The sequence below is a fragment of the Lepus europaeus genome, chromosome X (assembly GCF_033115175.1).
Source record: "Lepus europaeus isolate LE1 chromosome X, mLepTim1.pri, whole genome shotgun sequence".
NCBI classification, from domain to species: Eukaryota; Metazoa; Chordata; class Mammalia; order Lagomorpha; family Leporidae; genus Lepus; species Lepus europaeus.
In genome coordinates this window covers 65,145,099-65,217,187 of record NC_084850.1, presented here as the reverse complement: position 1 = coordinate 65,217,187, position 72,089 = coordinate 65,145,099, and the positions used below count along the sequence as shown (strand labels likewise).

Below are 72,089 nucleotides of genomic sequence, written 5' to 3'. Positions count from 1 at the left end.
AGAAGTTCTTCCTCAGCCGTGGCATTGCCTATGTATACAAAGGCTGTTGATTTTTGTGCATTGATTTTATATCCTGCTACTTTGCCAAACTCTTCGATGAGTTCCAGCAGTCTCTTAGTAGAGTTCTTTGGGTCCCCTAAATAAAGAATCATATCATCTGCAAAGAGGGATAGTTTGAGTTCGTCCTTCCCGATTTGTATCCCTTTAATTTCTTTTTCTTGCCTAATAGCTCTGGCCAAAACTTCCAGAACTATATTGAATAGCAGTGGTGAGAGAGGGCATCCCTGTCTGGTACCAGATTTCAGTGGAAATGCTTCCAACTTTTCCCCATTCAATAGGATGTTGGCCGTGGGTTTTTCATATATTGCTTTGATTGTATTGAGGAATGTTCCTTCCATACCCAGTTTGCTTAGAGTTTTCATCATGAAAGGGTGTTGTATTTTATCAAATGCTTTCTCTGCGTCTATTGAGAGAATCATATGGTTTTTCTTCTGCAGTCTGTTAATGTAGTGTATTACGCTGATTGTTTTGCGAATGTTGAACCATCCCTGCATACCGGGGATGAATCCCACTTGGTCTGGGTGGATGATCTTTCTGATGTGTTGTTGCATTCTATTGGCCAGAATTTTATTGAGTATTTTTGCATCTATGTTCATCAGGGATATTGGTCTGTAATTCTCTTTCAATGTTGCGTCTCTTTCTGGCTTAGGAATTAAGGTGATGGTGGCTTCATAGAAAGAATTTGGGAGGATTCCCTCTTTTTCGATTGCTCTGAATAGTTTGAGAAGAATTGGAGTTAGTTCTTCTCTAAATGCCTGGTAGAACTCAGCAGTGAATCCATCTGGCCCTGGGCTTTTCTTTGTTGGGAGGGCCTTTATTACTGTTTCAATTTCTGTGTCAGTTATTGGTCTGTTTAGGTTTTCTATGTCTTCCTGGCTCAATTTAGGGAGGTTGTATGTGTCCAAGAATCTGTCCATTTCTGATAGATTTCCCTGTTTGCTGGCATACAAGTCCTTGTAGTAATTTCTGATGATTCTTTTTATTTCTGTGGCGTCTGTTGTTACGTTTCCCATTTCATCTCTGATCCTATTGATTTGGGTCTTTTCTCTTCTTTTTTTAGTTAGTTGGGCCAATGGGGTGTCAATTTTGTTTATTTTTTCAAAAAACCAGCTCCTCGTTTGGCTGATTTTTTGTAATGTTTTTTTGGATTCAATCCTGTTGATTTCTTCTCTGATTTTAATTATTTCTCTTCTCCTACTGGGTTTGGGTTTGGCTTGCTGCAGATTTTCTAGATCCTTGAGATGACTTGAAAGCTCATCTATTTGGTGCCTTTCCAATTTCTTGATGTAGGCACCTATTGATATAAACTTTCCTCTTAACACTGCTTTTGTTGTATCCCATAGGTTTTGGTATGTTGTGCTGTTATCCTCATTTACTTCCAGAAAATTTTTGATTTCTCTTTTAATTTCTTCTATGACCCATAGTTCATTCAGGAGCATGTTGTTCAATCTCCATGTGTTTGCACGTGCTCTAGGGATTCCTGAGTTGCCAATTTCCAATTTCATTCCTTTGTGGTCTGAGAAGCTGCATGGTATGATTCTAATTCTTTTGAATTTGCTGAGACTTGCTTTATGGCCTAGTATGTGATCAATCCTAGAGAGGGTTCCATGTACTGCTGAGAAGAATGTAAAGTCCTTAGATGTAGGATGAAATGTTCTGTAGATATCTGTTAGATCCATTTGGGCTATAGTGTCATTTAAATCTACTGTCTCCTTGTTGATCTTCTGTCCTGTTGATCTGTCTATCTCTGAGAGTGGAGTATTGAAGTCCCCCAGTACTATTGTATTGGGGTCTAAGTCTCCCTTTAAGTCCCTTAACAAGTCTTTTAAATAAGCTGGTGCCCTATGATTAGGTGCATATATGTTGATAATCGTTATATCTTCCTGTTGAATGGATCCCTTAATCATTATATAGTGCCCCTCTTTGTCTCTCCTAACAGTTTTTGTGGTAAAGTTTATGTTGTCCGATATTAAGATGGCTACGCCCGCTCTCTTTTCATTTCTGTTGGCGTGGTATATCTTTTTCCAGCCTTTCACTCTCAGCTTGTATGGATCATTGTTGGATAGATGGGTTTCTTGTAAGCAGCAAAAGGATGGGTTTTGTTCCTTAACCCAGTCAGCCAATCGGTGTCTTTTAACTGGACAGTTCAAGCCATTAACATTCAATGTGACTATTGAGAAGGAGTAACTTTGCCCTGCCATTTGCCAAAGATATTTTCTAATATCTGGTTTGAGATTCCTGTGATCTTTTGCTGTGAGGTTTCCTTCCTTTAACTTCTTTCATATTGGTGACCGTGTTTCTGTGTTTCTGTATGTAACACATCTTTAAGCATCTTTTGCAGGGCTGGACGAGTGGCGACAAATTCTTTCAATTTCTGTTTGCTGTGAAAGGTCTTAATTTCACCTTCATTCACAAATGAGAGCTTTGCAGGATATGATATTCTGGGCTGGCAGTTTTTCTCTCTTAGTACCTGGGCTATATCTCGCCATTCTCTCCTGGCTTGTAGGGTTTCTGATGAGAAATCAGCTGTAAGTCTAATTGGAGATCCTCTGAGAGTAATCTGGCGTTTCTCTCTTGCACATTTTAGGATCTTTTCTTTGTGTTTCACTGTGGTGAGTTTGATTACGACGTGTCGTGGTGAGGATCTCTTTTGATCATGTTTATTAGGGGTTCTCTGAGCTTCCTGTACTAGGATGTCTCTGTCCTTCTCCAAACTTGGGAAATTTTCTGCTAGTATCTCACTAAAAAGGCCTTCTAATCCTTTCTCCCTTTCCATGCCTTCAGGAACTCCTAGAACCCGAATGTTAGGTTTTTTAATAGTATCCTGTAGGTTCCTGACAGTATTTTTTAGATTTCTGATTTCTTCTTCTTTTCTTTGATTTGACTGTTTCCTTTCCTGTTCTCTGTCTTCTAATTCCGATATTCTCTCTTCTGCTTCACCCATTCTGTTTTTAAGGCTCTCTAATGTGTTTGCCATTTGATCTATTGTGTTCTTCATTTCATTGTGGTTTTTTGTCAGTATCGCGAATTCCTGCTCCATTAGTTTTTTCATTTCATTTTGATTCCTCCTTAATATTTCATTTTCACGGGAGAGATTTTCTATCTTGTCCATTAAGGATTTCTGTAGTTCAAGAATTTGTTTTTGAGAATTTCTTAATGTTCTTATCATAAATTTTTTGAAATCTGTATCTTTCATTTCTTCTATCTCATAATCTTCATAATCTTGCATTGGCGTGTCTTGTTCACTTGGGGGCGTCATAGTGCCTTCCCTGTCCTTGGTGCCTCCGCTTCTATGTTTCTTGCTTGGCATGTTAGAGATAATTTGTGGTGTTTTTGTTTTTGTTTTTTTCTCTCGTTATACTATGCCTCTAAGTGAGCTGTCTGCTTTGTTGGAGCCTTAGGGGCTGTGATGGGTGTGGCCAGAGAGCTATGCTTGTTTCTTCAGGTTTAAGGCTGTGTAAAGAGCAACTCTCCCAGATTTCTCACTCACTTGCTCCTTGCTGGCTCGCTCTCTCTCTCTCTCTTTTTTTTTTTTTTTTTGACTCAGTTGGGAGTGGGGTTGAGTGTAGTTGAAATCTGGCCTTTGTGAGTATTCGTTTGATCTACCCCTGGGACCATCCACAGAGATTATGCAGCCCTCAATGTGTTCTCCAGTTTCGCTAAAGATACTGAGTTTGGCTGAGCTTTACATATGTAAATTCGCAGTGTTCTTTGTTTTGCTTGGTGAGTGAAGGGAGAGGCCTCTGTTCCCCCTCCCCCCAATGTCTCGGACTTCTCAGGTCTTTGTCTTACCCTCCTCCTCCGTTCCCGCGCTGGCGAGATTCTGAGGCTCTGGCTCCTCTCTCGCCGCTGCCACTCGGCTCCTCTCGGTTGGTTTTCCACGCGGTGGGTTCCCTGTAAGTCCTCTGTGTCTCATCCACGAGATCCGGAAGCGTTTCCTCTGCAGTTTTTTTCTTGAGTCTTTTCCTGAGGCTACAGTAATTCCACTTTTATGAAAGTTTATTTTCCCAAACTAAGGCACACGTCCTCACTATCCGCCATCTTTATTTCTTCATTTCTTTGTGAGGATTTGAATTACCATCTTATCTCATTTCATTTATGTCTGAAGGACATACTTTAGTATTTCTTGTTTGTAAGCCCTATAGCTTAAATTCTTCTATTCCTTGGTTATTAGTTAATGTTGTCATTTTTATTTCTAAAAATTTCATTTGTTTATTTTATTTATAAGGAAAGCACAGAGAGAAGCAGATAGAGGGATATAGATATAGGTGCTAGCTAGATATGCATATATAGACAGAGAAAGATGTCTCCTCAACTGGTTTACTTTTCAAATACTAGCAATAGGCTGTTTTTTTTCTTCTTCTTCTAAGACTCACTTTAAACATATTTTTTAAAGATTTATTTATTTGAAAGTTAGAGTCACACAGAGAGGAGAGGCAGAGAGGGAAAGAGAGAGAGAGAGAATCTTCCATCCGCTGGTTCACTCCCCAGTTGGCCGCAACAGCCAGAGCTGTACAGATCCAAAGCCAGGAACCAGGAACTTCTTCTGGGTCTCCCACGTGGGTGAGAGGGCTCCAAGGACTTGGGCCATCTTCTACTGCTTTCCCAGGCCATAGCAGAGAGCTGGATTGGAAGTGGAGCAGCTGGGTCTCAAACCAGTGCCCACATGGGATGCCAGCACTTCAGGCCAGGGTGCTAACCCGTTGTGCCACAGTGCCAGCCCCAATATTTGAACATTTAAAATACAGTTCCCTGGGCTGGCGCTGTGGCGTAGTGGGTAAAGCCACCGCCTGCAGTGCTGGAATCCCATATGGATTCCAGCTAAGAGTTTGTAAAGGCCCTTAGGAGCAACTCAGTCTTCATATTTCTCTTTTAAACCTTATGATCATCCTCTTTTTTTGCTTCAGGCAAATAAAATGTTAAACAATTGCAACTGAATATTATCTAGAAGTATTCTAGAGATGAGGCTATTTGCACTGAGTGTTCTCTGAGTCACATAAAATAAAAATAAACTTGGAGAATGGAGCTTTTTGAGGAGTTACCAAACAGATGAAATTTTGACAGTTCTCCTTGGATGTGTTTTCTTGAGAAGCGTCAAACTTAATGAGCGTTAAACTCCTCAAGTGGCTGCTAGACTTTTGGTTTTCTGACTACTCTGTTTGCAAAGCTGCATTTTTTTAAGGCTTGTATGAAGAAAGGAAGAGGGAGATAAGAATGAGAAATCTCAAAATGCCTCAAAGCTCCCCTAAATTCTTAGGTTCAGCTTTTTTTTTTTTAAAAAATTGCTCCTCAGATTTCTGTAAGCTTTTGATTAATTGTCAGAGTTCTGATAAACTGGATTTAGAGTATTTCTGCTAGCTTTCTCATTAAAGTTTTCAGTGGTATCGTTGATCTGGAGGAAAAGATTTTTTGTGGCCCTTATTCTACCACTATGGAAGTGCTTCTTTTAGATTGAACTTTTGAAGTTTAGACATTTCTTAAAAGAATCAGTAGAGAGTGACATCAGCAAGATGTTGCAATAAAAATTCCTAGGTCTTTTTTCTTTCTATTCATAAGACTAAATGTCTCTGTTAGGGGCTGGTGCTGTGGCACAGAGGTAAAGCCATCACCTGTGGTGCAGGAATCCCAGGTGGGCACCTATTGATGTCCTGGTTGCTCTCCTTCCAATGTGGCTTCCTCCTAATGGCTGGAGAAAAGCAGTGTAAGATGACCCAAGTGCTTGGGCCCCTGCTAGCCATATGAGAGTTCTGGAGAAAACTCCTGGCTCCTGGCTTTAGCCTGGCCCAACCCTGGCTGTTACAGGGAAGTGAACCAGTGAATAGAAGAGCTCTCTTTGTCTCTCCCTCTCTCCCTGTAACAATGACTTCGAAATAAATAAATAAATAAATAAATCTTTAAAAATGCCTCTCTGAGAAATCCATAAACAGTTAAAAGTTTCCTGGGCCCCTGGTGAATGTGAATCCAACTGCACTTAAGCCCAGTAAGAAAATCTGTATTCTCAGAGAGCAAAAAGTGCACCAGAGTCTGCAATATAAGAGATAGACGCTAGGTGGAGCGCCAGTACCTCAACTTACTACAGCATAGTAGAAGCTTCAGTACTACATACAGACACCAGGCGGAGCTCCTGAGTAGAAACAGCAAACATCTTCCGTTAAATTACACAGACTGGCTTGGAAGGATGCCATCCCCCAAGTGTTTAACAGTCTTCTGAATTTCTAATTGAGTTGAAGTTTGAAAATTTTCCCCACAAGAAACTAGATCAAAAAATTTGAAAGAGATAGTTTATTTTTTAAATTCTGAAATATCAACAAAAAAATTTAAAAACACACAAAACAGGGAAAACATGAGGGTATTTAATGGAACAAATTAAATCCCCAGAAACTTATTTAAAAAGAACAGAGCTTTATTTATTATGAAGAAATAATTCAAAATTAGCATGATAAGGATGGTCAGTGAGTGAGAACAGACCATATATAGACAACTAAATGAAATCAGGAAAATAATTCTTGAACAAAATGACCATATCAGTAATGGATGAGATAGAAGGTATGAAGAAACAAAACAGACTCTGTAACTGAAGAATATAGTAACTACGTTGAAAAATCCACTAGAGAAACCACAATAGTAGACTTGACTGGCAAGAAGAATCAGTGAACTTGAAAATGAGAATTTTAAAATAACTCAGAAGAGGAGCAAGAAGAAAAAGGAATGATGAAAATGAAGACAGCTTAAGGGACATATGGACACAATCAAGCAGAAAACCATACAAAGTGTAGAAATTCCAGGGGGAGAAAAAAGAAGTGATGAAGAGAAAACAAACCTATTTGAAGAATAACAGCTGATAATTTCCCAAATCTGAGGAAAGAAGTGGACATGTAAATTTAAGAAGCTTAAAGAACTCTAACTAGGACAAAGCCAAAGAGACCCATACTGAGATATAATCAAATTATCAAAAAGTCACACAGAGATTATCTTGCAAGCAGCAAGACAAAAGCACCTCATCATGCACAGGGGTATTATCATTAATCAGCAGATTTTCCAGCAGAAACCTTGCAGACTAGAATGAGTAAGGTGAAATATTCAAAGTACTAAAAGAAAAAAAAGTCTACCAAGAATGCTATATGCTTTTGTTTATCTTTCCACATAAACAAAAGCTGAGGGAGTTCATTACCATGCTACCTGCCTTACCATAAATACTGAAGGGAGTTGCTGGAGTCAAAGAGAAATGATGATAAATCATGCCTTCCTGGTGAAGGCATGTATACAGAAAAATATATAACCCTGTGAGATTTTCATCAGGCTAGGTTTTTCATAAAGTCATTGGTCCAGAGCAGAGCCAGAATCTGCCCCTCACCCACAGTAAGGTCTTCAAAGCAGAGAAAGACTTTTGTTGTAGTGCAGGGGGTGATTCCCCCAACCCAGGGGCAAGAGAGCCAAGAGCTGAGTGTATAACCAGCATCCCATATGCCACACCTGTGCTAGGCCCTGCTAACTCTTCTCTCAGTTATTCTTCACATCAGGCCCAGGAGGTAGGCATCTCCATGTTACAGACAAGGATCTCGAGTCTTAGAGAGGCTAATTCATTTGTCCATCATAAAGTTCTTAAATTCCAAAGCCGGGTGGAAAAATCCTAGTCTTCTGACTTTCCCACTCTGCCGTATCAAATTTTCCCTGTGACCCAGCCTCAGCCTCTCACAGAAAGTTCACTCTTAGCATCCTTGCTATGCTGTGAGGAAAGATATCATCTGAAGGAAGCTATTCCATAAGGATGGGGAGTGAGCCTGGCAAGATGTTCCCTCTGAGACAGCAAATGTGACCTTAGAAGTCACTGTGTAGGTCCCTCTCTGCTGAATGGAAGATCCCACAGAAACGAAGAGGTAGAGCAGTCTGCAGGCACCACAAAGAATCTGCTGATTCCCATGGAGTCAGAGCCCATGAGACAAAAGAGGCAAAGCTTAAAGGAAGGTGAAGAGAGCCAAGAATCAGGAGCATGGAGACTAGCGTCAAAACTTCTGTCACAGCTCAGCTGACAGTCCAAGAGATCAAAGACCATGTTTGCTGGTGACAGGAAGCTCAGGAAGGTTTTGCCTCTCCAGTCCAGGAGATGTGCAGCCTTGTGCTTGTGCAAAAATAACCTGGGGGCCCCGAACATGTCCTTCATCAGGCCGAGGGGCACTTATTTCTTTAGCAGTGGCAGCAGCCCCAACCCAGTCTCTCCTTAGCCACTGCCTCCTAGCCCCTGTTGACCTGTGGGTTACAGTAAGAGGGGTGCAGGAGCCCCTCTGTCTAGACTTCTGGCACCAGGTCTTCCAGAGGCCTACTGCTCTGCCAGCTGTTCCACTCCCATCACCACTCCAGCTGCACCTGCTGGCAGAGGGCCCCATTGCAGACCCCAAGAAACTGTTCTGGCTGCTTTGGTGGGCAGCTCTGTAGAAGTGAAGTTGCACCAGTTGGGAGCCAGGAAGGGCAGAGGACACAGATTGTGGAGGAAGCAGCGATGGAAAAAAGACCTCAGGCTGTGTGCAGAGGTTGCAGAAAAAGTCCCAGAATTGGGCATCACTCGCCTCTGACTGTGGGCATGCCAGTCCCAGCACTGGTCGCTTAGGATGCTCCTGTGCAGGGATCAACATAGGCCTCTGGCTGCCCAACAAGACCCAGACCAGTCTGGGCCTGCCAATAGATCCTGGACTCACGCCCAAGAAGAGCACTTCCTTAGATTCCTGGCAGTAGGGTGGCAGGTAGCTACGATGTGGCACCCATGCATACTCCACAGGACTGTAGATGATGTCCATGGGCTCTGAAAACGGTAGTTGGCTCCACTCAGTGCTGAGCCAAAGCTTTTCCTCCAGAAAGCCCTCAGCTGAGCTCCAAAGGCAGGGCTCAGGCTTCATCAGGACACCTGCAGGCTCATGGAGGGAGCCCAGTGGGAAAGCCTGGGGCCCAGCCATGCTGTCACCAATCCTTCAAAATGTAGCTCAGATCATCTTTTTGGCAGCAGGCATTGTGATACAGTAGGTCAAGCCACGGCTTTAGGTGTCTGCATCCCATATCAGAGTATTAGAGTCCTGGCTCCTCAGCCTCCTATCAATCCAGTTTCTGCTGGTGTGCATCCTAAGAGGTGGCAGATGATGGCCCAAGTGCTTGGGCCCCTGCTACCAACATGAGAGAGCAGGATAGAGTTCTATTCTAGGCTTCTGGCTTTGGCTTGGATCACCCCTGGCTGCTGTGGGCATTTGGGGAGTGAGCCACAGGATGGAAGATCTCTTTTTCTCTTTCTCTGTCTCTCTGTTGCTCTCCCTGGTCCAGGTCCCCCAAGTTAAATTTTTAACAGTTGAAAATATAAGATATTCAACAGTTTAAAATTTAAGATATTTCATGTAATTGTAATAATCACAAAGAAAAAGTCTACAGAGTATAAACAAAGGAAAATGAGCAGGAAATCAAAACATGTCACTGAAAGAGTCAAAGAAGCACAAAAGAAGGCAGATGGGAAGAAAGAAGTGACATTAAGGCTAAAAGAAAGCAATTAACAAAGTGACAGTAATAAATCCTTCTCTGTCCATACTTATTTGGAAGGCAAATGGATTAATTGCTTCAGTTAAAAGACTTTGCCTGAATGGAATAAAAACAAGATCCAACTGTATGATGTCTAGAAAAAGTTGCTTTAGATCTAAAGTTGTACTTAGGCTAAAAGATAAATAATGGAAAAAGGCATTCCACATAAACAGGAACCTAAAGGGAGCAGGAGTGGCCATACTTATACCAGACAAAATATAATTTAATATAAAAACTGTCAAAAGATTGAAAAAAAGACATTATATAATGATAAAAACATCAATTCACTAGGAAGATATAACTATCATAAATAAATATGCACATATTAGTCTTCAAATACATGAAGCAAACTGACAGAATTCAAGAGATAAACAACAAAACAATAAGTGTAGAAGACCTATGTACCACACCTTCAGCTATGGATAGAACAAGCAAAACAGGAAACAGAGAAACTGAATAACACAATAGATTATATGGACCTAAGAGACATATATAGAATACTACACTCAACAACATCAGAATACACATTTTCCCTCAGAAAACATAAATCATTCTGTTGTATTGTGGTGGCCAAGTTCACTATTTCTGGATGGTCCTGGTTGGCCCATCTTCTGAGAATTCCCTGGAACATTCTATACATTGCTGCTCTTGTTCAGGAGTGTTCTGTACTCTATTCCTTGTAAATTATATTAAGATATTTTGTTCTCATTATGACCCTTGCATGATTGGAGCCTGGTAGCAGAACTGGGATTAGGACAAAGTGACCCTATGTATCATTGCCAACTTTGAAAATATCAAATATATATATATTTCTATTGGGCTTTTTCTCTGAACAGAGAAGATTCCTCATATAAACTTAGCTTTATATGAAAGATACCTTCAATTTCAGTTGACAAAGATGCTCCAGTAAGATCTCCATCTGATGAGTAGAAGTAGAGATGAGTGGCAGGGCCAGATCTACTACAAAAATAGTTTTTCTGTGTATTCATATAACATTCTCAAACACACTTTATTGTAACATTGTAACTCTTGCAGCTCCATTGTCAGTCATGATTGGGCACCTTTGGAAGCTTCTAAGTGAAGTCTTAGTTCTCCCTTTTTTCAATCACATGTTCTGTAATTTTGTACAGAAGTTTACAATCTGAGACAAGAAAGCTCTCCCTGGTATCAAATCAGTTAATCACTCTTACCTAAAAAATTTTCAGTTATTTTATACATCTGAGCCTATATTTCAGGCACTTCTTTAACACAATCTTTGACAAATTGTTGTTCCTTCTCTTCATAGATAAAAGTTTCTGTCTTTATATGACCAGCAGTATACTGAGGAGTCATATTTTCTTCTTCCAGTTCCTTGAACTTTTCTTGCAGCATGTTCAACTTCAGCAAACCTTGAGATAAGGTAAAGGACCCATGGAACTAAAGTGGTATAGAACAAGTAGGACCAATTTCATTCTCTTCAGAATCAATGGAAACAATGAAAAGTAACTCATTGTTCTTGGATAGTTCAAGCTGAAGATATGGTGATAAATGCAATCAAAAGTTTGTCCCAATTAGTCCTCCATGGCTTCATCTGCTCAGATAATACTTCATTCTGCTCTAAGAGAGCTTTCTAATTTCAGCAGCTAGCTCTAAATCATGATCACTCTACACTGGTGTAACGGGGTAATGAGGTACAGATATTTAAGCAGGATGTAAAAGGCTGCAGGTGACTAAATGGCACATTAAACTTTGATAATCATAGGCTTTAGGGTAACTGGCCTTCATTATGCTTAATGAAACACTAAAATCTCTTAACACAATGCTTTGTCTCTTTCAGATTACAGCCAAATAATGTTTTGAAGCTACTCACAATTGTAGAACACCCTGTTGTGTTCCATTTATGTTAAGATTAAGCTATCAATTCTTCAGCATGATTTTCAGGAAACTGCACTGACATTTGAGATATATATATATATATATATATATATATATATATATATAAACTGTTCTCAAACCTGCAACTAGTTCCAATGTTTGGCTGTTTACTCTGAGCCCCTACTTGTAATTCCTAATGTTTCATTAGTCACAAAAAACTCTGGACAAAGAGAATCCCATGACAAGATGTCTTCACTAGAGAATTCTACCAAACACTTAAAGAGTAATTAACACCAAAATTTCTTAAACATTCCCAAAGAGTTAAAGAGGATGGAACACTTCTAAGCTCCGTCTATGAGGCCAGCATTGACCTGATAGCCCAACCAGATAAAGACACAACAGGAAAAGAAAATTACAGATTCTTACTATTGATGCATATTATTGTAAAAAAATCCTCAACATAATGTTAGCAAACCAAATTTAACAGCACTTTAAAAGTCTCCTACAGGGGCTGGCTCTGTGGCACAGCAGGTTAGTGTCCTGCGGTGAAGGCATTAATATTGTTAAAGTATCTGTAGTACTCAAATTGATCTACATATTTAATGCAGTCTTCTACCAAAATACCAATGGCATTTTCTCATTAAATAGAAAAAAGCAATTCTAGTATTTGCACGAAATTATTAAAGGCCCTGAAGAACCAAAGCAACCTTAAGCAAAAGGAGCAAAATTGGAGTGATAACATTATTTGACTTACAAATATATTACAAAGCTATAGTAATGAAAACAGCATTGTACTGACATTGAAATAACACACACTAATGGATCAGAATAGATAACCCATAAATAAATTAATATATTTATGATTAATCATTTTTGGACAGGTGCCAAGCAAACAGAATGAAAAAGACATCTTCTTCTAGAATTACTGTTGGTACAACTGGGTATCCACATGGAGAAGAATAAAATTAGACACATTATCTCATACCATATACCAAAATAAACTCAAAATGGACAAATTACTTAAATATAATACCTCAATGTGTTTAACTTCTGGAAGAAAACATAGAAGATAAATTCCATGACATTTATCTGAGCAATAACTTTTTAGATATGACTCCAAAAACAAAGGCAATGAAAACAGAAATAAGCCAGTGGTATTAAAAATCAGATTTAAAAGCTTCTGTACAATGAATGAAAGCATCAAAAGAGTAAAGAGACAACCTATGGTATGGGAGAAAATACTTTTAAGCTGTATGTTTGATAAGAGAGTAACATCCAGAATAGATGAGGGACTCAAATAACTCAATAATAAAAACACAAGTAATAAGTTAAAAAATGGGCAAATGACCTGAGTAGATATTTCTCAAAAGAAGGACTAACAAGTGTATGGATAAATGCTCAATATCAATAATCAACAGAAAACTGCAAATCAAAAACAAAATGAGATATCACCTCACATCTGTTAGAATGGCTGTTACCAAAAGAATGAAAGATACGTGTTCACGAGGATGTGAAGAAAATGTAAATCTTGTATAGCATTGATGGGGATGTAAATTGGTACAGCCATGTGGAAAATAGTGTGGAGTTCCTTAAAAAGTTAAAAATAAGACTACCATATTGTCCAGGATTATCACCATTGGATATACACTCAAAGAAAATGAAATCAATATTTTAAAGACATTTCTACACTCTAATGTTCATTGCATTGTTCACAATAGACAAAATATGGAGTCAACCTAACATTCCAACAATGGATTAATGGAGAAAAAATTGATACACGTACAAATACACTCACTTTAGTCCTATTCATTCTAAAATGAAAGAAGTCTTGGAAATTATAAAAACATAGATAAATGTGAAGGACATTTTGCTATGTCAAATAAGCCTGGAACAGAAATATAAATATTGTGTGATCTTACTTATATGTGGAAACTGGAAGTTAAACTCATAGAAGTGGGCAATAGAATGGTGGTTATCAGAAGCTGGCTGGTAAAGGAATGGGAAGATAGTGGCCTAAGAATAAAATATTTCAGATAGATAGGAGGAATGAATTTAATAGTTTTCTTGTATACTATGGAGATTCTTGGTAATAACAGTATGTTATTTGGAAAATTGCTAAATAGAGATTTTTAGTGTTCTCACCAACAAAAAATGCTGAATATGTGAAGTAACACAATTCTTATTCTGCTATTCCATAATTTATGCATACTGTATACTTTTGCTAATTTTTCATATACTTATCATCCATTTAAAGGACACAGAGAATTTTTGTGATAGGATCAGTCATGAAGAAAAGGGATATTAAAGTTTTTATTTGAGAGGCAAATTTACAGACAGAGAGAGATCTTCCATCCTCTGGTTCACTCCCCAAATGGCTGCAATGGCCAGAGCTGTGCCGATCCGAAGCCAGGAGCCAGGAGCTTCTTCCCTGTCTCCCACGTGGATACAGGGGCCCAAGTACTTGGGCCATCATCTACAGGTACATTAGTAGGGAACTGGATTGGAAGTGGAGCAGCTGGGACTCAAACTGGTACCCATATGGGATTCTGGTATTGCTTTACCTATTACATCACAGGACCAGCCCCTCTAGTATATATTATCAATGGAGACAGCCAACCTAAATGTACATTACAATATATATATATATATATATACTTTCACATTTGTTTGTGATTTTGTGATATAATGACTAACTCATTCCTTATAGTTCTTCTTACAATTGATTACACACAAATCTATTATTATCTACTGAGTATATAATGTATTCTTAGTACCATGTGGATATCTGTGGACAAAGAATGTAGAAAACACAAGCTTAAAATATATGTCTTATTTAAAATGGGTAAATGAAGATGGCACTGGTGGCTTACATTCAGAAGAAAGTGGATTTAAATGTAGAACTTGAGTAGAGTTTGGAACTGAATGGATAAGTCTTTCTGCAGATTGAACAGTTTCTACACTCTCAGAAGCTTTGTTTTATTTTTAAAGATTTATTTAATTAAAAGGCAGAGTTACACAGGGAGGGAAAGACAAAGAAAGATATCTTTCATCTGTTGGTTCACTCCACAAATTGCTATAATAGCCAGGTCTGAGCCAGGCTGTAGCCAGGAGCCTAGAACTCCAACCAGGTCTTCAACATGGGGAAGCAGGGGCCTACATACTTGAACCATCTTCTGCTGCCTTCCCAAATGCCTTAGCAGGAAGCTGGATCAGAACCAGAAAAACCAGGATGCTAATCTGCATCCAAATATGGGATGCTGGTGTTCAAAGGGACGGCTTAACCCAGTGCACCGTGATACCTGCTGTAAGAAGCTTTTTTTCTTTCTTTTTATTTTTTATTAACCACTACTTCCCTAGTATGTGCCTGAGAAACCAAGCTCAAAAATCTGTTTAGAGCTGAATGATGCAGGTGACAGAAAACTGTCAGACTCCCATTTAACTTCCTGGATTATCACTAGAGGGAACATAGCTGATGGTTCAGAGATGCTCAAACTAGGTGATCACCTGATCAGAAATGGAGACATTTGCTGCACTGATTGTATGCTACTGAAAAGTAATGTTAGTGACTAGAGTTTAAACCCTAAAAAGCAAAACCTAACGAAGCAGAACAAACAAAATCCCTTACCACTGATATCTAAAAGTCTTCATGTTTCATTCTTCTCACAACTGTTGGTAAACTGACTGAATGAACCAAGTATGGATTTGGGCAAATTTGCCCTTTGATCATCTAATGACTTGAGGAAATATGCTGAAATGACTCTGTGTGGAATGAGACTTGCTGTCTGATAAGATTTTCACCAGATAGAAAATGTCTTCTCATTCTCCCTGGATTCTAAGAGGAACACAAATGCATTCAAGAAAAGGACCCAATATTTGATTAACATTTTACTCTTCTTAGCTATTTTATAGTATTAGTGCCATCCAATAAAGAAGTAGTTCGAGAAGAATTCCTTAATCTGCGAGGACATTAGAAATTTCATACATAAGAGCTGACATGGCCGTTTGGAAAACTGCCGCCATATGGGCTGGCATTCCATATAGGCACCAGTTTGCTTCCCAGCTGCTCCACTTCCAATCCACCTCCTTACTAATGGCCTGGGAGAGCAGTGGAGGATGGCACAAGTGCTGAGGCCCCTGCCACCCACATGGCAGACTTGGATGAAGCTCCTTGTTCCTGGCTTCTGCCTGTACCAGCCCAGCCCATTGTGGCCACTTGGGGGATGGTTGGAAGATCTCTCTCTCTCTCCTCTCATTTTGTAACTTTGACTTTCCAATAGATAAATAAATCTTTATTCATACATAGAATGTAGGAGTATCTCAAATTTCTGTAATGTGCTAAGAATTTCTAAATGTTTCTGTAATTGTTTTCTGTATTGAGTGCTTGTAGCTTTCATTATCAAATTTTTCCATGACAACAAAAAGATTGGCATAGAGAGGCAAAGCTGAATTTCTCTCAGATGTCTCTCTCATGATTGATGTCTTCAACATCATCTGCCCTCCAACCCCCACAAAAGAAACAAGTTAGGGAGTTGACTTCGTCCTTATAGTGAGTTAAGCTGCCACCTGTGACACTGGCATCCTATACTGGAGCAATGGTTGGAGTCCCAGCTGCTCTTCTTCCAATCCAGCTCCCTGCCAATATACCTGTGAAAACAGTGAAAGATGGCTCAAGTACTTGGGCCCTACTACTCACATAGAAGACCAGATTGGAGTTCCAGGCTCCTGACTTTGAGCCTGGCCCAGGTCCACTTGTTGCAGCCATTTAGGGACTGAACAAATGGAAGATATTCTCTCTCTCTCTCTTTCAAATAAATAAAGCAAATCTTTTATAAAAAAGAAACAACATAAGTTAAATGTTCTGAGAATTTCTTAACGGTATTTGTCATTTTATTCACAAGCTAGAGAGAACATGAGATATGATGTAGATGCTTAAACCGCACCACCCAAAGAATAACAACAGGAGGTGTCCCCAAGGAAATGTCCAAGTTCTCAGAACCTTACCTGGAATATCTCCAAGCCTCTGCCTCATGCTTCTTTCTTTCTCTATGATTGCAGGAATTCACAGCAGGAATGGGAGTACATCCAGAAATCATCTCCAGTTGGCAACTTGCATTCTATAAACATTCCAATTCTATAAGAAATTGTGAGATTTGGGAAAAATGAAGAGACACATCTATTCAGTGAAAGATTGTAGACTCCTGGGCTACAAGATAGTAAGGAAACATGCAGATATTTTCTTCCTTGGAGTCTTCTAGTGAATATTTGTTCAACAACAGCTGTCACTATTTACTTGGTAAACATGGTTCTTCTGCAAAATATGTAGCTGACTCAGAGTCCATTTTTAGAAGTGGTTTCAAATTTAAAAACAACTATTTTTATTGCCTTCATATTTGAATTTTGTGGACTTTAAAATAGCTGATTTTTAGAAATGGCTTACCTAGCTTAAAGTTGCTGTGCTGAAGGAGAGATTTTATCTGTATTTTGGGAAACCAGTTTCTGAAGCCAGCTATAAAAAGGTAACATGCCATATTCTCAAGTATTTGAATTTAGTTTCTCCACATATGAGCATCCACTGAATGAGACATTCCTTCCCTATAAATACAAAAATAAGTACTGTTTTCAATATGAATGACAAATAAATCAAGAGACATGGGAAGCTGCAGATAGACACAGTGTTTTGCATTAGCTAGAAACCCAAGAAACTGCTTACCAAGCTTATCTAGTTTACAGTTTCACATTTTCTTTGTCCTCTGAATCAGTCCCCACTCCCCATTCCTGTCTCTGATAACAACATTAAACTTTTTAACCTCCTTAAGATCAGTTTTTTAAAATAATTTATTTTTATTTATTTGAAAGGCAGAGAGAGAGAGAGAGATAGAGAGAGAGAGATCTTTGAACTGCTAGTTTACTCCCCAAATGGCCACAAAGGCCAAGGCTGGGCCCAGTTGAAGCCTGGAATCTGTAGCTCTATCTCGGTTTTCCACATGGCTGGCACTGGATCAACTACTTAGTCCATCATCTACTGGTTCCCCAGGCTCATTATCAGGGAGCTAGATCAGAAAAAAGCAGCCAGGACTCAAATGGGTGCTCCAATGTGGGATAGGCAGAAGCTTAATCAGCTGTGCCACAATGCTGTGTATGAAATCACTGTTTATGAATGATATTAGTGATAGTTGTCTTTCTGTACTTTATTTCACTTAACACAATGACATCCAAGTTCCTTCCATGCTGTTCCAAATGGTAAGATTTCATACTTTTTTTAAAAAAAGATTTATTATTTATTTATTTGAAAGGCAGAGTTAAAGCGAGACAGAGGCAGAGAGAGCGAGCAAGAGAGAGAGGGAGGGAGAGGGAGAGGGAGAGGGAGAGGGAGAGAGGAAGAGGTCTTCCACCCACTGGTTCACTCCCCAGTTGGCTGCAACAGCTGGCGCTGTGCCAATACCAAGCCAGGAGCCAGGAGCTTCTTCCAGGTCTTCCACGTGAGTGCAGGGGCACAAGGACTTGGGCCATCCTCTACTGCTTTCCCAGGCCATAGCAGAGAGCTGGATCAGAAGTGGAGCAGCTGGGACTAGAACTGAAGCCCATATGGGATGCTGGCACTGCAAGCTGCGGCTTTACCTGCTATGCCACAGCGCCAGGCCCAAGATTTTATCCTTTTTCAACATTGGGTAATATTCCATTGAGTATATGTACCACTTTTTCTTTATTCAATCACCAGTGGAAGCAGACTTATGTTGTTTCCATTTCTTGGCTACTGTGAATAGTTCTGCAATAAACATGACAGTGCAGGAGTCTTTGACAAATGAATTTAGTTTCCCTCAGATATTTGCCCAATAGTTGGATTGTTGGATCATATATTAGTTCTACATTTAGTTTCTTGAGGAATCTTCATAATCCTTTCCATAAAAGTGTACTGATTTACATTCCTACCAACCGTTTGCAAGGGTTCCCTTCTATTCACATCCTAGCAGAGATTTATCTTTTCTCATTTTGATAATAGCCAATATAATTGGAATGAGATGACATCTCATTATGGTTTTGATTTTCATTTCACAGATGATTAGTAATTTCAAACATTATTTCAAGTGCCTGTTGACAATTTGCATATCTTCCTTTGAGAAATTAGAGACCCCATCCATAGACACTGACCGAGCGATGGGGACTATTAGGATTTACCCATTATTGAGTTCTTCCAGCCTTGCACTCAGTCCCAAGATAGAATCCTATTGTTCTTTGCTGTATGCCAAAGTGATAAATGGCTGCCAGAATGACCCTATACTAAGTCACATCTGGATCTAACAGCCACTGGATCCTGCAGTGTCTTAAGGGTACATGCCAGGAATGCTTGCAGATGGTGGTGATAACATGCTGAAATGCATCAATATCACGGAAGGGTAAGACTCTGCCTGATGCCAAGGCTGTCTAGAGAGTACGTCTGTAATCTCCGATGTGGAGGTAGAGGTCTTGGCAATTATCAGGTACCAGATCTCCTGGTAGTGAGCCAGGCTCTGAGCTCTGTGGCTCACCTCTTCTACCCTGTTTAAGCTTCCTCTTCTGCCCTATTCCTCAGAGATTGGAGTCTTGTTAAGCTTTCTGCAGGAGATTAGGGAAATGGTTGCAAAGTTCACCTGGCTATGGAGGAGATAAGCACTGAGTCTGAAGCAATAGGCCTTAGGGCTGGGGACTCAGTGTGCCTCAATTGAATTCCCTCTCCTTCCCCTCCAACAGGATGCATCTATTTCCATGCTACACTACTTGGAGCTGAGAAGTAACATAGGCAATTATTTCTCACTTTCTTCAATGAAAATTTTCTTCTTGTAATTTTAAACATACACATGGCTGTCTCTTACTTGGCTTCTATAGATCTTGTAAAGGTGACTTGATGTGTGAATAGCTATTCAAATTAGTGTCTATGCGGAGATGGTAGCTGAAACATCTGATTCAGCCTGTCATTTGCTCTGGTCTCTCACAACTGACCTCTTAATGAGTGGAAATCAATTTAAAGCTTGGTCATATCCTAAACTTTAGGGAAAAGTTCTTGCATAGGAAATAAAGTGGCAATCTGCCTGCAGATTGGCCAATTGTGCTGAATGTAGAATTTTCATGTTTTATTTGACCATGATTCTTTTTTTAATTTAATTTTTTATTTTTATAAATGAAACAAATTTCATGTATCTCATACATACAATTTTTTAAAAGATTTATTTATTTATTTGAAAGTCAGAGTTACATAGAGAGAAGGAGAGGCAGAGAGAGAGAGGTCTTCCATCTGTTGGTTCACTCTCCAGTTGGCCGCAATGGCCAGAGTTGCACCAATCTGAAGCCAGGAGCCAGAAGATTCTTCTGGGTCTCCCACGTGGGTGCAGTGGCCCAAGGGCTTGGGTCATCTTCTACTGCTTTCCCAGGCCATAGCAGACAGCTGCATGTGAAGAGGAGCAGCCAGGACTCGAACCAGTATCCTTATGGGATACTGGTGCTTCAGGCCAGTGCTTTAACCCACTGTGCCATGGCGCCGGTCCCTCATGCATACAGTTTTAAGTACATAATGATATGTCCCATGCCATCCTCCCTCCCTCCCTCATTCTCACCCCTCCTCCTGCTTCCTTTCTTATTTTCTGTTAATTTTTGTGATAATGTACTTTTCTTTGAGAACAGGTTTTATCATTAATCGAAGAAGCACCTAAGGAAACAGACAACGGAGTTGGGCACTTAGGCTTATCTAAAACTTGTGAGACATAAGACTATCCTCCATTTAATACATTAAAATGAAGTAAATCTTTGAGAACAAGTTTTATTATTAACTCTCATACTACAACTCTTTGAAGACAGAAGTCCTGCATGGGAAGTTAGTGCACAGTGACTCTTGTTAATTTAACAATTAACACTCTTATGTATAACATCAATGATCATCCGAGGCTCTTGACATGATCTATGGAAGACTTTTGAATCCACAAACTCTGTCAGTATTTAGACAGGGCCATAAACAAAGAGAAGTTCTCTCCTCCCTTCAGAGAAAAGTACATCCTCCTTTGATGACCACTTCTTGGGGTCTCATACACAGAAGTTCTTCATGTAGGACACTTTTTGCCACAGGTTGACCATCATTCTTGCTAGGAAATTAAAACCAGAAAGTCTAAGTTGAGCTCCATTACTTATAATGCTGCTGACACCAGTAAAATACAATAAGTAATCAGCTTCCATCTGCAAACACGGAGAGGAAAATTTATAAATTTACGGTTTTACTTCTTTTATTCAGGTCACTTTGATTTGATTTTTCTATGTAGCGTGAGGTAGGGGCCCAACTTCATATTTATTTATTTATTTGAAAGTCAGAGTTACACAGAGAAAGGAGAAGCAGAGAGAGAGAGAGAGAAAGGTCTTCCATCCTCTGGTTCACTCCCCAATTGGTCGCAATGGCCAGAGCTGTGCCGACCCGAAGCCAGGAGTCAGGAGCTTCCTCCGGGTCTCCCATGTGGGTGCAGGGGCCCAAGGACTTGGGCCATCTTCTACTGCTTTCCCAGGACATAGCAGAGAGCTGGATCAGAAGTAGAGAAGCCAAATCTTGAACCGGTGCCCATATGGGATGCTGGTGCCTCAGGCCAGGGTGTTAACCCTCTGTGCCGCAGCGACCCAATATCATTTTTTTGCATGTGCATATTCAGTCATCAGGAATGATTTGTTGAAGAAACTAATCTTTCTCCTATTGTTCTGGCACCTTTATTAACATGCAATTTGCAATAGATATGCTGTCTTTGTTCTTGACTTTCAGCTATATTCCATTGGTCTAGTTATCTTCTCTTTATACCAGTATCACGCTCTTTGGCAACAAGGTTTTAAATTGGAATGTGTGACTATTCCAACTAGGTTTTTATTTCTGTTTGGGATATCTTGCAATTCCACATAAATTTAAGGATTGGCTTTTACTTTTCCAAATAAATGCCATTGGAATTTTGATAGACTACACTGAATCTATAGACTACTTTGGATACCATCTAGAAAATGTTAAGTCTTCCAATTTAATAGTGTCTTTGAATGGAAATTGGATGCATTTTCATTTCTTTAGGTTTTCTTTTTTTAACTTTTATTTAATGAATATAAATTTCCAATGTACAGCTCATGGATTACAATGGCTTCCCCCTCCCATAACTTCCTTCCCACCTGCAACCCTCCCCTCTCCCACTCCCTCTCCCCTTCAATTCACATCAAGATTCATTTTCAATTCTCTTTATATACAGAAGATCCATTTAGTATATATTAAGCAAAGATTTCAACAGTTTGCACCCACATAGAAACACAAGTGAAACATACTGTTTGAGTACTAGTTATAGCATTAAATCACAATGTACAGCACATTAAGGACAGAGATTCCACATGAGGAGCAAGTGCACAGTGGCTCCTGTTGTTGACCCAACAAATTGACACTCTAGTTTATGGCGCCAGTAACCATCCTAGGCTCTTGTCATGAGTTGCCAAGGCTATGGAAGCCTTCCAAGTTTGCCGACTCTGATCATATTTAGACAAGGTCATAAAAGACAGAGTGAGGATAGTAACCAATGATCCTAAGAGTGGCATTTACCAGGTTTGAACAATTATACAGCATTAAGTGGGGAAGAGGACCATCAGTACACACAGGTTGGGAGTAGAGCCATTGGTGGTAGAGTAGAGGTTATGATTACAAAGGAATGAGGCCCAAGTGCACTAGACAGGGCCTAGAACAAAGGACAGAGTCATTATTAGAGGAGCTAAGAAAGGTGCTGTCTAAGCTACAATGAAGTTTTCTGATTGAGAGGCAAATAGAACCTGATAGAAGGGGCTTGATAATAATCTGGTGGGCTTTAGGCCTTGTAAATTCAGAGGCCCAGACCTATCTATCTCTTCACATGGGGTATATCCTAAGGGAGGTGTGAACCTCCTAGGGGAAGGCACTCTGTTGACTTTCATTACTTGGCTGGCCTGGGAGGAGAGCTGGCCAGGTAAAGGCAGGTGGCATCTCTAACAAGAAATTTACAGTTGTGCCTGCAATGTTGCTGACCCTACTTGACCATCCCCTCAGCTGCAGTGGTCACTTTGGAAGTTGGGCTGAGTGAAGGGCTTTTCAGCTTAGAGCCAATAAGATCTGTGCCTCTGACCTGGGCATCCTTCGACTCCAGGGCAGGTCCATTTCCAGTGATCCAACTCTTGGCAGAGCTGCCAGGGCTCTTCACAAGTTGACTTCTGCTGAAGCCCAGGCTTACCACATTGAAAGCCACTGCAGTGGACTGGCCTGTTGGGTCTCCTTGAGGGCAGATCACTGTACAGATCAGCCATTAATAGGCCTGCCACCCATTGCTTCTGATGTCGAGCTTTCTTTTCCTCCTGGTTTGTGTTAAAGCAGACCAGAGGATGCAAGTCAAGGGAGTGCCCGTGTCCCATCTCTCATCTTTGGTGGCCTGAACTACAAGTCTATAGTCACAGGCATGTTCTGTAGTAGTTTTTCTAAGGTAGACAATGCCCATGAGGAAAATTATATTCTCACTTTAAAACTTTCTTTCTAATCCTTTCTCCTTCTCCATGCCTTCAGGAACTCCTAGTCCTGAATGTTTGGTTTTTTAATAGTATCCTGTAGATTCCCAACAATATTTTTTAGATTTATAATTTCCTCTTCTTTTCTGTGGTTTGACTGTATACTTTCCTGTGGTCTGTCTTCTAAGTCTTATATTCTCTCTTCTGCTTCACCCATTCTGTTTTTAAGGCTCTCTAATGTGTTTGTCATTTGATCTATTGAATTCTTCATTTCATTATGATTTCTCGTCACTATCACAGTTTCTTGTTCTACTAGTTGTTTCATTTCATTTTGATTCCTCTTAATATTTCATTTTCGTGAGAGATATTTTCTATCTTGTCCATTAAGAATTTCTATAGTTCAAGAATTTGTTTTTGAGAACTTCTTAATGTTCTTATCAATTTTTAGAGATCTGCTTCTTGCATTTCTTCTATCTCATCATCTTCATAATCTTGAATTGGGGTGTCTTGTTCATTTGGGGGCGTCATAATGTCTTCCTTGTTGTTGTTACCTCGGTTTTTGCGTTTGTTTGGCATATTGGAGATGTTCTTTGATTTCTTTACTGTGGTATTTTTTCATTTTATATTATGACTCTAGATTAAGTGGACCTTTAGAGGCTTGAGATGGGTGTGGCCTGAGAGCTCTGTTTGGTTCCTCAGGGTTGAGCGTGTGCCAATGGTGACACTCCCAGGTTAGGCGTGGTAAATCTCTTTTTTCTTTCTTTTTGATTCAAAAGGGAAGTAATTCCACACAGCTGAACTGAATTGGAGGTAGTTAGCAGGCGAATGATATACCCACAGTAGCCAGAGATCGGAAACTCTTTCCCAAGGACCACACCGGGAATCTGTGCTGCCCTCAGTGTGGGCTCGAATTCTCCTGCAGTCTCCCACTGGGTTGCCAAGGCTACCGAACTGTAGCATCTCTGGAGAGCACTCACATGAATTCCGTGAGTTCTCTCCCCCACTGTCTCCTTCTTCACAGTCTCAGTTCACCAGCACCATACATTCATTAGGTCTTAATCTCCTGTTATTTCACCCCCCCCCCCACAGAGTCAGGTTTTTCTGCTTGACTCAGGGCTGGTGCAGACCTGAGGTCGCCCTGCTTATGACGTATGTCCAAAATGGCGCCTGCTCTTTGTCTTGCTCCCCTTTAAGAGGTGAGCGGAGAGAGAGAAACTCGTGTCTGTATTGGTCACTTTTTTTTCTCTCTCTCTTCTAGTTAGCCTGGTGAACTTTTCCCCACGGAGTTTCAAGCCTCGTTCCCTCTAGTCTTCTCTTTCCGCTTGCCCGGTGGTGTCTCGGGCTATTGAGGTTCGGTTCACCTCGCGTTCCAGCGCTGGTATGTTGAGTCTGCCGCTGGTGTCCCGAACTTGGGCTCCCACGCTCTCCACGCAGGTCCACTGTGAATCACTAGTTCCAGAAGAGTTTCCTCTGCTGTTTCTTCCCCTACTCTTCCTTGAACCTGCAGTATCTCCACTTTTATTAAACTGTCTCTCCCTGGACTATCAGTGTGCTCCCTTCCTATTCCACCATCTTGACGCTCTCTCTTTAGGTTTTCTTAATTGCTTTCAGCAACATTGCATACTTTTCAGTGTAAAGTCTTTCATCTCCTTAGTCAAACTATATATTTTATTATTCTACATATTCTTTTAAATCTGATTGTTTTCTTAATATCCTTTTATATCATTCATTGATATGTATAGAAATATACCTCATTTCTGTATTTTTATCTTTTATTCTTCTGCTCAATTAACTTATTAGTTATTAAGGCACCGTAGCGCAGTGCGTTGGGCTGCTACCTGTAGTGCCAGCATCCCATGTGGGTGCCGGTTTGGGACCTGGCTGCTCCACTTCTGATCCAGCTCTCTGCTATGGTCTGGGAAAGCAGTGGAAGATGGCCCAGGTTCTTGGGCCCCTGCACCCACGTGGGAGACCCAGAAAAGTATCCTGGCTCCTGGCTTAGGATCGATGCAGCTCCAGCAGTTGCAGCCAATTGGGGAGTGAACCAGCCGGTGAAAGACCTCTCTCTCTCTCTCTCTCTCTTTCTCTCTGCTTCTCCTTCTCTCTCTGTGTACCTCTGACTTTCAAATAACTAAATAGGTCTTTAAAAAAAAGAAAAAAAATAAAAGCCATCCGATTAAAAAATTTATTAGTTATCCTACTTTTCCCTCTGTTCTTTAGAGTTTTCCACATATTGCATCATCTTACCTGAAAATAGAAGCAGTTTTACTTTTTCCTGTTCCATCTGTATATTTTTTGTTTGTTTTCTCTTGATTTTCCTGAGTAGAACTCCTAGTATGATGCTAATTAACAATTTAACAGCAGGCATCCTTGTCTAGTTCCCAATTTTTGTGGCGAATTTTCATCCTTTCATCATTGATAATGTTGTCAACTTTGGGGTTTTCAAGAATCTATTATGTTTGAAGCATTCCCATCTGTTCCCAATTTACTGATTGTTCTTTTCTTATTGAGAAAGGCGATTGAATTCTGTCAAAATTTTTTACTTAATTGAGATTATCATATGGTTTTATTTCTCTTTCTCATTAATGTGATGTATTAAATTGTTTAATTTTCTTATGACCAGTCATTTATGTAGACTTGGAATAAATTCCAGTTGTTCAGGGTATAGGTAGTTTGCTTTTGATTTGGTTTTCTAGTATATTTTTAGTATTTTGTTATCTGTATTTATAAGTGATATTGGTTTATAGTCTTCTTTTCTTGTGACATATTTGTCTGGCTTTGACATCAGGGTTAAATCAGCCTTATAGAGTTATTAAAGAAATAGATATATAATGTGGAAGGGATTTGTTCTAATTCTTCTATAATTGTTTAGTAGTATAATTCACTATGGAAGCAATCCAGGACATTTTTTTCTGACTAGTTTAAAAAATACTATTTAAATATTATTTGTTTTAGATATATTAAGTGTGTTTTTATTGAATGTCTTGATAATTTTTATATCTGTATGAATTTGTCTATTTCATCTAAATTATCCAATTAGTGCCTGATCATTTATAATATTCTATTTTAATCATTTATGTTTCCTTTTTCCTTAAGTCAGTAGTAATTTGTGCACTTTCACGTCTCATTTTAGTAACCGGTATCTTCTGTCTCTTCCCTTTTGGGACTTTAATCTATCCAAAGATTTGTCAATTTTGTTCTGTCACAGAGTTGCAGAAAGAATGAGAGAGATAGAAATTTTTACCCAAAAGAGTTTACAGAAATAATTCTTTGTCTTTCAAAAATTTTGTTTGGTTAGTTTTTAGTTTTAATTTATTTATTTGAAAGTCAGAGACACAGAGAGTGAAGGAGAGAGAGAGAGAGAGAGAGAGCGCTTCCATCTGCTGGTTACTGCCCAGATGGCCACAATGGCCAGGGCTGAGCTAAGTTGAAGCCAGGAGGTGCAGGGGATCAAGCATTTGGGCCATCTTTGGCTGCTTTCCCAGGTTTGTTAGCATCTGGTTGGATCAGAAGTGGAGTAGCTGGGACTCGAACTGATGCCCATATGTTTTGCTGGCATCACAGGCAACAGCTTAGCACACTGTGCCACAGTGCCAGAACTGTTGATACAAAGAGCTATTTTTTGGTTTTGTTGATTCTCTTTATTGTATTTCTGTTCTGCATTTCATTTATCTCTATGCTAATAATTATTGTTTATTTTTAATAGATTTGCTATTGATTTTCTATTTTTTTAGCTCATTAGGGTATAAAGCTTGCTTACTTAAGATGTTTTTGTAATGTGTGAATTTACAGCCCTAGATTTTTTTGCCAGGAACTGCTTTTACTGTATACCACAACTTTAATATGTTATATCCATTATAGTTGATATGAAAGTATTTTCTTATTTTCCCAGTGATTTCTTTTGTGACCCAATGACTTAGTTTATTAATTTCCACATATTTGTCATTTTTTTCAGCTTCTGTTTTGTTTTTATTGAAATTATTTTCATTCCTCTAAGGGTAAGGAGACTTCATGATTTCAATTTTACAAAATTTATAGAGATTTGTTCTGAGGCCTAATGTGTGGTCAGTGATGAATAGTGTTCAAGCATACTTCCAAAAAATGTATATTCTACTGTAGTTGGCCTAAGTTTCAAATCTGTCTTTGAGATCTCCCTGCTTTATTGTATTTTCCAATACCTACTTCCTTATTATTTTTCTGTCTAGATGTTCTATCTAGTATTGAAAATGATACATTAAAGCTTCCAATTTTTATCTTGAAAATTTTAGTTTCTCCCTTCACTTCACACAAAATATGTTGTGCCATATTTTGATATACTGTTATCTGGTACATGTATGTTTATAATTGTTTTACTTGCTTGATTAATGAATCCTTTTATCACTATGTAGTGACCCTCTTATTTCTTTCAAAGGTAAGAATGACCAATACCCTAGACTTTTCAATGTGGTGTAGTTTCTGTTCTGTGATGGAGAACTGGGTGACAAAAGACAACCTGTCAACATCTCTCACAGGAATTTAGCCTCAGCAACAGGAACCTGGGGGTAGAATAGAACAGCACTGTTCTCATCCTATTATTCCTTGGAAGAAAGCTCTTCTATTGGGACCAGAAGGGCTAAGGAGCTCTGTGTTCTTTTTTTTTTTTTAAAGATTTATTTATTTATTTGAAAGGCAGAGTTACAGAGAGGCAGAGGCAGAGAGAGAGAGGTCTACCATCTGCTGGTTCATTCTCCAAATGCTGCAATGGCCGGAGCTACACCAATCCGAAGGCAGGAGCCAGCAGCTTCTTCTGGGTCTCCCACATGCGTGCAGGGGCCTAAGGAGTTGGGCCTTCTTCTACTGTTTTCCCAGGCCGTAGCAGAGGGCTGGACTGGAAGTGGAGCAGCTGGGACTAGAACCGGTGCCCATATTGGAAGCTGGCGCTTTAGGCGGTGGCTCTACCTGCTTTGCCACAGCGCCGGCCCCTCTCTGTTCTTTTTAAAAATTATTTTATTTATTTGAAGTGCAGAGTTGAGAGAGAGAGAGAGAGAGAGAGAGAGAGAGAGAGAAACAAGCAAGTTTCTGTCCACTGATTTACTTCTCAAAGGTTACACTGTCCAGCTTGTGCCAGGCTGATGCTAGGTGTCTGGAACTCCATCCAGGTCATCCACATGGGTGACAGGGGCCTAAGCATTTGGACTATCTTCCCCTGATTTACCATGTGCATTAGCAGTGAGCTGGATCAGAAGTAAAACAGCTGGAGCTCCAACCATTGCTAATATGGGATGCCAGTGCTGCAGTCAGCAACTTAGCCTGCTGTGCCACAATGCTTCTCCTGAGCTCTGTGTTCTTTTTTATTTTTATTTTATTTTATTTTGAAAGCCAGAGTTATGGAGAGAGAGAAAGAGACACACAAGGCAGAGAGCGCGAGAGAGCGAGAGAGTGAGAGAGCGGGAGCGAGAGCGAGAGCGCGCACGCGAGAGAGAGAGAGAGAGAGAGAGAGAGAGAGAGAGAGAGAAAGAGAAACCTTCCATCCTCTGGTGTATTTCCCAGATGGCCACAATGGCCAGCACTGGGCCAGGCCAAAGCCAGGAGGTTGGAGCTTCATCCGAGTCCCCCATGTCAGTGCAGAGGCCCAAACATTTGGATCATGTTTTGCTGCTTTTCCCAGGTCATTAGCAGGGAGCTAGATTGTAAGTGGAGCAGCCTGGATACAAACCGGCACCCTGATAGGATGCCGGTGTCACAGGCAGAGGCTTTACTAGTTATGAAGCACACCACACCCAAGCTTTGTGGTCTTGTACATACCCTTCTGGCATGCGGTTTCCATCACAGTGGACTGGACTGGTAAAGGAGCAAAACTCGGTTAGAATGCTATAGTCTTGCTATTCTTACTGAATTTTAATATGTTTACTTGAAAAAATGTTTCTTTGTTTTCTTTATGCTTTTTCTTTTATGATCATTTCTAGGGGCTCAACATTTTTATAATCATCTGAAATTTTACTCGCGAACAGACAATGGAGTTCCTCATGTTCCCATGACAGAAGTTTAACTCTTACCTGTTCAATAAGTATAGTTAATTTGATTTGAAAACTTCATGAAAACCATGATCTCAGTGGAGATATCTCTATATCATTATATTTATATTTAATTTATTAATAGCAATTTAACAAATTTCTATTAAGGATAATGTGTTTAAGGTGCTTAATATGTTTAATTAAGGATGTAATGTGAAGGCTGCTGGTATGAACAAACTTCAATTTATATTTTCAAGGATTTTATATTACAGATGGGAGGTAAAACATGAAAAAATTATATATAGCCATCTTATATTAGGCTATGTATGTATAAGATATTATACATAGCCATCTAAATATTAAGTAAGGAATTTAGAAAGTTCTATAGATATTCAGAGTGGAGGTAGCTCATTTGAGGATGGAGCAATACATGAAACTTTTGTAGAAGAGGTTGAACTTATGTACTATTGGAGAGATAAAAATAAGTAGAAACAATAGACAAGCATTAGCAATCATATGAGTAAAATTTAAGGAGTATAACAATCTTACTGTCTTGAAAGGAGTAAGGAGAATGATACGAGAGTTATGCGTCAGAAGCACATTGTGGGGGCCGGCACTGTGGTGTAGCTGGTAAAGCCACTGCCTACAGTGCCAGCATCCCATATGGGTGCCAGTTTGAGTCCTGGCTGCTCCACTTCTGATTCAGCTTTCTGCTATGTCCTGGGAAAGCAGTGGAAGGTGGCCCAAGTGCTTGGGCTTCTGCACCCATGTGGGTGACCCGGAGGAAATTCCTGGCTCCTGGCTTCAGATTGGCATAGTTCGTCATTCCAGCCATCTGGGGGAGTGAAACAGTGAATGGAAGATCTCTCTCTCTCTCTCTCTCTCTCTCTCTCTCTGTGCCTCTACCTCTCTGTGTAACTCTGACTTTCAAATAAATAAATCTTTCAAAAAAAGTAAAAATTTAAAAAGTGATGTCATCATTTTTTAAAAAAAGAAACACATTGTGGAGGTTTAGGATGACAATGTAAGCACCCTGGGGTTTAGTACATACAACATAATTTTGCACAAAAATTATAAAACTTGAGCCATCACAAAACTTGGCTTTGAAAATACACTATAAAGGTCTGGTGTGGAACTGGCATAAAATAAATGGATAGACTAATAGAAAAGAAATCCAGAAGTAGATCCACAAATTTATGGTGAACAGATTGTTGAAACAGTGTGTTACAGTGTTTTGAACAGTTAAACATTTGAAACAGTTGACACAATCTGTTGAAACAGTGTGTAAATAGTGTGTAAACAATGAGGAAAGTATAATCTCTTCCATAAATGATGTTGAGAAAAAGATCTCCACATGCGTAAGAATGAATATAAATCCCTATCCCATCCATATACAAAAATCAACCCAAACTGGATTAGAAATTTAATTGTAAGTCCTGAAAATGTAAAATTACTCAGAGAAAATATAGGGGGGAAATCCTCATGGCATAATTTTTGGCAATAATCTTTGTATATGAAGTTCAAAACAGATAGGCAACAAAAGCAAAAATAGACAAATGGGATTATTTAAAACTAAATTGCTTCTACACAATGAAGGATACTATCAACAAAGTAAACAGACAATCAACAGAATGTAAAAATAATTGCAAACCATGTTTCTCATAAAGGGTTGATAGCCAAAATGTATAGAAGACTTTAAGAACTCAATAGTAAAAAGATGAGTAACCTGATCTTTAAAAATGGGCAAAGTCACTTATTAGACATATCTCAAAAGAGGGCATGGAAATGGTCAACAGGCATATGAAAAAATGCTGAACATCACTAATTATTGAAGGACCCTTATGGGGGGAGAGGGACAAGAAACTAGGCCTGGGCAGATATCAGGGGCTTCTTAAGAGGATAGATGTTCCCCAGGGTCCAGCGGGCACGTTCTCTGGGAAGGAAAAGTCTATCCCCTTTAGAGAACCTCTAGGCATGCCCAGAGCAGAGCTGCCACTCCCCTTCGGAGAGTCTCAGTACTCTCCTCAGCATTCTCCTCAGCTGGTTCCCTCAGCACTCTCCTCAGCATTCTCTTCAGCTGGTTCCCTCAGCACTCTCCTCAGCATTCTCCTCAGCTGGTTCCCTCAGCACTCTCCTCAGCACTTTCCGGTATGCTAATTGTCCCTCCGAACCGGCCAATCCCATATGCTAATTTGTTGACTATATAACCTGTGTGAAACTGCCGCTCAGGGCTCCTCACCGCCTTAGGTGGGGGCCCGTTTGCGCAAACGTACAATAAATACCTCATGCTTTTTGCATCAACTGGTCTGGAGTCTGGATTTTTGGGCGTCCTCTCGAGCAAGTGGGCATCTCTACAACTGAGAGGTCCAACATTTTGGCGCCCAACGTGGGGCTCGAGGGCGCCCTCAGACCCATTCTCTGCAGGACCAGTTGGAGGTATAATTAAGTGTTTTCTGTTTGTTGTTCTTCGTCTTGAGTATTCTGACTGGCCAGTACCTGACTCTGTGAGACCAGTGGGGGAGGCAGGCGTGCCCAGCAACCCCTGGTCCGTTCCCCGGAGGACGCTCCGGTCTGTGAGACCAGTGAGGGAGGCAGGCGTGCCCAGCAACCCCTGGTCCGTTCCCCGGAGGACACTCCGGTCTGTGAGACCAGTGGGGGAAACCCTCGGTCCGTTCCCCTGGAAGACGCTCCCGGGGTGGTCTGGAGGTGGGTCGGAGACCAAGTCTCCCTCCTTCCCGGGGAGGGCTGGTCAGGCAGCCGCTCCCAAAACTAGCGCAATAGCGTTCGATTTGTCCTATCTGGTGCCATGTGGCTTGTCTTGTTTGTTTTATGTGTCTGTGCATTGGCTGTTCTTTTTGTTTGGGCTGAAATCCTTGCACACATGGGTCAACAAATAACCACCCCTTTAAGTCTCACTCTAGATCACTGGAAGGACGTTCGAGAACGCGCGTGCCACCTCTCAGTGGAGATTAAAAGGAAACAATGGGCAAAATTCTGTTCCTCAGAGTGGCCGGCCTTCGAGGTCGGCTGGCCAAGGAACGGCACTTTTAACCTCGATATTATTTTACAGATTAAGGCGCGGGTCTTTCAGCCAGGATCCAATGGACACCCTGATCAGGTGCCCTACATTACTACGTGGGAGGATCTTTCACGTAATCCCCCTCCCTGGATAGAACCCTTCTCCTTCCCGACGGAGCCCATACAGACCCCGTTACCCCCTCCTCCTATCCCGGTTGTGCCAACCTCCTCCCTATACCCTCTGAAGGAGATTCGAGATCCAAAACCTGACAAGCCACCGGTTCTTCCGGCTGATCAGGACTTTCTGCTCTTTGACTCTCCCCCACCCTATCTTCCCGGCCAGCCTGCTCCCCCGCAGGGACTCCCACAACAACCAGAGCGGGATGTGCAACCTTTTGCACCATCCCCTGATTCCACGAGGGCAGGGGAAGAAGTCTCAGCGCCTTCCCCGCCCTCCAGCCGCCTGCGCCTCCGTCGGGGGCAGGCAGGGGGCTCGGGAAGCGTCTGGACATCGCAGGCTTTTCCTCTTCGCTCGGTGGCTGGCCAGATGCAGTACTGGCCATTTTCTGCTTCCGATCTTTACAATTGGAAAACCCATAACCCCTCTTTCTCTCAGGACCCCCAGGTTCTGACTGGGATGATTGTCAGCAGCTTCTGCAGACCCTCCTCACTACTGAGGAAAAGCAGCGTGTCTACCTTGAGGCACGGAAAAACGTCCCTGGAGCAGATGGCCGACCGACCCTACTGCTAAACGAAATCGAGGAGGCGTTTCCCTCAACCCGTCCTGATTGGGACTACACCACCGTTGCTGGTAGGGAGCGACTTTGTCTTTACCACCAGATTCTCCTTGCGGGTCTCAGAGGGGCTGGAAAGCGCCCCACCAATTTGGCCAAGGTACGTGCAGTAGTGCAGGGGGCTGAGGAAACGCCGGCAGGCTTCCTAGAAAGATTAATGGAAGCCTACCGTACTATACAAGATTTAATGAAGGAGGCAGAAAAGATTTACAACAAAAGGGAGATCCGAGAGGAGAAGGAGGAAAGAATCCGCAAGGAGCAGGAGGAAAGGGAAGACAAAAAAGACAAAAGACGTAATCAAGAGCTTAGTAGAATTTTGGCCACCGTAGTGCAGGATACAGAAAGGAGTAGACCAGGACAGAATAGGGACTTGGGAGACAAACGAAAGCCTCGGGTGGAAAGAGATCAATGTGCCTATTGTAAAGAAAGAGGACACTGGGTCAAAGACTGCCCGAAGAAAACACAGGGACCAAAGAGGAGACCAGTTCCAATCCTGTCCCTGGAAGAAGACGACTAGGTGAGTCAGGGCCAGGAGCCCCCCCCTGAGTCCAGGATAACCCTTGAAGTGGGGGGCAGACCGGTAACCTTCCTGATTGACACAGGAGTCCAGCACTCGGTACTGACTTCAGAAAAAGGGCCTTTAAGCTCCAAGATTTTCCTCAGGCCTGGGCAGAGACTGCGGGAATAGGGCTGGCCGTCAACCGGCCTCCCTTGATCTGAAGCCCACGGCCATTCCCGTGTCAGTTCGTCAATATCCGATGGGCAAGGAAGCTAAGGAAGGTATCCGGCCACATATCCAGAGACTGTTACACCTAGGCATTTTAAAACCTTGTCGTTCACCTTGGAACACCCCCCTACTACCAGTAAAGAAGCCTGGTACGGGTGACTACCGCCCGGTACAGGACTTGCGGGAGGTTAACAGGAGAATGGAGGATATGCATCCCACAGTGCCCAACCCCTACAATCTGCTAAGTACCTTGCCTCCGACCCACGTATGGTACACTGTGTTAGGTCTAAAAGGTGCATTCTTTTGTTTAAGACTGAGCCCTCAGAGCCAATCCATCTTTGCTTTTGAGTGGAAAGACCCAGAGACCGGGTTTTCAGGACAACTCACCTGGACAAGGTTGCCTCAAGGATTTAAAAACTCGCCTACCTTGTTTGATGAAGCTCTGCACCTAGATTTGGCCGACTTCCGAGTCAACCATCCGGACCTGGTCCTCCTGCAATATGTGGACGACCTCCTCCTTGCCGCTGAAACTGAGCAGAGCTGCCACTCTCCTCAGCATTCTCCTCAGCAATTCATTGCCCCGGGCACCAACGAGGAGACGACCCCGTAGCAAGGGGAAACAGGATGGCAGACGAGGCCGCTAAGGCGGCAGCCCTGAGCCAACAGGTGCTCCCGTTAAAGACAATTGAGCCCACCCAAGTATCGAGGGAACCACCTTTCCTCTATTCGGACCAAGACTTAGATACGATTTAGCGGCTCGGTGCAGAGTATGATGAACAAATAAGGGTTTGGAGGCTCGGAGAGAAAATAGTCCTGCCACACCAATTGGCTAAAGAAATAATTACCAGCCTCCATCAATGGACTCATTTGGGATACAAAAAGCTAAAAGCAGCCTTACAGGAAGATAGGCAGTCTTACTACATCCCCGGATTTGACTCTTTAGCCCAGCAGGTGACTGAATCCTGTGTTCCGTGTGCCAAGGTAAATGCCAGACACCTCAAGCTCCTGGAGGGAGCTAGGGTAAGAGGAGACCGACCAGGAATCAACTGGGAGGTCGATTTTACTGAGATAAGGCCGGGCAGTTATGGGAATAAGTATCTTCTAGTTTTTGTAGACACCTTCTCCGGATGGACTGAGGCATTCCCCACAAAACGGGAAACCGCCCAGGTGGTCGTCAAGAAGATCATAGAGGAGATCTTCCCCCGGTTCGGCTTGCCTAAGGTAATCGGGTCCGACAATGGCCCAGCGTTTGTCTCCCAGGTAAGTCAGTTGGTGGCCAAAGCATTAGGCATAAATTGGAAATTGCACTGTGCCTATAGACCCCAAAGTTCAGGACAGGTAGAAAGAATGAAGAGAATAATTAAAGAGACCTTGACCAAATTAGCGTTGGAGACTGGTGTTAAAGACTGGGTCCAACTCCTCCCTATGGTGTTGTTCCGGGTCCGAAACACGCCCTCTCATTGCGGGCTGACACCATACGAAATCCTTTATGGAGGGCCCCCACCAGTAGCAGGCTTGCTTGACCTTGCCAGTGACTCCGTTGCCGATGCCCCTAAGTTACAGGCCCGGTTGAGAGCACTCCAGATCATCCAGAACCAGGTCTGGAAACCTCTTGCAGCAGCCTACCAACCCAAGACGACAACCATTCCACATCCTTTCCAAATCGGTGATGCTGTGTATGTCCGAAGGCACCAATCTAAGACTCTAGAGCCCCGGTGGAAAGGCCCCTTCACTGTGCTGTTGACAACTCCCACCGCTCTCAAGGTCGACGGAATCGCTGCTTGGGTCCACGCCTCACACGTGAAGCGAGCACCACCTCCCCAGGGCCCCGAGGATCCGGATAGACCAGCCAAATGGAAGCTCCAGCGCACTCAGAACCCACTCAAGCTAAGACTTTTCAAAAACTGTTTAATATTTATGATGTTCCTGGCCTTTCCCCATTGTTTTTCCAATCCTCATGCTCCGCAATTGTTAACGTGGAACCTAACCCAGTCCAGCAAGAACAGAGTTTCCTCCCTCCAGTGAGGCAGGTTCTCCCCAGGCCGGTCCAATAGATTTTAGGATTAAAATCTTTGCAAAAAGAAAAGGAGGGAATGAAGGACCCTTATGGGGGGAGAGGGACAAGAAACTAGGCCTGGGCAGATATCAGGGGCTTCTTAAGAGGATAGATGTTCCCCAGGGTCCAGCGGGCACGTTCTCTGGGAAGGAAAAGTCTATCCCCTTTAGAGAACCTCTAGGCATGCCCAGAGCAGAGCTGCCACTCCCCTTCGGAGAGTCTCAGTACTCTCCTCAGCATTCTCCTCAGCTGGTTCCCTCAGCACTCTCCTCAGCATTCTCTTCAGCTGGTTCCCTCAGCACTCTCCTCAGCATTCTCCTCAGCTGGTTCCCTCAGCACTCTCCTCAGCACTTTCCGGTATGCTAATTGTCCCTCCGAACCGGCCAATCCCATATGCTAATTTGTTGACTATATAACCTGTGTGAAACTGCCGCTCAGGGCTCCTCACCGCCTTAGGTGGGGGCCCGTTTGCGCAAACATACAATAAATACCTCATGCTTTTTGCATCAACTGGTCTGGAGTCTGGATTTTTGGGCGTCCTCTCGAGCAAGTGGGCATCTCTACAACTGAGAGGTCCAACATTATCAGGAAAGTGGCAACCAAAGCCCTCAGTGAAATATCACTTCATGCCTGTTAGAATGGTTTCTATTAAATAAAGCAAAAATAAGTATCAGCAAGATGTGGTGAACAGGGCACTCTTGTACATTGTTGGTGGTTGTGTATATCAGTATAGGCATTATGGGAAACAGTATGGAGGATCCTTCAAAAATTAAAGATAGGGTTACTATATTATGTAGGTTATCCACTACTGTGTATGTATCCAAGGAAAATGAAATCGACATGCCATAGTCAAAGAGATATGTACAGTCTCATGCTCATTGCAGCATTCTTCTCAACAGTCAAGATACAGAGTGAATGTGCACGCATTTATGGATAAAAATTGTGGTATGGAATGCTACTCAACCTTTAAAACAGAAGAAAATCATGTTATTTGTGACAACATAGTTGAATATGGATGACTTTAAGTGAAATAAGCCAGGCACAGGTAAAACAATACAGCATGATCTCACTCATATATGTGAATTTTAAAAGGTTAAATTCATAGAATCATAGAATCAAAGAGTAAAATGGTAGCTACCAGGAGCTGGGGGAGGGTATTGAAATGTTAGTTCAATAATATACAATTTTGGTTGTATGGGAAAAATAAGTCAAGAGATCTATTGCAGGGCCAATGCTGTGGCAAAGCAGGTTAAGCCACCATCTGCAGTGCCAGCATCCCACATGGGTGCCAGTTTGAGTCCCAGTTGCCCCACTTCTGATACAGCTTCCAGCTAATGTGGCTGGGAAAGCATCAGAGGATGGCCCATGTCCTTGGGCCCCTGCATCCACTTGGGAGACCTGGATGAAGCTCCTGGCTCCTGGCTTTGGATCTGCCCAGCTTTGGCCATTATGGTCATTCCAGGAGTGAGCCAGCAGATGAAAGACCTCTCTTTCTCCCCTTCTCTCTCTTTTTGTAACTCTACCTTTCAAATAAATAAATAAATCTTTTTTAAAAAAGAAATCTGTTGTACAACATTGTCATTATATTTAATAATCATGTATTGCATTAAAATTGCTAAGAAAGTAAATTGAACTTGTTCTTACCACACACGTAAATATGTGTAGTACACATTTATTAGTTCAATTTGGCCATTGAACAATGTAAGCATTTCAATACATCATGTTGCACATAATATACACAATTTTTATTTGCCAAATAAAATTAATTCCTTAAAAAAGACTTCCTGTCCCTCAAAATTATGGTAAGAATTTTTTTACCTTTTTATCTCAGAATAATTTTAAATTTACAAGACAAAAATTGTGAAATACTACAAAGAAGTTTCATATACCTCACACCCAGTTTCCTCTATTATTAACATATTTTATTAGTATATTTGTATCAGTAGACAGTTCTCAAAAATAATACAAATGGCTAATAGATAGATGAAAAAGTGCTCATCAGGGAAATGCAAATCAAAACCACAGTGAGATATCACCTTATCCCTATTAGAATGTTTATTATTATCAAAAAGACAGAAAATAACAAATGCTGCCAAGAATGTGAAGAAAGGGGCACTCTCATGTACCGTTGGTGAGAATGTAAATTTGTAAAGCCAGTGCGGAAATCATAAAGATTTCTTTAAAAACTAAAAATAGGGGGCCAGTGCTGTGGTGTAGTAAGATAAGCCTCTGCCTGTGGCGCCGTCATCCTATATGGGTACCAGTTCGTGTCCTGGTTGCTCCTCTTCCAATCCAGTTTCTGCTTATGGCCTGGGAAAGCAGTGAAGATGGCTCAAGTGCTTGAGCCCTTGCACCAGCGTGAGAGACCCAGAAGAAGCTCCTGGCTCCTGGCTATGGATTGACTCAGCTTGGGTTGTTGAGGCTTTTGGAGAGTAAACCAACAGATGGAAGTCTCTCTCTCTCTCTCTCTCTTTTTCTCTCTCTACCTCTCAAACAAAATAGATAAAATATTTTTAAAAAACTAGAAATAAAACTGCCATTTGATCCAGCAATCCAACTATGGGATATAATCCAAAAGACATGATGTAATTATATTAAAGGATAGCCAATCTATCATATTTATTCAAGCACTATTCACACTAGTGGCAGGAATTTTGAATACCTGCATTAAATTTTACTTGAAATGGAATAAAACAACTGGATAATTTCAGAATTTCAACACTAGCTATCTTTAAAAATCTACTTTAGGAGTTGTCTGTGCATAATACATAGAAGTTTTGGCTTATTTGAATAATTTATGTCCATTGAGAAAATTCTAAAATGCAAGTATTTGGTATTTTGAGGGGGGTGGAATAAAGGAAGATATTGGTTTACTGTAAAAAAAACTAGTAATGACTTATTTATCAGAATAAAGCAATTGAGAATTATTTAATTTATTTGAATTTATTTTTTTTCTCTCCATCTAGTCAGCCTTATTCCCCCAATTTAGCTGAAGTGCATCCCGCAGGTTTACGTTGTATCTGGATAGAAGGCGGCTCATTTTTAGCAATCTCTATTTTGGCTTTTAGTACACATGGATCTTCAATTTTATGTAGCAGGACACCTTTTCTTATTGCTTCCATTAGGACACTCCTTGCTTTGTTGTATATGGGTGGAGTTGATGGAGATAATTTAAAATCAGGACTAAGTGGTGCATTGTAAGATTGGGACACTGATAGAGCCTGGGGGTTTGAAGCCTGGGAGCATGGAACGCAAGTTGATGGTGACTGTACAAAAGAAAATAATGGCTGTAGGGTTGGAGACTTCAAATTTGAAGATGTTGATTGTGGTGGAATCAAATGCATTGCTGGTTGAGCAGCTGAAGGCCTTCCTGATTGAGCAATTGGAGATTTTCTTGATTGTGCGTCTGCACATCTTGACAGCGGAGGAGCTGAACTTCTTGGTGGCTGGGAAAGTGAACGTCTTGGTGCTGGAACTGAAGATCTTGATGGTTGTGGATGTGAAAATGACAGTGGAACTGAAATTTTGGATTTTTGTGGAGGTGAAAGTCTTGATAATGGTGTAATTGAAGATCTCGTTGCTGAAATCAGATATCTTGATGGTGGTATAAGTGCAGATCTTGCTGATTCTGCAACTAAAGGTCTTGGTGATTTTGTAGATGCAGACCTTACAGATGGACAAATCGACAAAGCTGGTGGTTGTCCAACAGAAGCACGGCTAGCTTGATCTGTGACTGTGTTCTTTGTTTCACTTCTATGTGAGAATACTGGACAAGGAGATATAGGTGGAGACATAACCTTTTCTTCTCTTTTTGGGAGTAGATCATTTGCAATCAGTTTGTAACACTGACGAAGTTCAGTTACTGGTGGAGAGACAACTAGTTTAGGCGGAGTAATTGGAAGAGGTGCCTCAGAAGTAGTCTGTAGACAATCAAGATGTGCTGTTGTTGGTGGAGTTTTCAAAATCGGTGATGGAAGCTGAATTGGGTAATGTATGATTGGATGAGGACTTTCCATCTTTGAAGCTCTTAAAACAGCTAACCAATCTGATGGTAATGGAGGTGGAGAAGTTGGTGCTGTGGGGCTCACAAACACATCAGTTTTAAGCTGAATTCGAGGTTGAGGTTGCAATTCTTCTCCCATCCCAGTTCCATAATTGACACATGATTGTTTCAGGTCCTTAGGTCCATCCATTGTTTTCTGCAAAGGCTCGGATAACATCTTCCCTACAGTTCTTGTTAGAAGCTTACTGATTTCATTAAATTGGTAATTGGACAATGAGGAATGTTGAACGGGTTGATTGGCATATGAATTAGTGATCGCTCCACAAATAGCTTGGGTATGTTCTACTGAAGCATTATCTTGCATCCTTTGACTTTGAAGCACACTTTTTGGTTCACTGAAATGATCCAGGTGCTTAGTAGTTTGCTTGAGCTTTCTCCCCTTTAGTTCTTTACTTTTACATATATTCTTTTCCTTACAAAGCTGAAAGAAACAGGAAGTCCCAGGAGAAATCTGTAAACCTTCTGTATCATCTTGGCAATAAGCAGTAGGAATATGGAGAGGTAATGTCTGTACACAAGCATCATGCGTTTCATACATTTTAACAAGTAATGGCTTGGAGGAATGTACCTGCTGTTTTTGAAGAGCTGTACTTTGAGAAGTCTTTTTTGATTTCCTAGCTGGCAAGAACAATCGTGGATTTTGATTCTTGTAAGTAATACCATCAGTTAAGTAGATTATACGCTCTTGTAAAACCTGAATTCTGCAAAAGAACCAGTCAACCTCTTTGGATATTCCTCTAAGTAGGTCTTCAGCATATTTATCTAGATTATTTATTTGTATGGCTATATTACTTAAAGATGTCTGGATTAGTTGAACTATCTCATCTTGAATTTTGGGGGGTATCGCAAGTTGTTTCGGATACCCTTTATCCTTCTCCTCATTTAATGACATTTCAGATATATATCAGTTCATTAAAAACGTTAAGAGGCATTGTTTTCTTACCCTCTTTTAAGCATCTGCACCTTTTTCTTAAACACTCTGGTCTTCATCAATTTCTGAGCTTCACCAGCAACAGGCTGTGCCTCTGGCATAGGCTGCTCTGATCTGGGGATGAGAGCTCTGTCTTCAGTGTTTGAGAGGTAACCTGGCAACAAAGCTCTGTGTCAGAATCTTATGGTTGAGTCAGCAGTTGGCAAAGAATTACTCTATGTCATCATCATGCCCCTATGGCATGCTGTCTCCTGGAGCTAGTTTCAAAAAGGTGGAGAGAGACACCCTTGCGAGGAAGAAATAAGGCTATTATCTAACCTTTCATTTAATGTTACTAGGTTTGAGAACAAACCATTCCAAGTTATTCCCAGTTTACTTGTTTAACATTAAATAACAGCTATCTTTTTATGATTCCAAAATTATCTCGCAATTGTGATGTGACTTCTCAGCTCCACTTGGATATCAAACTGCCTTCTCAAACTTGTACTTTGTTTTATAATACATCCAAATCTGCCTCTTGTCCCTGTACCCCTTATCTCTGAGTATGGAAGTTCCATCCATTCAATTGTTCATGCCCAAAACCTAGAAGCTAGCTTCATCTTGATATCTCTCCTTCACTCTCTCTCTCTCTCTTTCTTTTTTTTTCTTGACAGGCAGAGTGGACAGTGAGAGAGAGAGAGACAGAGAGAAAGGTCTTCCTTTTCCGTTGGTTCACCCCCAATGCCACTGCGGCCGGCGCACCGCGCTGATCCGAAGCCAGGAGCCAGGTGCTTCTCCTGGTCTCCTATGTGAGTGCAGGGCCCAAGCACTTGGGCCATCCTCTACTGCACTCCTGGACCACAGCAGAGAGTTGGACTGGAAGAGGAGCAACCGGGACAGAATCCAGAGCCCTGACCGGAACTAGAACCCTGGGTGCCGGCGCCGCAGGAGGAGGAATAGCCTATTGAGCTGCGGTGCCAGTCCACTCTCTCTCACTCTAATTCACCAAGATCAATCAGCTTTACTCTTTAAATATAACTTCAATTGTATCCAATACTCTCCATATATTTTACCACTCTAGTATATGTCATCACTGTCTCTCACCAGGATGACTAGAACAGATCTCCTAACTTGGCTTCTTCATCCTATTTTGTCTTCTTCCAATCTATTCTCTATCCTTCTTCCTTCCATGCATTCACTCTTGGTTCCATTGATTGTATCCATCCATTCATGCATACAAGTGATCTTTTAAAATGTCCAATCTATAATATCTCTAACATGGTAAAGCCAGATCACAAAACTTCACCTTTAGAAAGCAAATGATGAGAACAAAAATGAGTTTTTAAAACAAAAAGCCTCATCAGTAATACTGAGAAAGAATGGATCATGCTCTCCTACTGTGTACTATGGAAAGTGGTGTCCAAGGTTCAAGAGCTAAAGAATTGAAGATACTGGCACATAACTTCTATACATATTCCCTGAAGAGTTGTTCAGTGAAGGGACTGAAGCTGGTATTGACTGAACAAAATTGGAATGCATTTTGAAAAGTGTCATTCCTCTGAATACACTTTGAAAAGTGTCATACCTCTTAATCTAGAGGGAAGTGCATTGAAATGAAAAATGCATTTTCCCTTCACAATTCCATGCTAATTCAGAGTAAATAAAAAGCAAATAAGCAAACAAACAACAACAAAATCTGCCAGGACTCTTTAGCTGGGAGGAACATGAGAAAGAGGAGGCAAAAGGTCTTAACTTGTCAGAGCTAATTACCTGTAAAAAATAATTAGATCTTTACCAAATCTGAAGATAAAAATGTGGTTAATTAGACCAATAATGGCAGAGGAAGTGTGTAGCCTTTAGAGGAAAGGGATAAGGAAGATGCCCATTTAAATCAATCTCCCTAACTGTGGACCAAACATGTACTGACAAAATCTCAAAACTGTAGCATGATTTCTGAGCAGAATGTCAATATTATAAGCTTAAAATACACATTCAGTAAAATAAACATTGGCAGAGAATTAACATTTTTCTTCTAGATAGATTTTTTTAAAAAAAATTTCTCATTAATTCTTATGTTACTCTGATATTAATACAAAGAACAGATTCAATGTAGCTCATAAATGCAATTCTAAGAATATAAAAATGCTTCTTTCTTTTTTCCTTAATTTTTGAAATAGCATTTTTAAAATATTTTATTGATTATTTATTTGAAAGGCAGAGTTAAGAGAGCGGGAGAGACAGAGAGAAAGGTCTTCCATCCACTGATTCACTCCCCAAATGGCTGCAATGGCCGGAGATGAGCCAGTCCCAAGCCAGGAGCCTAGAGCTTCTTCTGGATCTCCCACGTGGGTGCAGTGGCCCAAGCACTTGGGCCATCTTCTACTGCTTTCCCGGGCCATAGCAGAGAGCTGGATCAGAAGAGGAGCAGCCAGGACTAGAATTGGCGTCCATATGGGATGGTGGCACTGCAGGAGGAGGATTAACTTACTGCACCACAGCGCAGACCAAGACAGCATTTTAAATTTACATTATAGTCCAAGGCTTAATGCTACACTAAATAAAGAGCTCAACAAGTAAAACATAAAAAAAAAACTCAGTAGGAATATAGGTAAAGGCTATAAAAATAATTAAATAATAAGATTTTTAAAGACAGTTGTGAGGTAGAAATTTAAATATAATATAATATTATACAGATTAAAAAGTCCTAAACTCTGGTGCCAGGCTTGTACCTTCCTAAAGAGTGTTCTTCATCAGACATCACTGAAAATCGTATCAGCGCCAGCCAGCTCTGCCACTCAGCACCCACCCCAGCCAATGGAAAGGCTTGGTGCACTGGTATCAGACATCCCATCTGCAGATGTGGGTGAAGTGGCTGGGGAAATCTTCCACAGTCCGGTCCCAAGAGCTTGTTGGGGCCCACTACAGCTTCTCTGCTTGCAACAGGCCCAGGGATCATGTCTTGAGCAGCTGCTCTAGAAAGAGGCCCAGGGGTCCTTGGATGTGAAATTGAGAACACTGAAACTGGTAGTAACTAAGGATCAAAATTTGTGAGGTGAAGGAACCAGCAACACAGTAGACAACATTTTTGCACTGTGCATAATGCTGACATTCTATGTGGTTTGATTAAGCACTATGCTTTCCTTGCACTCAACTCTCTTAATAAAAAGTTCAGAGCCATAAAAAATTATAGCAATTATTTTTCAACAATATTTATTTAAATACTATATTAGTTTTTTACAGGTGTTGTATAAAAGTGTCACAAACTAAGTGGCTTAAAACCATTAAAAATTTGGGGCAGGAGCTGTGGTGCAGGGGGATAAGCCACTGTTTGGAATGCCTGCATCCCATATTGGAGTGGCTGTTCGAGTCCCAGCTATTTCCCTTCTGATCCAGCTCCCTATTAATGTACCTCCGAAGCAGCAGATGATAGTTCAAGTATTTGAGTTCTTGCTACCCATGTGGGAGACCTAGATGGGATTCTTTGTTCCTAATGTTAGCCAGGTTGCTTCCCAGCTGCTGTAAGCCATTTGGGGAAATGAACCAGCGGATGGAAGATCTCTTTTTCTTTCTCTCTCTCTCTCTCTCTCTCTCTCTCTCTCTCTCTCTCCACCTCTCTCTCTCTCTCTCTCTCTCTCTCTCTCCACCTCTCTGTAATTCTTTCAAATCAACAAATAAGTCTTTTAAACAAACATTAAAAGTTTCATCTTTCAGACTTCCAGAGGCTATCTAAGTTAAAATCGAGGTGACTACTAGGCAGGCCCTGCTCTCTGAAACCTCTAGAGGATATTCAAGAAATGGTATACTAGGTAATTTTCACTTGTGGCAGCATAATTCCAATTTGTGCCTCCATCTTTGCAAGAAATACTCTCTGGGTATTTCCCTGAGGGGACTGAACTCAACCTATAACAAGTATATGCCCACTTGTTCTGGGAAAAGGGAAAACAGATTTTTACTTAGACATGCTAACAAATGAGCATGCTCTGAAACAGGAACCAGCATATGCTGTATAAGACCCAGCATGGGGAACTGTGGTTAGGTGAATAGTATGAGATCAGATGTTTAGGACTGACAGATAATGTATTGGGAGGACATGGTTAAAAAATTGGGATTTTTAATCTGAGATTCACCGGAATCTGTTGGGGGATTTAAACAATGATGAGGCATAATCCAATTTATGCATTAAAGGATCACTGGCTGTTGGCCAGAGGGCAGGTTGTAGACTCTTAAGAGTAGGTGAGGGGTTGACCATTTAGAAGGCAATGGCGACCTTCCCAGAAGCCCAGCGGCTGATTGAGGCTAGGCGCTAAGGGGACGCCCAGTGCCTGTGGACACTTCGCTTTGGACTCTTCCAGGGATTTTCACTTCTGGGTTTCTCCATGGGAAGTGGATGCTTTCTGTGCCCTCCCAATCCACCACAGTCAGCCGCTGTAGCCACTTCCCCTCGCAGTTCAGCAGCCTACTTAAGCCTCATGAACATGGCAGCTGACTTGGGACGCGAAGTACCGCGTTGTTCCCTTCGTGGATGCTCAATGCTGGCTGTTTGTTCTCGACCTGCAGGAACGCCAGCCAGTCCAGACGGACCTACAGCTGCACCCTAGGAATAACCCACACTTCCCGCCTCCTAGTGGAGGCCGGAGGATTAGCCCAGTGAGCTGCGGCGCCAGCCGAGAAAATTATATTTAAATATATACTTTAAAAAGATTGCATGCAAGAATATCCAGGAAAACATTTTTTTTTTACAAAAAGAAAAATTGCAAAAGGAACACTTAGCCCTCCAAGACGTTAAAAGACTGTCTAAGGTGAACATTTGGCTTAGTAGTTAAGGGGCCCACATCCCACATCACAGTGACTGAGTTTGATACAAGCTCCAGCTCCTGACTTCAGGTTCTTGCTATGCAGACTCTGGGAAGCAGCCGTGATGGCTCGGAGGGGTGCCTGCCACCCACGCAGGAAGCTAATAATGAGTTCCAGCTCCCAGCTCCAACCCATTTTGAGAGTGAACCAGCAGATGGTAGCTCTCTCTTTCTCTTTCTGCCTGCCTCTCAAAATAAAAACAGTATAGATTTTCCATAGTTAAAGCAGCCTGGTAGTTAGACCTGTGGATTAGAATAGAAAATCCAGAAATATCTAATAGACTTTGTTTACAATGGTGCAGGACAACTCACGAACCATTTGGAAAAAGACAAAACTGGATCCTAAATAAATAAATAAAAATTTTTAAAAAGAAGAAAAACTGGATCCATACCTCATATCATACACAAGAACAGACTCCAAATGATTAGGGCTCTAAACGCAAAAGTGAAACCATGTAAAAAGACTTGGCATAAGCTCTGGGCGCAGCCCATGGGCCCCTCCGCCTGGGCCTGGGTGGAGTCCCTCACCCCTCACCAGGCGCCCGGGGTGTCCGTTCTGGGACAGAGTTCGCAGCTTACCCGCGGACTGCTTTGTAAGCAGGAGAGTGAGAAGGTTCGGTCCGGGGCACTCATCTCCCAGGCCACCAGGACGCTGGGCGGCCACTGGCATTCAGGACACACCTGGCCAGGCCACTGGCTTGTGGTCTCCTTACCCACAGTTACGGCCTGGCAGGCGGACCCGCCCTGGCTGGGGCATTGAAGCCCTGAACTGACTTCTGTGACGTGTGTGCCTGCGGCTCCTGTGCCTTGTTACGGAGGGAGCCCCAGCCTGGAACGTCACGCATGGGCAGCAGCTGCAATCGCCGCCTCCAGTGGAGGTCTGGAGAAGGCTGGCTTTCTCCAGCTACAACCCCACCCTTAGAGGTGAGTGTCTCTGCTAACCTTGGTGAAGATGGTTCTTTCTGTAAAATTGCGTGCCCCTATGTGAGGATACCTGGGAGTGAATTTGTGTCCAAAAGCTGCCTTCTTGAACTTCCATCCTGGGTGTTTCCATAACTAATTATGCATTATTTCAATCTTCATGATTTGTTAGGTTGCAAATTTTTTAAAGAGAGGACAAATTAAGACCTTGTCATAAATGGATTTCCAGGGGCCGGTATCGTGGCACAAGGGGTAAAGCCAGTGATTGTGACACTGGTGTCCCATAATAGGCGCTGGTTCCAGTATCAGCTGTTCCACTTCTGATCCAGCTCCCTGCTGGATGGCCCAAACACTTGGGCCCCTGCCACTCTCGTGGGAGACTCAGAGTGAGTTCCCGGCTCCTGTTTTGGCTTGGCCTGGCTTGGCCCTGGGTGTTGTGGCTGTCTGGGGAGTGAACTAGTGGATAGAAGATCTTGCTCTCTCTCTATCTCTGCCTTTCAAATAAATAAATCTTTTTTTTTTTAAAGACGGGTGACTGCCTCTAACCTGGCTATAGGGAAAGATGTCTGTGACAATAAAATGCAAGTGAAATGAAAAAAAGACTATGGTAGTAATCCAGTAAGAGATGTAAGAGAATGTACCTGTGTCAGTCTTTTAGATGTGTTTAGCATCTGCTCAGGAGATGAAATCCATCGTATATTGACACATTGTAGTTAAAATGCTGAGGCCACAATTTTGGAAATGCCCATGGGTTGGCCAATCTTTCTTTATGGATGGTGGATGGCCACAGACAGATGTTATTATGAGTAGAAGACACTAAATATAGTCTTTGTTGGAGGAGCCTACTTTTTTTATCTGTGATTTGGAATGGGAGATGATGGCATAGGGAGGCCTGAAGTATGAGAAGTGTAGTGAAGAATAAATTAGGATATTTAGCCTCTATGACCTACTGTGACTCTAATATTCTAATATACCTTGGGCGTGTTTCTTCTCTCCAGGCATATTTCCAACAAAGGATTGAATTAGATGATGCCTCAGAGGCTTCCTATTCTGATCACCCCAGTCCTATTCATTATGTAAATCTACCTGAATCAACTAATCAATATCACAGTGCATTGTTAGACTTAAGAGCTTTGTGGGCATCGTTGTTTGTTATGTATTTTTGGATAGTTCTCTTCTCCATTGCATTTGACAGTGTGCTGTAGGAAAACAAGCCCTTTGACTATGTAATACATGACAGCTAGTATTCATTCTGAGTAAGTTCTATTTAGTTAGCATTAGCAGTCTCAGTTTATCAAGGTTTATAAACATGTTTCTTGAAGATATGCCTGTGTCTACCACATAGTCATATGTACATAGTCATATGTACAAGCTCATGCTGCAACACAATTTTTTGGTAAACTATACAATATTAAAAGAGAGAATCAATTTCATGACATAAACATTTGATTCAAACATCTCCTTCATGGGATCCTACTGGCTTGAATACAATTCTGTGTTAGAAGGATGGAAATTCTATGCAGTAGTGGTTAACACCTCTGTTGTAAAATCCCCAAAATACCGGCAGCATTGTCAGACACCACACTGTGAGTCTACAATAATATTTGAATTATACAAGTTATTAGAAAATTGAATATCAAATAAAACACAATAGAAGCCTATGTGATTCAAGTTTTGTTGGCTCTCGTGTCTTTATCAGTATCTGGAAGTCCTCTAAGATATGGCAGCAACTGAAATAAACCCCAACTATATTATGGGTTAATCTGTATGGGGAGATGCCCATTCTCTAGGTCCTTGTAAGTGTGAAGGAAGTTCTTCCAATATATAAACCAACAGCGAATTGATACTCATGAAGGCAAAACAATGACTTACTTGTCTAGATAACTCACTTTCTGGTTAACGGTGCTACACAGGAGGGTGCTGGACGGTTTCCTGCTTAACTGACTTCTGTTAGGCTGCAAAGGCAAATCCAAATAGCAAGTACAAATACAACAGTACCTCAAACTGCTAAAATCCATTAAAATATTTGTCGAGATGACAACATTGTTTTCTTGAAAGCCCAGAAATAGGACATTTACCTGTTACTACAAAAGAAGAATATTGATTATTTTAAATAGTTGTTTTGTTTTTTTCTTATACTTTATTTTCTTATTTTTTCTTATACTTTATTTTTCATGTTAATTTTTATTTTTGTTAATATTTATTTATTTTGTTAATATTTATTTTTTCATGTTAATGTAATATTAATACAAATAGAACAGATTCAGTGTAGTTCATAGATACGAATCTAAGAACACAATAAGATTCCCTTTCTCCCTTCCTCCCTCCTCCCCCCCCCCCTCCTTCCTTCCTTCTCTCCTTCCTTCCTTCCTTCTTTCTTTCCTTCCTTTCTTCCTTCTTTTCTTTCTTTCTCACCTTTTGAGATAGCAAATTTTTAACTAGCATTACAGTCAAGGGTATTTTGATCTTTTTAAAGATAATTTACTTGGAAGACAGATAACAGAGATAGAGATGAGAGAGAGAAAAAGAGAGAGCTCTTCCACTTGCTGACTCACACTCCCCAACTGAAGCCAGGAACCAGGAGCATCATCCAGGTCTCTCACATGGGTGCAGGGGCCCAAGTAATTGGATCATTATCTGCTGTCTTTCCAGGTACTTCGACAGGTGGCTGGATCCGAAGTGGAGCAGCTAGGTCTCCAGCTAGCACTCATATGAGATGCTGGTGTCACAGGTGGCAGTTTAACCCTCTATGCCACAACATTGCCCATTGCTTTTATGTTTAAACAGCCTCTTTCAATGTGGATCCTCATCTCACCAAAAGGAACGTGGCTTTGAAACTTTGTTTTGTTTCTTTTACAAAAAAAAAAATCTAACAGCAAAGCTTCCTCATTTAAAAGAAGTAAAAAGAGATTTTTTAAGAAAAATCTTTACAAATAATGTCAAGGCTACTGCTGTCCTTTCGTAAAAATAGGAAACCCTAAAATAAATCAACTGAAGTTCTGGGAATAAAATCCTTCCATTGCTTTGAATTTAGCATTTCCTCCTTTGGTTTGGTCTTGTAAGGTTAAGGAAAATTCTGATATACTTTTGGCATTTAGTACAGAGAAGGGTCTGGGATCAACAAAACAAAATGACTTATCTGAGATCCCCTAGAATCCTGTAACTGGGAATAATCTCAGAAGTAATCTTGTCATACCACTTCCTATTATAGGCCAGTCTTCTCTTGAACAGTTCTGAATTTAGTGCTTGCAAAGCTCTGCTTTGGTGTCTCTAAATCACCAAATCAAAGCTTATGGGTACTCAGGATGGGTCCATTTATACTGATTCTGGGTTCTGAGACTAAATAATATTAAACATGCTCCATGAGAAAGAAGGAAATGGTGGTTATAAGACAAATTTCCTAGATATTACCAAGGGTTAAATAAGAGAAATAAAGCTTAGCTTTTGAATATATCAGGGAGATATAAATAGGATATAAAATCAAATATCAGGACCTATGTGAACCTAAAATAGGATAGAAGAAGACAGAATGGCATCCAGGAGGTGCTGAACATTTGCCATAAATTTCTGTAGGGGTTTCTGCCTTGTTTTTATCTGCTATTTACCTCAAATAATGTAGAAAGACTGCTTGATCCAAACGTATATGGCTAACATTGCTGATGGGATACTAACAATTTATTACATAATCAGGCAAATTTCATATATGAGTCATATAAACATCTAAAGATTTTGGTAAAAATGAGATGCAGAGAGACTAGGAAGTGAGAGACAACCTCATATGATATTAAGATAGATCCTATTAAACACCTGAAGAAAAAGAAAACTATTTTGCTTTTCATTTTCGGCGGTGAAAGTAGAGATAGGCTAGACAGTATAGGAAGCCAACAATTAGATTTGCAATTAAAGGTTAATATTCTTACACATTCAACTTGACAAATGTTTTGTTAGTGTTTCATTCAATTTAAAAAACAAATTTTTATTTTTATTTATTTGAAAGGCAAAGAAACAGAGACTGACAGAAAGATATCTTCCATCTGCTGGTACACTCCCCAAATACATGCAACAGCTTGGATGCAGCCAGTCCAAAGCCAGGTACTTGAAACTTACTTTGTGTCTCCCACATGGGTGGCAGGGATCTAAGTACTTGAGCCATCACCTGCTGCTTCCCAGGGTGCACATTAGCAGGAAAATGGAATTGGTGGTAGAGCCTGTACTCAAACCCAAACATTCCAATATGGGAGGTGGCATCCCCAGAAGCAGTGAGCACTGTGCCAAACACCTGCCTCACTATCCAAATTTAAATATTTTCTCCCGTTAGGTTGCAGCCTTGTATATATGAGGGATCTTCAAACAGCTCATGGAAAATGCATATTCTGAAAAACCACACATGACTTTCTTTTTTTATTTAATAAATATAAATTTCCAAAGTACAGCTTATGGATTACAATGGCTTCCCCCCCCCATAACTTCCCTCCCACCCGCACCCCTCCCATCTCCCACTCCCTCTCAAATTCCATTCACATCAAGATTCATTTTCAATTATCTTTATATACAGAAGATCAATTTAGTATATATTAAGTAAAGATTTTATCAGTTTGCACCCACACAGAACATAAAGTGTAAAATACTGCTTGAGTACTAGTTATAGCATTAATTCACATTGAACAACACTTTAAGGACAGAGATCCTACATGAGAAGCAAGTGCACAGTGACTCCTGTTGTTGACTTAACAAATTGACACTCTTGTGTATGGCATCAGTAATCTCCCTAGGCTCTAGTCATGAGTTGCCAAGGCTATGGAAGCCTTTTGAGTTCGCCAACTCTGATCTTATTTAGACAAGATCATAGTCAAAGTGGAAGTTCTCTCATCCCTTCAGAGAAAGGTACCTCCTTCTTTGATGGCCCGTTCTCTCTACTGGGATCTCACTCGCAGAGACCTTTCATTTAGGTCTTCTTTTTTTTTTTTCCAGAGTGTCTTGGCTTTCCATGCCTAAAATACTCTCATGGGCTCTTCAGCCAGATCCAAATGCATTAAGGGCTGATTCTGAGGCCAGAGTGTTGTTTAGGACATCTGCCATTCTATGAGTCTGCTGTGTATCCCGCTTCCCATGTTGGATCGTTCTCTCCCTTTTTGGTTCTATCAGTTGGTATTAGCAGACACTTGTCTTGTTTATGTGATCCCTTTGACTCTTAGACCTATCATTATGATCAGTAGTGAACTGAAACTGATCATTTTGACTAGTGAGATGGCATTGGTGCATGCCACCTTGATGGGATTGAATTGGAATCCTGTGCCACGTTTTTAACTCCATCATTTGGGGCAAGTCAGATTGAGCATGTCCCAAATTGTACATTTTGCACCAAAATAAATTTATATTTAATTCTGTTTTTCAAGAACTTTTGGAATAGCCTCATATTGTATGCTAGTGTGATGGTAAAAGTCAACTTCCAGAAGGTTTTAGCTTGCAACTGATTCACCTTTTATTTGTCTCTTAATCATAACTGGCGCCTTGACTACCTACCCATTGCCTTTCTGTTTTCACCTCAGCAATCAGATTGAAAAGGGATATGATTAGTCTGGAACCTTGTATTTAAAGTGAAAATTGACTTAGTGGAATACAAAAATTTTGACCTATGTTGCCTACAAAGGTGATGATGAGAAGTTGGGTTAACCTTCAGAATTCTGGAGTGACTTGGTAATTGGGTGTAGCAGATGCTACAGAAGTGGAATAAGGCATGTCTGCTAGCTGTTGGTCCCTTTTCACAGTTAAGCAATGGTGTTCCTGCCTGCCAGCCACATGTCTCGTGTATTAAGGGAACTATATATTTAGACTATGAGAATGGCAGATACAGAAGAGAGTTGGGTTAGGCATTAGTCTGAAAATAGCTGGATAAAGTGAAAGTTTATACACCATATGGCAGAATCCCCCACCTACCTCCTGCCTCTGACACACAAACATATGCAATTCTCCTCACTTTGCTTTCAAAAGGCCTTTCAGGGAGTTTTATAACTTCTCAGTCTTCAGTTTGATGAAATAATAAAATGGCATCAGAAATAAGAACTTCACGTGTATCTGAGAGTATACCAATTGAAATGTTCCCTTGATAACTTTTTGGTACTGCCCATAAATGTAAAAACTTCAGTCCATCACATTTTAAAATTACCCCATTCTTGGTGGAGTTAGACATGTGCCAGGGGATTCCAACACAATCCCATCAAGGTGGCATGTACCAATGTCATCTCACTAGTCCAAGTGATCAATTTCAGCTCACAATTGATGGCTCTGATAGGTCTAAGAGTCAAAGGGATCACACAAACAAGACAAGTGTCTGCTAATACTAACTGATAGTATCAAAAAGGGAGAGAAGGATCCAACATGGGAAGCGGGATACACAGCAGACTCATAGAATGGCAGATGTCCTAAACAGCACTCTGGCCTCAGAATCAGCCCTCAAGGCATTCGGATCTGGCTGAAGAGCCCATGAGAGTATAGTAGGCATGGAAAGCCAAGATATCATGAAAAAAAAAAAGAAGACCTAAATGAAAGATCTCTGTGAGTGAGATCCCAGTGGAAAGAACGGGGCCATCAAAGAAGGAGGTACCTTTCTCCGAAGGGAGGAGAGAACTTCCACTTTGACTATGACCCTATCGGAATAAGATCAAAGTCAGAAAACTCTAAAGGCTTCCATAGTCCTGGCAACTCATGACTAGAGCCTAGGGAGATTACTGACGCCATGAACAGGAGTGTCAAATTGTTAAGTCAGCAACAGGAGTCACTGTGTACTTACACCCCAAGTGGGATCTGTCCTTAATGTGTTGTCTAATGTGAAGTGATGCTATAACTAGTACTGAAACAGTATTTTTATACTTTGTGTTTCTGCGTGGGTACAAACTGATGTGATATTTACTAATTATATACTGAATTGATCTTCTGTATATAAAGAGAATTGGAAATGAAAAAAAAAAAACCTGGTGTTAAATTGGAAATGGCATAGAAAATTAATTAATTTTAAAAAAATATTATGTAGGATCTCTGTCTTTAATGTGCTGTACACTCTTATTTAATGCTATAATTAGTACTCCGATGGTAGTTTTTTCACTTTATGTTGCTATATGGGGCAAAGTGTTGAAATCGTTACCTAATATAGACTAAACTGATCTTCTGTATATAAAGAGAATTGAAAATGAATCTTTATGTGAATGGAAGGGGAGAGGGAGCGGGAAAGGGGAGGGTTGCGGGCTGGAGGGAAGTTATGGGAGGGGGGAAGCCATTGTAACCCATAAGCTGTACTTTGGAAATTTATATTCATTAAATAAAAGTTTAATAAATGAAAAAAAATAAAATTACCCCATTCTTAAATATTACAATGTAGAGTTAGAATTTGAGGAAAATCACCCAGTTGAGAGTGCCTATAATAAACAGAAAATGACAATCCAGGAAGGAACATAAAACTTCTTAATAACATAATTGTTGTAGAGATATCTGTATTCCCATGCTTATAGCTACCCAATTCACAATAGCAAAAATATGGATTCAACCTATGTGTCCATGAACTGATGATTGGATGAAGAAAATGTGGTGTACACACATCATGGAATATTACTCAGTCATAAAGAAAAATAAAACACTGTCGTTTGGAACAAAATGGATGGAATTGGAGATCATTTTGCTCAATAAAATAAATCAGACAGACAACATAAATTCTACTTATTTTCTCTCATATGTGGAAGTTAATATATGGAGAGAGTAAAAAAAAGTGTGAATGTTTTATTATTTGGTATATAGATAGCTATATTGTCTTCATTGAATTATAACATCTACATAATAATATACCCATCTTTCCTTACCTTATGATCATGACATGAATCCCACATTCTATGACATTAATATCCTCATTTCAAGAAAAATATGTGTGTATGTACATATATAATATCTACACAGGAATTTAACATTGTAAGATGGTAAAACATTAAATCTTTTCAAAAAAGATTTGTTTGTTTATTTGAAAGACATAGATACAGAGAGAGGAGGAGTGACCGAGACAGAGGCCTTCCATCCACTGATTCCCTCCCCAAATGGTAGCAACGCCAGGAGCTGCCAAAGCCAGGAGCCAGAGCTTCTTCCAGGTCTCCCATGTGGGTGCAGAAGCCCAAGCACTTGGGCCATTTTCCACTGCCTTCCCAGGCCATTAGCAGGGAACTGGATTTGAAGAGGAACAACTGGGACATGAACTAGTACCCATGTGGGATGCCAGCACCACAAGCAAAGACTTAATCTCCTAAGCCACAGTGCCGACCCATAAAATGTGAGATCTTAAAAATAAATAAATATAATTAAAATAATAAATACATAAACATGTGAAAAAAAGAAATAGTCCTACTCTTTGTGCTCTTGAAAATAGTTTACTACAATAAAGTCACCTTTTGCATGTCACTTGGAAAAGACTCCTGGATATCAGAAACAAACTGTTTACATTCCCACTCTTCCCTTCATAAAAAATTAGTGCAACTATTTGTCACTACTGAATTATTGAAATAAAGTTATTGCTCGTGAAATTGATCAAACTTTAGCTTTTTTTCCCCAAGTCTCAGAGTTTTGAACCACTCTCAACATGAGTGATCATATAATGTTTTCTTGATGATCCTGTCCCAGATTTGTTGACCTCAGGAGATATGTTCCCTGATAAACTCTGATTATGCCACTCACTCCCCACAATGGTTCTTTCTAACTTTGTATACTTCTACTTATTTTTTAAATCCCTTTTCTGTCTGAACTTTGGGATGGTTGCAGGTCTTATGGTAGGATTGTTCTCCTTATTGTAATAGTATCCCAGCCTTTGTTGCAATAATACCTCTGAATAAATATTTTCTTGATAACTCTGTTTTGTTTTTTTATTTTACAAACTGAGTTGAAGAAGCAGAAGACAGTGATCTGATTACTTTTCTGGGGAGTATAGGTAAGACTAAGCTGGTAGATGACTCTCCATGCTTGGAAAAGTATGCAGTACTCCATTTCCTCTCTTGGGTAGTTAATCCACCAGTGAGCTGAGCCTCCAATTCATCCAACAGAAATGATGTTTACCTAAGTGGAACTTCAAAGAGATGGTGTGAAGTGCGAGAGATCACCACAGCCAATCACATGTTTGGGACCTGGTGAAGTGGAGCCAGCACCCTTTTCCAACCTGACATCAAGAAGGAAAGAGGTGGGGGCCAGCACTGTGGCCTGCAATGCCAGCATTCAAGATGGCACTGATTTGTGTCCTGGATGCTCCACTTCCAATCCAGCTCATTCCTAATGGCTTGGAAAAAGCAGTGGGAGATGGCCAAAGTACTTGGGCACCTGCACCCACATGAGAGAACCAGATGAAGCTCTTAGCTCCTGGCTTCATCCTAACCTGGCCTGGACAACTGCAGCCATCTGGAGAGTGAACCAACGGATGGAAGATCTCTTTCTCTTTCATTCTCTCTCCCTCTCTCTCTCTCTCTCTCTAACTCTGACTTTCAAATAAATAAATAAATCTTTTAAAAAAAAACTTAAAATTATAAAAAAGAAAGCAACAGGTGGTGAGAGATGCAAATTAGTTGATACTCCTGCTTTTCAGCAGGGCCCATTGAGGAGCTGAACCTTCACCTCCAGCTAGTAGCACAGACTGAATGAGGCGGTGTGAATAAGCCCAAATGGTTTCACTAAAGAATTCCACCAGGAGCCGGCACCGTGGCTCACTTGGTTAATCTTCCACCTGCGGCGCCGGCATCCCATATGGGCGCCGGGTTCTAGTCCTGGTTGCCCCTCTTCCAGGCCAGCTCTCTGCTATGGCCCAGGAAGGCAGTGGAGGATGGCCCAAGCGCTTGGGCCCCTGCACCTGCGTGGGAGACCAGAAAGAAGCACCTGGCTCCTGGCTTTGGATCAGCGCAGTGCCGGCCATAGTGGCCATTTGGAGAGTGAACCAACAGAAGGAAGACCTTTCTCTCTCTCTAATTAAAAAAAAATTAAAAAAAGAATTCGACCAAATATCTTGGAAGAATTAGCATTAATATCATACAATATCTTACAGAAATAAGAAGAGGAAGATGTACTTCCCCACTCACTTTCTATTGTAAACATTACTCTAATACCAAAACCAGAAAAAAGTATCAGAAGAATACTGCAGACTAGCATCCCTAACAAATATAGATGCTAAATCCTCAGCAAAATACTATAAAACTAAATCTAGCAACATGTGAAATGGTTATATACCATACCCAAGTTCAACTATTTGTTGAACTCTTTACTTAGTGTAGTGTTAATCTTATTAATATAACATAAGCTGAAAGGATATCATTGTAAAAATTAAGAGAGGGAATAAGAGAGAAAGGAGGAGGAAGGGAGAGAGCATGGGCGAGAGAGAGGATATGGTGGAAAGTTTCACTATGTTCCTAAATCTTTATTTGAATACATGAAATTGGTATACCTTAAATAAAACTTTACAAAATTTCTTTAAATTTAGAAAGGAAAAAAATCAATCAAGTGTATGATTAGTATTAACAAACAAGTGTAAAACAAAATCAAAATGGCAATATCATTTTCCAAAGAAAATTATATACTTATGTTTGTTAAACCAAATATGTATAAAGTCTGCTGATATAGTTTGAATGTTTGCATCCTCTCCTAAATTTATTTTGAAAAGTAATCCCTAATATCTTAAGAAACGTGGCCTCTGGGAGGTGAGGGATAATAAAGACCATGATGTTGTGAGTGAATTACTGTTGTTATAAAAAGGCTGGAAGCAGCTAGCTAAGTCCTTGTTTTGCCCTTCTGTGTCTGCTGCCATGTAAGATGTGATAACATAGCAAGAAGCACCACCTTGAAAGCAGAGATAAGCTCTCATCAGACACCAATTTTGCCAGCACCGAGATCTGGAACTTTCCTGTTTCTGTAACTGTGATAAATAAATTTCTATTCTTTATGAATAACCCAATCTCAAGTATTTTGTTACAGCAGTACAAATGGATAAAGACATGTAAATGATGAAAATCTGAAATGTTTAAGAAGTAATTCAAGGAAAGCCTAAATACTTGGAGTAATAAGCTGTTTTGGTGGGCTAGACGAATGAAAATGGTATAAATGTCAATTTCCTCTAAAACCATCTATAGGCATAATGAAATTTCTAGCATTATTTTTCTATAAATTACTTTTAATGTAAACACAGAAAATTTATTTCAAAACTTATATAGAGAGTAAAAGGTCCTAGAATAGCCAAAACAATTTCAAAAAGTAAGAGAAATCACTCCTCCCAATTTCAGGGCTTACTGTACAGTTACAGCTTCCAAGATATTGTGACATGGTAGAGGGATAGAAAACTTGGAAACAGAGCCATATCTTCACAAATGGCCACATATTGTGTTATATGGCTCCATTTATATAAAATCGCTGGAATAAGCCAAAATACAGATGCAGAAAATAGGTTAGTGGTTGCCAGGGGATGTAGGGAGGGAAGAATTGACAATAACTACTAATAGGTATAGGATATTTTTTTAGATTGTGGTGGTGAAAATATTCTGCAATTAGGGAGTGTTGAAGTTTGCAGAATTCTATGAATATACTAAAAATCATAAATTGTACACTTTAATTTTTAATGACTTATTTATTTATTTGAAAGGTGGAGAGAGAGAGAGAGAGAGAGAGAGAGAGAGAGAGAGAGAGAGAGAGACTGGGAGGGGAGGGAGGTAGAGAGAGAAAGAGAGAAAGAAAGATCTTTCATCTGCTGGTTCATTACCCAAAAGGCCTCAATGGCAAGGGCTGGACTGGACTGAAGCCAGGACCCAGAAGCTTGTTCCAGGTGTTCCACATGGGTGCAGTGCCCCAAGCATTTGGACCATCTTCCACTGCTTTCTCAGGCAGATTATCATATGGTAGTGGCTTAACCTGCTGTGCCACAAAGCCAGCCCCCATTAATTGTACACTTTAAAAATGTGTAACTTGGCCGGCGCTATGGCTCAATAGGCTAATCCTCCGCCTTGCGGCACTGGCACACCGGGTTTTAGTCCCGGTCGGGGCACTGGGTTCTGTCCCGGTTGCCCCTCTTCCAGGCCAGCTCTCTGCTATGGCCCGGGAGGGCAGTGGAGGATGGTCCAAGTGCTTTGGCCCTGCACCCGCATGGGAGACCTGGAGAAGCACCTGGCTCCTGGCTTCGGATCAGCGTGATGCGCCGGCCGCAGCGTGCCGGCCGCGGCGGCCATTGGAGGGTGAACCAACGGCAAAAGGAAGACCTTTCTCTCTGTCTCTCTCTCACTGTCCACTCTGCCTGTCAAAAAAAATGTGTAACTTGGTACATTTGAAATATAAAATGCATGTATCATTAAAGATGTTATTATTTTAGAGAACACACATACATACCCAACTTATTTTTTACAAATGTGCAAACCTAATTCAATAAACATTGGCAGAGCAGGTGGGCATCAATAGGCAAAAAATTAACTCTGAATTAAACCTCACATTTTATAAAAATTAATTCAAAAATGGAGAATAGAATGAAAGTAAAATATATCACTGGGACATAGGACTAGGTAAAGCATTCTTGTCATCAAAAGCAAAATTCATAAAGGGGAAATTGATAAATTTGCTTTATCAAAATGAAAAACTTTTTCCCACTAAAAGACCTTGCCAAGGTAATCAAAATAGTTGTAGACCAGAAGAAAATATCTGAAAACCATGTGTCTGACAAAGGCTTTATATGTGGATTATGTAAAGAAATATAAAAACAGTAACAAAAAGTCCAATTAGAAAATGAGTAAAAGACATCTCAACAAAGAGGATATGCAGATGTCAAATAAACACATGAATTGATGTATATTTTATTACCTTTTATTTATTGTTTATGTATTTGAATGGACAAGAAACAGAATGAGAAAGAGGCTGACTGACACCCAAAGATATTCCATCTCCTGTTTCACTTACTAAATACTGTCCACAGCTGGGATTGAACTGGGCTGAAGCTAGGTCTCCCTCCATAGGTGGCAGGGACCCAAGCACTTGAGCCATCACTGCTACCTCTCAGAGTGTGCATTAGCCAGAAGTTGGGATCAGAAACAGCTAAGACTTGATCCAAGGCACTCCAGTAATGGATATGGGTGTCCTAGTGGTGTTTTTAACTTTTGCTCCTTGATTTCTACTTTCATTAGTTGTTATGGAAATAAAAAATTAAAGCCACAATGCGATATCAGTGTTCACTATCAAAATGTTTAAAATAAAAGAAAAACTAGTGGCAGCAGCAAATGCTATTGAGAAGACAGAAAATGATCAACCATGCACTTATGGGAGAATTGTGTTTTTTAAAAGATTTATTTATCTGTTTGAAAGGCAGAGTTACAGAGAGCAGAGACAGAAAGAAAGGGGGGTCTTCCATCCGTTGGTTCACTCTCCAGATGGCCGCAATAGCCTGAATGCTCCAATCTGAAGCCAGGAGGCAGGAGCTTCTTCTGGGTTTCCCACATGGGTGCAGGGTCCCAAAGACTTATTTCATCCTCTACTGCTTTCCCAGGCCATAGCAGAGAGCTGAATTGGAAGTAGAGCAGCCAGGTCTTGAACCAGCACCCATATGGGAGAATTGTAAAGAGATAATCCAGAGTTGGTTACAACTGAGCTATATAAATTGTCACTCTGTTTTGTATATATCTGTGAACACTTTTTTAGTCACAGCCTACAGCATGCTTCTTTTCATATAGAAAATCAAATAATGCATAGATTTCCACAATGCTGAGGTTGAAAATGAACTTTGATAGCATATAGGCCTATCCTACTCTTGTACCAGGAGCTATTCAATTAATAAAAGTGAATCCTTTTCCCTCGGAAAGAAAGAAAATTATACTTACCATAGTTGTTTCCTTGTGTAGGAAAATTATTTTTAAAATCATAGTGAAATTTTAAAGATGTGGTAAAACACAAATTACCTCCTTAACTGTTTTCTTCATGGTCATCACTGTTATCATATTTATTATTCCAATGGCACTAAATACAGTTGGAGGTTGATGCTGTTTCCTTAACCATTTTTAAGTGTGCTGTTTTGTAGTATTAAGATATTCACATTGTTTTCAAATACATGATTCTTAAAATTTATAGAAGGCATTGGACCTTCCGGTAAATGTTTTATTAAGTTCTTATCTAAGGGTTGAAACGGTTTGCTAAGTATTCATGTAATATTGCTATTGTTAGCAAGTGATCTAGGACTTGCTCCCTCATTTCTCTATTCTAAGCCCAATTTGTTCTTTCACTTCTCTATTCTCTTCAAGGTAGGGAACTAATTCTATTATGAAGGAATCTGTAGGACGCACAATTTAATCTTTAGACCTTATAAGAGATGGCTAACATTTTTCTGTAATAGCATAGCCAAAATAAGAACTTAACTAATAATCTCATAGCTAGATTCACATCGCCATCAGCGAAGTATACAGTAAGTAAAAAAAAAAAAAACCTCCCTTTCAGACCAAAGGGAAAGAAAGTTTTAAAGTGAGAATATAATTTTCCTCATGGGCATTGTCTACCTTAGAAAAACTACTACAGAACATGCCTGTGACTATAGACTTGTAGTTCAGGCCACCAAAGATGAGAGATGGGACATGGGCACTCCCTTGACTTGCATCCTCTGGTCTGCTTTAACAAAAACCAGGAGGAAAAGAAAGCTAGGCATCAGAAGCAATGGGTGGCAGGCCTATTAATGGCTGATCTGTACAGTGATCTGCCCTCAAGGAGACCCAACAGGCCAGTCCACTGCAGTGGCTTTCAATGTGGTAAGCCTGGGCTTCAGCAGAAGTCAGCTTGTGAAGAGCCCTGGCAGCTCTGCCAAGAGTTGGATCACTGGAAATGGACCTGCCCTGGAATCGAAGGATGCCCAGGTCAGAGCCACAGATCTTATTGGCTCCAAGCTGAAAAGCCCTTCACTCAGCCCAACTTCCAAAGTGACCACTGCAGTTGAGGGGACAGCCAAGTAGGGTCAGCAACATTGCAGGCAGAACTGTAAATTTCTTGTTAGAGATGCCCCCTGCCTTTACCTGGCCAGCTCTCCTCCCAGGCCAGCCAAGTAATGAAAGTCAACAGAGTGCCTTCCCCTAGGAGGTTCACACCTCCCTTAGGATATACTCCATGTGAAGAGATAGATAGGTCTGGGCCTCTTAACTTACAAGGCCTAAAGCCCAACAGATTATTATCAAGCCCCTTCTATCAGGTTCTATTTGCCTCTCAATCAGAAAACTTAATTGTAGCTTAGACAGCACCTTTCTTAGCTCCTCTAATAATGACTCTGTCCTTTGTTCTAGACCCTGTCTAGTCCACTTGGGCCTCATTCCTTTGTAATCATAACCTCTACTCTACCACCAATGGCTCTACTCCCAACCTGTGTGTACTGATGGTCCTCTTCCCCACTTAATGCTGTATAATTGTTCAGACCTGGTTAAGGCCACTCTTAGGATCATTGGTTACTATCCTCAACCTGTCTTTTATGACCTTGTCTAAATATGATCAGAGTCGGCAAACTTGGAAGGCTTCCATAGCCTTGGCAACTCATGACGACAGCCTAGGGTGGTTACTGGCGCCATAAACTAGAGTGTCAATTTGTTGGGTCAACAACAGGAGCTACTGTGCACTTGCTCCTCATGTGGGATCTCTGTCCTTATTGTACTGTACATTTTTGATTTAATGCTATAACTAGTACTCAAACAGTATGTTTCACTTTGTGTTTCTATGTGGGTGCAAACTGTTGAAATCTTTATACTAAATTGATCTTCTGTATATAAATAGAATTGAAAATGAATCTTGATGTGAATGGAAAGGGAGAGGGAGCGGGAGAGGGGAGGGTTGCGGGTGGGAGGGAAATTATGGGAAGGGGAAGCCATTGTAATCCATAAGCTGTATACTGGAAATTTATATTCATTAAATAAAAGTTAAAAAAAAAGATATTCACATTGTGTAACAGATTTCTAGAACTAATTCATATTCCCAAACTGAAACTCCATATCCATGAAACAACACTTGGCCATTTTCCTCTCCCCTAAGTCCTTGCAAACAATCATTCTGCTTTCTGTTCTTTGAATCAGACTACTTCAGATACTTCATATATGTGGAATCACATAATACCATTTTGTGACTATTTTATTTCACTTAGCTGAATGTCCCAAAGATTCATTCAATAGAGAGTGGCAGAATTTTCTTCCTTTTTAGAATTGGGTAATATTCCATTATATGTATATACCACATTTTGTTTTTGTATTGATGGACATTTAGATTGCTTCTACCTCTGGGTTATTATGAAAATTGCTGCCATAAACCTGTGTGTGCAAGTATCTCTGTGAGATCATATTTTGAGTTGATCTGATATATAATTAGAAGTGATATTGCTGAATCATATGGAAATTCTACGATTAATTTTTTGAAGAATTTTATGCTGTTTTCTGCAGTGGGCCATTTTGCAGTTCCATCAGCAATGCACAATGGTTTCAACTTTTCCACATTTTTACCAACACATTTTATTTTGCTTTTTTATTTTAGCCATAATGTGAGGTAATATAAAGAACTCCAATAATTCAACACACAAAAATAATTAACTCAATTTAAAATACACAAAAAGAATTTGAATAAATATTGCTTCAAAGATGATATACAAATTGTGAAAGAGCATATAAAAAGATGCTTAACATCACTAATAACCAGAGAAATGCAAATAAAAACCACAATGAGATATATTTTTTCTTTTTCACTCTAAATATATTTTTTCACCTTGTATATGAGAAGTTTTGGATTTTCTTACCTTAATATAGTCCTGTTAGGTCTTTAAAGCATCATTAGATAATAAGCAAAAGATAAAAATCAGAAATCAAAATCACAATAAAGCTCAAGATTTTTTATTGTGAGGTTTTGCAGTTTGTAGTTTTAAAACTTTTTTCATCATCTTTTCTTTATGTCCTTTTGATTATCCTATTAAATCTAAGTAATTCAGTAATCTCAAAGCATTAAATTTTATTGTCAATATAGTTGAGATAAAAAACCATTTTGAAATGCTTCATATCATTCTAAAGCAAAGGCAATACTTAAGGTCATGGGTTTATATTGCAGTCCAGCTCTAAAATGGGAAGTCATGATATTACCTAGACTTTGTTAGAGATATCATGACTTGAAATCCTCCTAGATATCGATCAAAGGACAGTAGTTTAGGGTCAGCTTTGAACCAACTGTTTAAGAATTAGTTCGATGTAATCCTCAATGTCCACTGTTGATGAATATCAATTTTAACCTTGAAGATAGAAACAGGTATTGGTGCTCTAACCTAGAATTTCTATGGAAGTACTGATTTCATATGTTCTCTGTGATCACCTGCACCAGTACATTCCCATTTGTAAACCATGTATTTTGGATATTGGTGACTATAAGTGAAGTTAATCAAATTAAACTTTTTAAAAAATTAGAACCGCTTTCATGTATTCTACTCAAATATTCTCCTGGGGATGCTTTTGTAAAACTTGGAATAAATTGTTCCTATTGTTCTTTTTAACTTCTGGGTACATAATTATTATATTCCAGCATATCTTGGAGATTGTTGAAAATTCATAAAGCAGAATGATCAAGTCACAGTGATTTACATTGTTTTTGGGAAGTTGAATGACTGTGTCTGGAAAAACTATTGCCCCAAACACACACTATGGAAAAAAATTAATTGTAATAAAAATTGCTAAGAGCTAATATTGTCAGAAGATATTCTTCCTCTCTGAGAATAACAGGGAAGATGACAAGGGGTGTCACTGCACAGAGGAGGCTGGCGTGATAACATTTCATTTCCCTTTCATTGGACAGTTTGTTTTGCAAAAAGAAATTCAATTAGTTGTTCTCTATTAAAATTTTTTATTTTTCCAAAGAAAAAAGACCTCTAACATCTCATAGGTGTTTAATGCCCCAGGTGGGCGATTTCTTTCGGATTTTAGCAGTACAATATGTTACAATATGCAGATATATATTCCTATTAACATAGGTGGTAGCCTTCTTTCTGGGGGACAGCATGAAAACTTAGAATGAGAAGTATTTATATCCTTGGGAAAAGTGAGATGTCTGAGAGAGTTTTCTGGGAAAAGAACTGGACTACATTTGGGAAATGGGAAGCAGGATATCAGAAAATATAATTCCTAAAAGAGACAAATGTCATGGAATACTGAGGGTCAGAAATAGAAGAAATGGATCTATTTTAAAAATCACTAATTTCACATTTTCAGTTATGGAAAGTGAGACTATGAGAAGAGAAGTGATTTCCTCCAGATTAGAAAATTAAGAATTTGCAAGGTTGGAGATTGAACTTCTGTCTTTTCACATGTAATCATGAGTTCTGTCTGTTACATTGCAGTAATATATGTCATGTGAGTTGGAAGAAATTAGGAAATATTCTTTGGGTAAATGTCCAAAAATAGTACGGGAAATTCCTACTTAAGATATAATTTCATAGAGTCTTATCCCTTTGTTCATGTACTACAGATCTTTCCTCCCCCATAATCCTTATTACAGTAGGTAGGACAAATAAACAAAAATCAAGCTATGACTGTGACTATGACTACATGATCATTCTCTGAATAACAGCCTGTGTTGGGAAAGATGAGGAGTGAAACCCTTGGAAAACTTGAGTTCATATTTCTTCCCATTGATTTATGTTAAGCTTAAAATTCTCATTTTCTCAAATGATGAAATGGCAGAACAATATAGTGAAATAAGTGATACACAGCTTCAATATCTAATGTATTTGATCAGTTTTTTTAAGAAACAAACAAAACACTCAAAGAAACAAAAAGCATTTACTGAGCACTTACAATGTGATCAAGTAATTTACCTATTATTTCATGTAATTCTAACAACAACCCTATGTAGTGGAAACTATTATCCTTATTTTATAGCTTAAAAAATTAAAATGTAGTGATTAAGTCACTTGACTCAGATTATATAACTGATATGTGTCAGATTTGTGATTCAAACCTGTTTCTTGGATGTCAGAATTTATGCTATTTCTACTGCAATATTGACTTTAGTAACCTGTCGTTTACTTAGAAATACTTATTGGATTAAACAATTAATATGGAGAACACCTTATATCATATTCCCCATATTTTTAACATTTATTTATTTGAAAGAGCTACAGAGAAGAGAGAGAGTGAGAGAGCAAGAGAGAGCATGAGAGCTAGAGAGCTAGAGAGAGAGAGAGAGAGAGAGGAGAGAGAGAATGAATCTTCTATCCACTGGTTCATTCCACAGGTGGCCAAATGGCCAGGGCTGAGCCAGGCCAAGGCCAGGAACCAGAAGATTCACCTGGATAACCTATGTGGGTACAGGGGCCCAAATACTTAAGCCATCTTCTATTGATTTTCCCATGCCATTACATGGGAGCTGGATCAGAAGTGGAGCAGCCGGGACTGAAACCAGCACCCATATGGGATGCTGGTGTCACAGGTGGCAGCTTTACCCATTATGCCATAACTCTGGCCCCAAATTCTCCACATTTTCCACACAGGATTATCTCAGCCTGAAATAGATATCATACCCAACTCTGCCATAGGAGAAATCAGTTATATAAAGAGTGGTATTAAAGGATATCCATTGTAGAAATACTTGTAATAATAATTTATTTACTTAAATATTTTTTGAGAGGGAGAGTGTGAGAGACAGAAAGCAAGCTCCCATGTGCTGGTTCATGGCCCAGGTGCCCAAAAGTGGTTGGGACTAGACCAGGATGAAACCAGCAATCTAAAGTCCAATCTGTGTCTTCCATGAAGGTGACAGGCACCCAAATACTTGAGCCATCTCTTCACCTGCTGTGTTCCAGGCTGTGCATCAACCAGAAACTGGAATCAGAAGAGGATGTGGGGCTTGAACCCACGTGCTCCAATATGGGACGTGAGCATCTCAACCAGTGTCTTAACTGCTAGACCAAATGACCACCTCTTTATAATATTTTGCATTTGTAAGGATATTGCAAAATAATGGAAAAGTATTTAAATAAATTATGGATTAATGTTACAATCAAATGTTATATAGACTGATAATCATAGTTTCACATCTAACACGCTCATCAGTAGAGAGATAAATGTTTTATAGAATATCCCATCAATAAACAAAAACTATGGTGTCATTTTGTTTTACTTTATTTTTATTTAAAGGGCAGAAAGAGAGAGGGAGGAGAGAGAAAGAGAGAGAGAGAATCTTATATCTGCTGGCTCACTCCTCAAATTCTCACAATAACCTGGACTAGGCTAGACTAAACACAGGAGCCTGAAACTCTATCCAAGCCTCCCACGTGAATGGCAGGGAACCAAGTACTTGAGCCATCTTCTACTGCCTCCAAAGGTGTAGATTAGCAGGAAGCTGGATCAGAAGTGGAGTAACTTGAACTTGAACAAGGTGCTCTAATATGGTATAAGAACATCCCAAGTGGTGACTTAACAGCTACCCATAGTGCCACTTTAAAATAAAGCCAATTTGTATTTACAAACATTGAAAGATGAATTTAAAGAATTAAGTGGAAAAAATCAACTTATTGGGGTGAGTGTTGAGGTGTAACTGGTGAAGCTGTTGCCTTAGATGCCAGCATTCCATGTGGGTGCCAGTTCGTGTCCTGGCTGCCCCACTACTGATCCAGCTCCCTGTTAATGGCCTGAGAAAAGCAGTTAAAAATGGCTCTTGGGCCCCTACCACTCATGTGGTAGACCAGGATGAGGCCCTGGCTCCTGGCTTCAGGCTGGTTCAGCCCTGGCCATTGTGGCCATGTGGGGAGTGAACCAGAGGATGGAAGATCTCTGTCTCTTCCTCTTTCTCTGTAATTCTTTCGAATAAATATATCAATATAAAAATCTACTTACTAATTACTATGTATACTATGACACACTTTTTTACAAAAATGAATGTGTAAGCCTAAAAATTTGTGTAAAATACATATTATATATACATGTAAAGTACATATAAAAACACATGATCACATATTATACACAAGCACATTAAGAGAAGGTGTCTAGAAAAAATAAAAATCTTTGGGCCAGTGCTGTGGCCCAGCAAGTAGAGCCACCACCTGCAGTGCTGGCATCCATAAGGGCGCAAGTTCGAGAACTGGCTGCTCCGCTTCTGATCCAGCTCTCTGCTATGGCCTGGGAAAGCAGTGGAAGATGGCTCAGGTCCTTGGGCCCCTGAACCTGTGTGGAAGACCTGGAAGAAGCCCCTGGCTCCTGGCTTCAGATGGGTGCAGCTCCGGCTGTTGCAGCCATCTGGGGAGTGAATCAGTGAATAGAAGACCTCTCTCTCTCTCTCTCTCTCTCTCTCTCTCTCTCTCTCTTTCCCTGCCTCTGCCTCTCTGTAACTCTGCCTTTCAAATAAATAAATAAATAAATCTTTAAAAAGGGAAAAAAGAAAAATTTCAAAGGTTATATACGAAATTCTTGTCCTTTTCATGTTTAGGGGCATGAATATAAGAGACTTTTGCTTTCTGCTTTATTTCAATATTGTGTGGATCTTTGAATGAATATGTATTAATTTTATATTCATAAAAATAATAGGTTTTTTAAAGCGTAGAAAAATGGAGAATAGGCCGGCGCCGCAGCTCACTAGGCTAATCCTCCGCCTTGCGGCGCCGGCACACCGGGTTCTAGTCCCGGTCGGGGCACCGATCCTGTCCCGGTTGCCCCTCTTCCAGGCCAGCTCTCTGCTGTGGCCAGGGAGGGCAGTGGAGGATGGCCCAAGTCCTTGGGCCCTGCACCCGCATGGGAGACTAGGATAAGCCCCTGGCTCCTGCCATCGGATCAGTGCGGTGCGCCGGCCACAGCGCGCTACCGCGGCGGCCATTGGAGGGTGAACCAACGGCAAAAGGAAGACCTTTCTCTCTGTCTCTCTCTCACTGTCCACTCTGCCTGTCAAAAAAAAAAAAAAAGGAGAATAGCAACCTTGTTTTGAGAAACAGGAATAATCATTGCATGTTTTGGGGGGAACCTTATCCTCCATAAATAAAAATATAGTATGGCAGGAAAAGAAGGGACTGGTGTCAGGTGTGAAGGCTGCAGTAACTTGGCCTAATTCAAGAATAACTGTGAAATCAGCTGCTTTGCTAACCTGACCAACACCTACTACCTGATGGCCACTGAAGGATCGGAGAACTTTCACAGCATGTTTGAAGGTGAGCTCATAGATACCATCCCCGTGCTGCACGCATTCATTGCTGGTTGTTACATCATCGGCACCTGTGTGGGGGGACCAGGCATGGTCTTCTGGTGCTCAACAACACCACTGACTAGGAGCTGGAACACATTTGCAATCGCCTCGCAGATTCAGTGCAGATTTAGCCAGTAGAGGAGCAACTCTAGGCTCAGAACAATGTTACAACCTGCAATGACTACATGGCCTTGGTTCACCCAAAGCTGGACAGGGAGACAGAAGAAATCCTGGCTTATGTGTTCCAGGTGGCTGACCAAGTGCTAGTAGGAGGCCACTGTGTCTTCAGCAATCAGGGAGGACTGGTGTATCCCAAGACTACAACTGAAGACCAGGATGAACTCTCCTCTCTTCTACAGGCTCTACTTGTGGCAGGCACTGTGAAGCAAGGCAGTGAGGTGGTTGCAGCTGGCATGATGGTGAATGCCTGGTGTGCCTTCTGTGGCCTGGACATGACCAGCACAGAGCTGTCAGTGATGGAGAGCGTCTCCATGCTGAACGAAGCCCAGCCCAGAACCCTTGCTACTAGCATGTGGGATTCCCTCATTGACAGCCTTTCCTGAGTCATTTTCCACGCTGTTCCGTGGGCTCCCGGCTCCGGACTTTGGCTCCCTCTCCATGCCATACCCAATTTGTACCGGATACTGGCAGGTGGATGGCAGAGAGCTAACACCCTGGGACTGAGTGGCTGGGTGCCCAGACCTTTTTCACCTGTGCTTATCACCCAGATCTATTGTTTCTGCAAAAACCTGCTGATCACACTGATTGTCAATCCCTGTGGCTCCTGATGAGGGTTTTGCTGTCCTGTGCTATCCCATTGAAGAGCAATTGCCTGTAAACATATATATTATATAAAATATTATATATACAGTATGAAACCATACCTGTTAAATTAGATAAATCACAATGTAACATGTGAGATGACCCTGAATTTGAGCCTTGTATATGGAAAAATAATCTCCTGTGATAGATGTATATACAAGTTGAAGACATCCTTAGCTAAGTATTGGTGCAGTGGGGGTAATTTGATCTTTCTCTCACTACGTAGATTGTAGTAAGTTCCAGAAGAGTAAATAAAGAGATGTTAAAATTTCAGTCTGGAGTAGGAAAAGTTATTAGTTATGATTTATCTTGGAATGAGTAAAGGCTTTCATGTTTTTATTTTCTTGGTAGCAAGTATGTACGTATATATGTGATTTTTTAAAAGTTTTATTTGTTTTTGATTACTTGAAAACTAGGGCAAAGGAGGAGAGAGAGAGAGAGAGAATGAATCTTCCATCCACTGGTTCACTCCCCAGATGCCTGAAACAACTGGGACTGGGCCAAGTTGACTTGCAGACAATCCTGGTATTCCATGTGGATGTCAGGGACCTAAGGGGTGTACCATCATCTGCTGCTTCCTAGGGTGCACATTAGCAGGAAGCTGGGTGGGGACTCAAACACAAGCATTCTGATTTGGGATGCAGGCATCCAACATGGCATCATAACTGCTATTGCAAATGCCACCCCTACATTGTTTAGGTTCTACAGTTTGATTGCAAAGAGTGGCAATTCTCTGCAATTTACCCACCATTTCTCCCTGTCTTGGGAACAAGCACTTTCATCTCTTCTAGCTAATTATTTTGGTATTAAATAAATAAACACCCACTAAATTCTATGTCTTAATAACCTGTGTGCATTGCTACCTCTTGAAGAATATATCTTTTATTTTTTAACTTTTCTTTTTTTCTGATAATTCACTCCCCAAGTGGCTGCAGCAACTGGAGCTGGGCCAATCTGAAGCTAGGAGCCAGGAGCCAGGAGCCAGGAGCCAGGAGCTTCTTTTGGGTTTCTCAAGTGTGTGCAGCAGCCCAAGCAGTTGGGCCATATTCTACTGCTTTCCCAGGGCACAGCAGAGAGTTGGATTGGAAGAGAAGCAGCAGGGACATGAAATGGTGCCCATGTGGGATGCCAGCACTGCAGGTGGCAGCTTTACCCACTCTGCCACAGTGCCAGCTTCTAACTTTTCTATTGATATTTTCACTTAGGCTAATGTATTTTTAACTTCCAAGAGCTCTTTGGAGTTCTCTATTTTTCCTTTTAAAAGAGATCTTATTTTATTTATTCATTTTATTTTTATGAATGAAATATTTCTCTCATCTCTAAAAACATCAGTGGTAGATCCCCACATCATGCCACCCCCTAAACTAGTTTTCTTTTTCTGTGTAATTTCTATTCATTACAATTTTTTTTCCTTTTGGCTTATCTTGGCCCTTTTTCATGTTAGAAGTTTTCTCCAGCTATATACTGCTTCTGCATTGTCTGCTCATATATAAGAGTAAGAATTTAAAACGCTGATTGGAAGAAGCTCTGTGCCCATGTGTGAGCCATATCTACTCTGTGTGTTATTCTAGAGAAGAGGTTGTCAACACTGTAGGACAAATAATTCTTTGTTGTACAGGGAAGAAGCTGTCCTGTAACTAATAGGAAGTTTAGCTGTGTCCTTGGTCTCTATCAACCAAGTACCAGTTGTATCTCCCCTCCCACCCAGTGACTATAACCAAAAATATCTCCATACATTGCAAAATGTCCCTTGACTGGGTGTGGGAGTTAGGCAAGTAGAATAACCCCTTGTTGAGAATCACCACTCTAGTGTTGTTCTCCTGGGACATTTGGTTGGGGGACATTTAATATCTGTAATTTTTCACTTATTTAACTGACAATCATGGTTTATATTGGGGCTGACATAGTGGCACAGTGGGTTAAGCCACTGTCTGTGATTAAAGCATCCCATATGAGTCACCATTGGAGTCCCAGCTGTTCCACTTCCTGTCCAGTTCCCTGTTAATGCACCTGGGGAGCCAGCAGAAGATGGCCCAAGGATTTGGGCCCCTACCACCCAAGTGGGAGACTTTGCATGGAGTTCCTGGGTCCTGGCTACAGCCTGGCCCAGCCCTGGCTATTGTGGTTATTTGAGCTAAATCAACAGATGGAAGATCTCTTTCTCTTTCACTTTGTCTCTCCTTCTCTGCAACTCTCCCTTTCAAATAAATAAAATAAATCTTCAAAAATTGTTTATATTTATGGTGTACAACATGATGTGTGTGTGTGTTTGTGTCTATAATACAACAGGTTTTCTATTTATTTATTTATTTGACAGAGTTAGACAGTGAGAGAGAGAGACAGAGAGAAAGGTCTTCCTTCCGTTGGTTCATGCCCCAAATGGCCGCTATGGCTGGAACTGTGCTGATCCGAAGCCAGGAGCCAGGTGCTTCCTCCCAGTCTCCTATGCCGGTGCAGGGGCCCAAGCAGTTAGGCCATCCTCCATTGCCTTCCTGGGCCACAGCAGAGAGCTGGACTGGAAGAAGAGCAGCCGGGACTAGAATCCAGCACCCATATGGGATGCCAGCACCACAGGCGGAGGGTTAACCAAGTGAGCCATGGCCCAGCCCCCAACAGGTTTCCTTTATCCATTCATTCATTGGTGGACACTTAAGGTTCATTTTGTATCTTAGTCCTTGTGAACAATACTTCAATAAACATTAGAATATACATATTTCTTTAGCATACTGAGTTTACTTCCTTTTGATATTTAACCAGAAATGGGATT

General features: G+C 40.7%; 2 pseudogenes; one reads left to right on the top strand and one right to left on the bottom strand.

Annotated features, from left to right (window-relative positions):
• Positions 1 to 8,236: 8,236 nt before the first annotated feature.
• Positions 8,237 to 9,008, bottom strand: LOC133753727 (single-strand selective monofunctional uracil DNA glycosylase-like; annotated as a pseudogene).
• Positions 9,009 to 46,228: 37,220 nt separating this feature from the next.
• Positions 46,229 to 69,063, top strand: LOC133752650 (eukaryotic translation initiation factor 6-like; annotated as a pseudogene).
• The last annotated feature ends 3,026 nt before the right edge of the window (positions 69,064 to 72,089 follow it).